This window comes from Homarus americanus, unplaced genomic scaffold (assembly GCF_018991925.1).
Source record: "Homarus americanus isolate GMGI-L3 unplaced genomic scaffold, GMGI_Hamer_2.0 scaffold24260, whole genome shotgun sequence".
Taxonomy (NCBI): Eukaryota; Metazoa; Arthropoda; class Malacostraca; order Decapoda; family Nephropidae; genus Homarus; species Homarus americanus.
In genome coordinates, this window is record NW_024721079.1 from 3,553,637 (window position 1) to 3,614,584 (window position 60,948).

General features: G+C 41.9%; 1 protein-coding gene across 1 annotated transcript; it reads left to right on the forward strand.

Moving 5' to 3' along the window:
* The first annotated feature begins 19,199 nt into the window (after nt 1-19,199).
* On the forward strand, nt 19,200-55,655 carry LOC121861336 (glutamate-gated chloride channel alpha-like). Its single transcript, XM_042358984.1, has 11 exons — nt 19,200-20,513; nt 21,573-21,814; nt 22,070-22,134; nt 22,471-22,609; nt 26,638-26,728; nt 33,804-33,886; nt 34,284-34,415; nt 34,605-34,803; nt 35,032-35,465; nt 40,685-40,832; nt 55,487-55,655. Exons 1-11 carry the CDS (start codon nt 20,449-20,451, stop codon nt 55,653-55,655), a joined length of 1,767 nt encoding a protein of 588 aa, XP_042214918.1. The 5' UTR covers nt 19,200-20,448.
* Nucleotides 55,656-60,948: the final 5,293 nt, after the last annotated feature.

The following is a 60,948-nucleotide window of genomic DNA, read 5'->3' on the forward strand; positions in this document are numbered from 1 at the left end:
CCACTGGTTGCCTCTTCTGCCAGAGAGGGCACGGTTTGCCTCTTCTGCCAGAGGGCCACTGGTTGCCTCTTCTTGCCCAGAGGGGCCACTGGTTGCCTCTTCTCCAGAGGCAACCACTGGTTGCCTCTCTTCTGCAGAGGGGCCACTGGTTGCCTCTTCTGCCAGAGGGCCACTGTGGTTGCCTCTTCTGCCAGAGGAGCCACTGGTTGCCTCTTCTGCCAGAGGGCCACTGGTTGCCTCTTCTGCCAGAGGGCCACTGGTTGCCTCTTCTGCCAGAGGGCCACTGGTTGCCTCTTCTGCCAGAGGGCCACTGGTTGCCTCTTCTGCCAGAGGGCCACTGGTTGCCTCTTCTGCCAGAGGGCCACTGGTTGCCTCTTCTGCCAGAGGGCCACTGGTTGCCTCTTCTGCCAGAGGGCCACTGGTTGCCTCTTCTGCCAGAGGGCCACTGGTTGCCTCTTCTGCCAGAGGGCCACTGGTTGCCTCTTCTGCCAGAGGGCCACTGGTTTGCCCTCTTCTGCCAGAGAGACCTGGTTGCACCTCATCTTCTGCCAGAGGGACCACTGGTTGCCTCTTCTGCCGAAAGGGCACCAGTTCCTCTTCTGCCAGAGGGCCACTGGTTCCACTCTTCTGCCAGAGGGGCCACTGGGGTTGCCCTCTTCTGCCAGAGGCCGCTGGTTGCCTCTTCTGCCAGAGAGCCTGGTTTACCTCTCTTCTGCCAGGGGCCACTGGTTGCCTCTTCTGCCAGAGGGCCACTGGTTGCCTCTTCTGCCAGAGGGCCACTGGTTACCCTCTTCACCAGAAGGCCACTGGTTGCCTCCTTCACGAGGGCCACTGGTTGCCTCTTCATGCAGAAGGGCCACTGGTTGCCTCTTCTTGAACCCTGGGTACCTCTTCTGCCAGGGCCACTGGTTGCCCTCTTCTGCCAGGGGCCACTGGTTGCCTCTTCTGCCAGGGGACCACCTGGTTGCCTCTCTTCACACCCGAGGAGCCACTAGTTTACCCCTCTTCTGCCAGAGGGCAGACATCTTCCTTGATAGCTGGAGCCTCGTTGCCTCTTCTGCCAGGGCAGACATCTCTTTTGGCAGGGGCCAGACATCTTCCCTTCGTGTGGGCAGTCGTTGCCTCTTCTGCCATAAGGCCAGACATCTCTTCTGCCATAGGACCAGACATCTCTTCTGCCATAGGACCAGACATCTCTTCTGCCATAGGACCAGACATCTCTTCTGCCAGAGGTCCAGACATCGTCCCTTCTGTGGCTGGGCCAGCCGTTGCCTCTTCTGCCATAGGGCCAGACATCTCTTTTGGCAGGGGGCCAGACATCTTCCCTTCAGTAGCTGGGCCAGTCGTTGCCTCTTCTGCCATAAGGCCAGACATCTCTTCTGCCATAGGGCCAGACATCTCTTCTGCCAAGGGCCAGACATCATCACTTCTGTGGCTGGGTCAGTCGTTGTCTCTTCTGCCATAGGCCAGACATCCTTTCTGGCAGGGGGGGCAGACATCATCCTTTCTGTGGCTGGGTCATTCTGTTCTCTCTTCCGCCATAGGGCCAGACATCTCTTTTGGCAGGGGGCTGAACATCTCTCTTCTGCCAGAGGGTCAAACATCTCTTCTGCCAGAGGGCCAGACATCGTCCTTCTGTGGCTGAGCCAGCCGTTGCCTCTTCTGCCCATAAGGCCAGACATCCCTTCTGGCAGGGGGCAGACATCTCATCCCTTCTGTGGCTGGGTCAGTCGTTGTCTCTTCCGCCATAGGGCCAGACATCTCTTTTGGCAGGGGCAGACATCTTCCCTTCAGTAGCCTGGGCCAGTCGTTGCCTCTTCTGCCATAAGGCCAGACATCTCTTCTGCCATAGGGCCAGACATCTCTTCTGCCATAGGGCCAGACATCTCTCTTCTGCCATAGGGCCAGACATCATCCCTTCTGTGGCTGGGTCAGTCATTGCCTCTTCTGCCATAGGGCCAGACATCTCTTCTGCCATAGGGGCAGACATCTTCCCTTTTGTGGCTGGGTCAGTCGTTGCCTCTTCTGCCATAGGGCCAGACATCTCTTCTGGCAGGGGGCCAGACATCTTCCCTTCTGCCATAGGGCCAGACATCTTCCCTTCTTCCCTTTTGTGGCTGGGTCAGTCGTTGCCTCTTCTGCCATAGGGCCAGACATCTCTTCTGGCAGGGGGCCAGACATCTTCCCTTCTGCCATAGGGCCAGACATCTTCCCTTTTGTGGCTGGGTCAGTCGTTGCCTCTTCTGCCATAGGGCCAGACATCTCTTCTGGCAAGGGGCCAGACATCTTCCCTTCTGTGGCTGGGCCAGTCGTTACCCGTTCTGCCACGGGGCCAGACCTCACCCTTTCTGCCCCTGAGTCGGACATCACCCCTTCTGCGGTCGAGCCAGTCGTTCCTTCTGTGGCGTAGCCCGATGCCGCTCCTGTCATTGGGCCTACCATCGCTCTTTCGGTCACGGGGCTGGAGGTTTCTACTTCTGTCACTGGGACCGCCGTTGTCCCTTTCGTCATGGAGCCTGACGTCACTCCTTCCAAAGGGTTGGTTGTATTTGTTGAATGTACTTCCCATAGAGGGTTGTACGTCGAGTAGTTGTCCTCTGCCAGAGAGGACATGTTGGCTGTTAACCTCTCTTCCTCTAGGGAGGTGCTCATCAATCTATCATCTTCTGTATGGTACTCTACCTCGATTCCTACAGCAATAAAGTTTGACTGTAATAACTCTTCAGTGGTGGTACTTAGTTGTGTTTCCAGTACCTCCATACCCAGTTCCTGAGAAGAATTGGTTTCTGGGGTGTCTGTTACCCCACTGATAGTGCCAGTTACACCTCTTTCCAAGGTGGAATCAATTTTCTCTTCCCGAGTTTTTGCAACAACACTATTCTTAGTTGATAAATTTGTCACACTAGCAATGTCCATCTTATTTTGTACAGTTTTCTCAGTGGCCTTAGCTCTGTTGTGCTCAGGAAAATACAGTGGTCCTGAAGGTTTGTTTTTTTGTTTTGATAAACTCTGCATGGATCGCCCAGAAGCCCTCTCAAGGATTTTCATGCCTCTCCTCGCCTCAGATGACTTTACAACATTTTTCATCACCTGCCAAGATATACAGGTTTATCATTACTTTAAGCAGCTGCAAACAAATTCTTAAACATTTAGATTCAATACTGTCTAGACAATGAATATTAAAGAAAATCTGGAATTAATTACATTTCAGAATCATAATTATCCATAAAAACATCCTAGTGTGGTTTATCGAGTTTCTAGATTTTCCCAAATCAAACTATTGTATTTGGGTTGAATGCACTTGCATCATGCTTTTCCCTTTAATGCAAATTAAAACTACAGCATTTAGTCTCATAAGCCTAAGCTACAATATACCATAACATGACCATGGCTATTGGGTTAGTTCCTAACATGGGACAAATTAACTTTTGATTAGTCAAATTCCACTCCCATTTTGTGCGAGTGTAACCCATGTACATTACACAGGGCAGACTAAGTAATGGTGCCTACTGACAGGAGTTATGCACTGTTAATGCATAAGCACTGCTGATAAAACACCGACTAGTTGAGGACTTCAAGCAGACCTTAAATATTTTAAAATGCATAGCATTTATGAAGTTACCTCCACCTTTTTTTTAGCTTGGACCATCTATAACCCTATATCACAATGAAATCCCATCTTGGGATAATGCTCATGGATGAAATGTACGAGTATTACTCTCCCTAAACTCCAGGTTAGAAAGCCAGGAAACCTAACTACAGCTGCCGGGGGTAAACCAACTAAAGGCCAAATTTCCTGCAACAACTCAGCCCGTAAGAGTTAGAAACTGTAGCTAGCAGTGGCAGCAGGGGGTTAAGCTGTTAAACAGTACAGCAGTGCCTACCCATTGCGCAAAAAGGCATGATTTGAGCCTCATGACTAATACACACCTCAATGTCCTGTCGATCAGATGAACCACACCGGGGGAGGGGGAATGCTTCCCATACTGGAAGGGTCATCAAGGAGGAATGAGACTAAATGGTTCCCTCGACTAGCTAGCTTTGAGAGGTCGCTAGTGTCACCTTTCCTCCAGGCCAGTCAGCCAGGGATGGAGAGTTGCTCTTCTACGTGTTTGTCGTAAGTGGTGACCTGTAAGGCTGTAAGACTAATCTTTGAGGGCAAGCGATGCTGCACGCTGTCCCGTGGCTAGCATCACCTCTTAGGTCCCTTATTCTGGTTAGATGGAAGGCTGGACTTGTGACCCAGTCAAGTCAATCAGCTGGTCAATATGGCTGGCCTCTGGGCCAATCATTTGGCTAGAATCAACCAGGCACCACGAAGTTGACACCCCATTTGGTCCCGTAGGTGTAATCAGACTTGGTGTTAGTCAATAAATATATTCCTCGAACCACCAGTAAACCCCATCGCCCAGTTCCATGGTGGAACAAGAAGTGTGCATTTTCAAGCAAGGTAACCCAGACATGCTTCTGCAGGTATCTAAGAATACCTTGCGAAGGAAACCGGATCAGCATTCACCAGAGCACAAGCCAAGGTAAAACGCTTCATTAAGGAATCTAAAAGGGCCTCTTAAGAAGAAACGTTACAAGACGTTCCTCCAACACCATCCGCCCAAGTGTGGAATAAGGTGGAGAAACGAGGGAAAGTTTTTCACCACTTCCCATCCTCCAGATAGATGGCACCGAGGTGTCGGATTAACGGGTGATGACTGGAGTGATGGGGGAATACTTTGCGGACATCTCTAGTTCATCACACTACCTTGCAGAGTTCCAGGTTATTCAGAGTTCTGTTGTGGTTGTTTCACCACACTCAAATAAGTCCTATTACTTCCCATACTCCAGGGAAGAGATAGAGAATGCATTGGTCACAATCATCCCCAGGGGAAGATGACCATTACTCAATGATATCCCACCTTCATGTGTACCAAAATATTCTTACCGAGTACACAAAATGGCCCTGAAAAGGTAACTAAAAGAACCAACCATTGTCTGAAATGTTAATCGAGTAAAAGGACCAAAAAGTAAAGTGAAGTACCGGTAACTTGTTAAAAAAAAGGTCGTTTGAGCTTTTAACAAAATGACTAATTTGTTACTGTTCATAGCTGGAGTTGCTTAGGAAAGTGCTTGCAATACATTAAATCCGATTTAAAGGAACGTTAAACAATCCCCTGATGTACTACCATCTTTCACTTCCTGAACAAGTCAAACACTTGCAAATGGAGGAACCATTAATTCTTAGTTTAAAGGACTTGATGGGTCAGAACCCCTAAATTTTTTACTTCTTTCGTAATTACGGTACAGTATTTGAATCTCATCTGTCAAATCTATGAGAAATAATCTTTCACAGCATTGGAAATAATGGTCGACTAATCAAATATACCTGATCATGAACAGTGTGATTTTTTATTTCCCCCATAAAAAATTTGTGAACTCCAAATTTAGTTACCTGGTCCACTGTCTTGACGTGGTCCTTCACAAGTTCAGCCATCTTGATACTTGCAACAACCACTCTGGTGAGGGTTCCATCCTTCAAATCGGCGATCAGATCACTCCCATGGCAGCTGCAAACGGCAGCAACCAAGGCCCCAGCCAATGTGGCAGTCGATTCACCTTGGACAAGCTCAACACCACTCAAAGCCATTGTAGACTGATCCACTATAACTTCCTTAACAGCCTCCGGCACAACACAAGATGAATCCTGCCACATTTCATGTAGAATATAATTCACAACTGGAATAATGGAATGTTCTGTGGGTTGGAGTAAATCAGTTTGAATTGTATCTTTTATATTATACCTCTGATAACTGACTGGCTCCATAGACGATTTTTGACCCGATTTGATTATTTCCAAGTTGGCATTTTTTCGATTGTAATCCAAAGAATCTTTTTCCTTTAAAATTTCATCACTACTAGGGTCTATCTGTCTAGTACCAGTTTCAGCCTCATTCGATACAGAAAACGGCAGAGGTTCATTGTTAAGCTGATATATGACCTCTGCCAATGTGTCTAGCCTCTTCATCTCAAGAGATATTATACCTTGGACAGACTCCAAGATTTCCTGCATGTGGGAGGATTCTTTTATCTTGGAAACTAAATCCATAGTTTTAGAGGTATCCAATTCATCCATAAATTCGGTTTCAGAAAATAGAGTGATATTTTTTAACAAGTCCACTTTGGCTTTAAAAAACTGAGTCATGTTTTTAATGTTAGAGAACGTACGCTTAATCGCATCAGTATCCGAGTTGCCGAAGTTAGAATTTAGTTCAGGCAATGGAATGCCCCTTTGATTACGCAATTTAAACATTTCTTTTCCATAATCTGGATCAAATACTGCTGGGTCTGATACCCCTACAGTTTCCCCAGTGAACACACACTGACACCCACTGGGTACTAGAACGGTTTCCAGACGAAGAACACTGGGATTTAATGGATCTTCAACATACAGGTCCTGTTTATCCACTTTCTGTAAGTAGAGCAAATTTTTTTTTTGTAATCAATTGGCAGCATTTCAAAAGACCTAACATTAAATTACAAACACGATAGAATAGGGAGGAAGAGGTCTGAGGTAGGAAGAAAGGCCAGTGTGAACAAGTTTAATGACAATAGGGAGTGATGGTCACAATTTAAGTAGCATGACGATAGCAAATAGGCAGACGAACCTTGGATGCAGGTGAGACTGCAGGATTGGCAAATATGACAAACTTGTGTATAAAGCAAATTTCATTAGCTGTCAACATACCAACTAAAGAACGCAATGGAAGAAACTTGAAACCTAACCCGGTTGACCCGTTTGACGCGATTCCCGCACTTATTTTATTATGGTTACAGCCAGAAGATTTTATTCAGCCCAGGGAACTCTCCTGCAGCCAAGGGGTTATGCAGAATGAATCTTACAAATGCAAAAGACATACCAAACCCTAAAAGCAACTGATCTTTCTATTGCTATGGTTTAAAATCTAACCTGCAAAATTTTATCTCTATTTATTGAAGGAAAACCTACAAGTCATTACTTGGCATTACAAATTATGGTTCGTTCACTGAACTGTTAAAGAATTGATTTGGACAATACCGACATGTATCTCCGGATATACGAAGGGGTTGTACTGGTAATCCGCTCATTAAGTGGGAAAAACATGAAAAGTAGAACCTATATACAGTATATTATTATTGGGGGTAATGTTCCTGGGAGGAAAAATGTTAAAGTCAACCGAGTGTGTGTGTGTGTGTGGGGGGAGAGGTTCACAAAAAGTATACCATTATACATCCTGTTAAAATAACAGTATGAATAAACTAAGAAAAACTTGTACCGATATAGTACGGTGGAACAAATGTGGCCATCTCGACTATGTAACCACTAAAAGGTTTCAAAATATGACCATTCTTTAAAATGAATGTTACGTTTGTATAAAGAAATGGGGGCGTCAGAATCTAATTGTTATTTGTAAACGCATTTTTTTCTGCACAAGTACAGTATATGGAAAAAAGTCAAAAGTGGCGCCTTAAAACTAATCCTGGCATACGTATATCAAGGAATACCGTACCTGCATAAACAATCAGTATGGCAGGTCTTGAAATTGACTTGATTATGCAAAACTATAGCAACTACTGATGCCGTGAAGGATGAGGATATAAACCTAAATGTTGGGTGAAACTAAAATTGTTTGAGTAAAATAAATTCGTGCTTAAATAAGGGGCATTCAAAAAATAAAATTGAAAATAATGTACTTCAAAATTTCACGAGTTAGAATTACATCAGAGATAGCAGGAATCTCGCCGTCAATTTTAAACTCGAGTTTTACCCTGCATTGTAATAATCAGAACAGTATATAGTTTTACTCACAAGTTTACTTTGTAGTGATCAGTACGGTACATTACAGAGCAATCGTTAAGGGCAACTTAGTTGTCTAGTACAGTAGCTAAGCTAGTTTGAAAGCCAGCAAATTTTAGTTCAGATAGTTGCCACTAAAAATTCATAAAACGGATGCTGATTAAAGCATCTTCCCCTCACACCACTAATGTTTCTACCTTACCTGTGAACACATTACACGAGTTGGCGTTCCAGGTGGCGAAGTCAGTTGGGTACATGACTGCTGACTACAGTAGTGGACAAGAACAGGTTGCACATAACCCAGTATATCCTGGGCCACCTTATATACTTTCCCTGCAAAAGGACAAGTACACAAAACTGAGCTCACCATAATTTAAATAAAATAATACCAAAGGGTTAAGGTTATATCAACTTATACCTGTACAGTATATCATTGACTGCTATCTTGATGTGGACACGTTCAGTCATCAAAAGCTTTTGCTAGTGACTATGCAAAGTTTTTTGTATTGTTTTTGGTTAAATACCAAGATGTTCTTAGTGTTCACAATAATAACCCTTACTAAATACCGGATAAAGGGAACTCACCAATAGTTGTGGTGACGCTCACAAGCAAGTCATAGCTGGTAGTCTCCCCACAGCAGCACTCCTCTGACCTGTTGAACAATTTGTATCGGGTATATTATGGCGCCATAAAATATACAGTGAAAGTACCTATGATTACTAAACTCCATAACCCATCAATGATATTTCTACATTATTTCAGGTTCACAATAGTTTTCTCTAAACTGGGACCCTCCAGACTCCCCAAGCCGAGCCCAACAGTAGTAGCCTGGGTCTTACAAGTCAAGAGTGTTTTTAAGGCGATCCCGTTGTTCGGTGTACTCTTTCATGGTGACAGAGCCAGAAACCAGCCTCAATGATTCCCGGGGTAGGTACTGCACACACTCCTCCATATCAGACGTCCCTTTAAAATACATAAAAAACAGTTTGGAAGTACTGGGGAAAATTAGTTGTACATGTGTAGATTTGTAATTACATTATTGATTTACATTAAGAAAGTTAATCTAGGTTATATATATATATATATATATATATAGAGAGAGAGAGAGAGAGAGAGAGAGAGAGAGAGAGAGAGAGAGATTAAAGACCAGAAAACTATCCAAAGTTAATTGCCAGACTTTTACACCCATATACAGTATTGAACAGAAATACTAATATCGAAGCAATCAGTCCATGATGTCACAGTAACTACCAACTCGGCCATACCACTATCCATTTCAAGGCCCCTCCCATGCTAGTATAGTACCCCTAATTATCCAGTAATTCAAGCTAATTTAGTTAATAATGCTTACGAAGATTGAAGGCTGTACGTTGAGCATCAGTAGAGGTGTAGTAAAGCGGAGCTGGGCAGCATAGTGTGGCACCTGTTTTGTCCACAATGGGACATGCTAATGGGTCACTCCAGGCACACCGCCCCAGACACATCTGGCAAAGTGGAGGAAATTAAATTGTAGTATAATGCAGGTAGTATCAAAAGAGCTGAATAACTTGACGCACATCACGATGTTTTGATGCCGAGGATTGTAGGCGAGAATGAAAGTTACATATTATTCAATTGAGAATTCATATCCGAGCTGGAGGAAGCCTGCCCCACTAGGGGTAAAAGCTCAAGGTTGAAGAAGCCACAAGTTTAGAAACTGTCGTGATTTTTCTTTGCTAACAATAATAGACATTTCTCAGACTTCTATGGAATTTCCTTTACAAATGACCCAGAAAGATATTTAATATGTTGGGGAGTCCAGGGGAGGGCAGAGCCCCCGGTTAGAAGTTAGGCATTGCTAATGTAGGTTTGGTTGGTTAGGATAACTTTAGTAATGCACGGTTGATAACATCAACCAAATTCACCTACCTTACCGAACTTCCTAACCGGGGAATGAGGATGGGGGTCGTCCCCCGGACCCCCTAACATCTGTTCTATTGTAGGTCGTTTGTGAGGGAAACGTCACAAGTACTTTGGAATTGTCTAAAATATTGTTTGCAAAGAAAAATTCACCATTTGGTTTGTGGCAACACGTACAATAATAGGCGTTTTTAGCATGTAGTTTGGGGATTTTCAACTTGTCACTCATGAGTAAAGATAGCCAAAAGTGTCAGCTGAAAACTGTAGTTTTTGTTTGAACTTATCATAAGCAATAAAAAATAAAACAATAATGAATTGTCCTCTGCTATGATTTGACCCACATCTGGGTCTGGGGGGCGCAAATGTAATAATATTAATATTAATAAAGAATCAAAGAAATCCAAAAATGAAAAAAATCAATAGCGAAACAATATATGTCTTGTCAAAGTAAGAAACTATTGAGACCCCGCAATTGTGTGTAACAGGCAGAAAGTCAGATCAGCAACCTGGGACTACGTCACAATTTTTGCGATGCCATATGGCAGCAGGGTCCACCATTAGATAACACATTAGGCTTTCAATATTTTCCCAGGCGGTAGTAGTACCTCCGGACTCCTTTGGATCCGCCCCTGAAATTGTGGGGTAAAATTTAAAAAAGACACCAAACAAACCTTTGAAAACCCTACCTAACCTTTCCCATATTGTAAAAATTTTAAGAATTGCTTTGGAGTTCATGGGTTCCTCATCTGATCACCCAAAACACCATCACATACTAAACACTGAGAACACTTAATTAAATAAGGTTTTTATAGTTTAAGGATTTTTATAAGTTAGGAAAAGTTATGCAAAGTTTTCAAAGGTCTGTTTGGTGTTCGTATTTTATCTCAATTTCTCTCTTACTTCGAAGCCCTGCCCACTTTGAACAACCACGATTGTTGGTAATTGGGGGGGGGTGTCATATCTCCACAACCGCTTTTTTGCGACGTATATGAAGTTTAGATTCGTTTGAAAATACTCCAGGAAAACTTTTCTCTTTACCGCCCAAGTAAAACAATTTGGTAATAATCGGCAGTTCATGCCAAATTAAGACTGTTGGTTCAATGACGCGTTTTGTAAATTCAGTGAAGCTCCGAAACAAATGTCCTACTTATCGTTTCCAAAGAAAAAAAAACGCTATGACAATACTTGAACATTATTCATAAAAGCTAGTTTAGTAGTGTCTGTTGTACAATATTTAGTAAGAAAAAATAGTGGAAGAACTAAACACCGGTATGTAGGGATACGAAACACCCACGAAACGTTAAACAGACTGCCATCAGATTCGTCACGGTTCAAGTGTTTTCCAGTAAATCGCAAAATATTGCAGCTCCTTTAATACCTTTGCGTGATGAGTTACGTTGCAAAATGCAGTAGGTCTAGCAACCTAAATGTCATTTAAAGCAATTATTTACTTACGGTACTAGTGTAGTCGATAACCACTAGCGCCAAACACTCCTAGTAGTCGGTTCGTTTCGTATGCTGTCAATTCTAACCTTCTAAAACACCTCTTTGCACCAATTTGCTTGACAATCTTTCCAACAGCATTTAACTCGGAAAGTCTTAAAAGTGACCCAGCTTTCTCCAAGAAGTTATTCAAAACTATAAACTTTAACTTCTGGGATCTAGTCTTGTGCACTTAAAATTTTTGCCCATTGGCAAAACCGTCCTTAAATTAACACCATAACTAAGAATGTCGAACGTGAACATATTGAACTTAAAATATGCAAGTTCACTTACCAGTATAATCAAGTAGAATACCATGATTCCGAGAAACGTTAAATCAGCTTCAATAGAGACTTGTAGAAAACCGGGGAGAAGTAAGGTCACAGCCCTGCAGCACAGCAACTTGGTGTGAGCTACCCAGGGGTTGCTGTTACGGCGACTGAAGGGTGAGGATTGAGAGTGGTTCGATTGGTCTCTGGCCAGTGGTGTCACCGTCCTCACCAAGAAATATAAGAGGAAGGAAACTGAACTTCCTTAAAAAAAATGTTTTCTTCGAGGCCTCCGATTGGTGCGCCATCTATGAAGGGTGCGGTCATTCGTGTATCGCTTTACCGTCCTCTACCTTTAGGGAAGAAATGGAACCTCCTAATTTACCAGTACATTAGAATTACGGTTCTTACCTGTAAATTCTTTGATTCTCTTTGTATGAGGAAGGATTTTCACTACACGTGATTGAGTCAGTAAGGATTACTTCTATCCAGCTAATGGTAGGCCCCCCCAGAGTCACTTTCATTTTATTTAGTCCTCGATTTAAGAGTTACATTTTCTTTAATATAAAAGCTGCTTCCTTCATTAGAGAATAATGTGAATATTAACTTTATATTATTTACCATGCTTATAGCGCCCAAGAGAAAGGAAAAGAGTATTAAATTGATTTTTTTTATACACGTTCTCTCTGATGTACCAGAGGGATTGCTGTGTCGATATGCAAATAATTTGGGGGATTATGGGTAATCCTCTCTGTCCTGTCTCCTGTGTTGTGGTTTGAAAGAGCTGATGAGGGTTTGGCACTGTGATATTTCCTTTTGTACTGTTTAGAGTTGATCCTAGAAGATCTTATGCGCGTACAGGATGGTGAAGGCGCGTCCTTTAGTTTGTAAAGGAGGAGAGCAGGTATTTGTTAGAGTTAAGGCAGCTAAATATGATATAAGTTGTGCCACCCCAAGGATTGTTGGAGCGTCGTAAATATTCACGTCTCACATAAATGCCAAGTCTTGGCCAAGATCCTCTTACGAAAGCTGCAGTGAACAACCAGAAGTATACATTTAAGAGGTAGTAAATGTTCATAAGTTCATTAATTTAAATATTACTTTTTATATTTTATTTTTCTAATAGCAGTTAAATACATTTATTACCAATCTTATGATTTTTGCATTTGTATGTCTATAAATGAGTTATCTGTGTTCATATTTTGTTTACAATCAATTGGCGATTAAGTAAAAGGAGTAGACAAAATTATTTATATAAAATTTACAGACTGAAAGCTTCATAGGTAAAATCTTCAGACTCAAAACGTCTTTGAGGTGGTAACACTTCTCCCCTACCTGCCCTCTCTCAGCCTCATAACATCAAACCATCGCAGTTTGACGCTAGCCCAAATAAAGGCATTTTATGAGCCTTGCGGTAAAACTTTTTACTTACCAGTCCAGTAAAGTGTTATATCATACTGTGTTTCGAAAATCTGGTGCTTCACATAACACGGGTATAAATAAAAGAGCAGTCCTCGACGGATCTCAGGCCGTTCAATAATCGATCCAATGGACAATGTGTTTCTCTCAGGCGAGTGATGAACGAGCGAAATAAGCAATATGGTGACGTGAAATTACCCTAAGAAATGTGACACTGCAGGGGACAAGGGCATTCACTTTTCACAGACTTGATTTATTAATGAGGGACAGAGATGATGGAAGGATGTAAAACATTGAAGAGTCAGGAGGAGCGTGTGAGTGAGTGACGGGGTTCATAAAAGTGTCATCGTGAATTACGTGGATGTATACTGCAATATTTTTTGTTCAAGTTCAGGAGATGTGTGGTGAGTAGTGACTTGAGGTTCGTCTTCTTTCTTTTCTTGATTATCGCTTCTGATTTTCAAAGGGTTGTGTGTCTCTTCCTCTTGCCTTTTCAGGATTAAGAGAACTTCTTCCAGGTATATAATCAAGTGTTGGAGGTTGAGGAGGATAGCTACTTGGGTGTTCAGTCTCCTATTTGTTGAGATAGATGGGTAGATAGATAGATGCAAGGACAAATTGATAGACAGATATGTAGGTAGCTGTAGATAGATATATGAATAGATAGGTCGGTAGGCATAGATAGATGTATGGATAGTTAGGTAGGTTGGTAGAAAGAAGTAAAGATAGAAGGTTATAAATAAACCAAAGGTAGAATTTTTATAATAATAGACTCTTCATTGTTATATAAGATCATGAGAAGTTTCCAAATGTTCATATATTTGTTTATATAACGAAGAAAATTTTATGTGGGAAGCTTGTGGCAGCTGTGGTTGTAGTTGAGTTTCCAATTCATTAATATAATGAACTTTTATTACCTACAATAATACAAAAAAATGTCTGGTTTTATGCACATTTGAGGGTTAAATTATTGAGCTCAAGCTGCGTCGTCTTCCAAGAGATAGTTGAGGGTGTAATTATTTAGTGGTATATTATTATTCATTTTGAGAAATTTTTATAATTAGTTCAATGACCAAATTTTTAAATATGTTCACAGAAAATGGATAAATTGTAGGGGTATAAGATATTGGTTCACACTCAGGATGGGATGGAGAAAGGAAACTCACAATGTTCTCACTGTATACATATTGTATTGGATGTACAATGCAGCTTGTTGCTGGGTAGGTAGCATGGTAATAAGCGTTGAGTAGAGAGAGCTGGGTGGTGAGGGTGCCCAGAGTGAGGGCACGCGGCTTGAGGGACGCCAAGGTCGCTGGCGGGAGCGGCAGCCGCCCGGCCCGACTGAGTTTACAGTGATTAAGTGAGAACTACCTATGTTGATGGAACTACCTTGTTTCCACTGTGAATTTACAACAAGGGAACTTCGTTCCATTTGTTCATATTACACCCTCGATCATAACACACCCTCGATCATAACACACCCTCGATCATAACACACCCTCGATCATAACACACCCTCGATCATAACACACCCTCGATCATAACACACCCTCGACCATAACACACCCTCGATCATAACACACCCTCGATCATAACACACCCTCGATCATAACACACCCTCGATCATAACACACCCTCGATCATAACACACAAACACACCTCGATCATAACACACCCTCGATCATAACACACCCTCGACCATAACACACCTCGACCATAACACACCTCGACCATAACACACCCTCGATCATAACACACCTCGATCATAACACACCCTCGATCATAACACACCTCATCATAACACACCTCTCACACCGACTTCATAACACACCCTCGATCATAACACACCCTCGATCATAGCACACTGATCATAACACAATTCCTCGATCATAACACACCCTCGATCATAACACACCCTGATCATAACACACCGATCATAACACACCTCGATCATATTACACCCTCGATCATAACACACCCTCGATCATAACACACCCTCGATCATAACACACCCTCGATCATAACACACCCTCGATCATAACACACCCTCGATCATAACACACCCTCGATCATAACACACCCTCGACCATAACACACCCTCGATCATAACACACCCTCGATCATAACACACCCTCGATCATAACACACCCTCGATCATAACACACCCTCGATCATAACACACCCTCGATCATAACAATACCTCGATCATAACACACCTTCTGATCATAACACACCCTCGATCATAACACAATTCTCGATCATAACACACCCTCGATCATAACACACCCTCGATCATAACACACCTCGATCATAACACACCTCGATCATAACACACCCTTCGATCATAACACACCTCGATCATAACACACCCCGATCATAACACACCCTCGATCATAACACACCCCGATCATAACACACCTCGATCATAACACACCGACTGCACACACCTCGATCATAACACACCCTCGATCATAACACACCCTCGATCATAACACACACCCCGATCATAACACACCCTCGATCATAACACACCTCGATCATAACACACCTCGATCATAACACACCCTCGATCATCACAATTCCTCATCGGCAATAATACCCTCGATCATAACACACCCTCGATCATAACACACCCTCGATCATAACACACCCTCGATCATAACACACCCTCGATCATAACACACCCTCGACCGCACCACACCCTCGACCGCACCACACCCTTGGCCTTGTTATCTGTCGATCTTCTATTGTCCCGGACTCATGTATCGAACACCTGGGGTCAATACGTAGGGATTGGATTTCTTCTTCCCTTTGTAAAGTGAATGATGCAGTAATGAACCAATACTCGAAGCTTCACTTAAACCTAACCGTGTTATAGGACTATTGACGAACGTGTGTTACTCCTATCTCTTAAGTTACTCCGAAAAGAGCAATAGAACTTCTTGCTATCCCTTCCTCCTCCGCCCCTTTCCTGACCATCATATTCTTTAGACAAGCCTTTCTTACCTCCTGCTCCTCCTTCCACTTTCCTCCACTTCCATTATCTTCTTTGTATAAGCACCTCCACCCTCCTCTTCCTTTCCCCCACCTCCTCCACCCTCCTCTTCCTTTCCCCCACCTCCTCCACCCTCCTCTTCCTTTCCCCCACCTCCCTCCACCCTCCTCTTCCTTCCCCCACCTCCTCCACCCTCCTCCTTCCTTTCCCCCACCTCCTCCACCCTCCTCCTTCTCTCTCCCCCACCTCCCTCCACCCTCCTCTTTCCTCTTTCCCCCACCCTCCCTCCACCCTCCCTTCCCTTTTTCCCCCACCTCCTCCACCCCCTCTTCCTTTCCACCTCCTCCCCCTCCTCTTCCTTCTTCCCCCCTCCTCCACCTCCTCCTCTTCCTTTCCCCCCACCTCCTCCACCTCCCTCTTCCTTTCCCCACCTCCTCCACTCCTCCTTTCCCCCACCTCCACTCCTCCCCTTCCTTTTCCCCCACCTCCTCCAATTCTTCCTTTCCCCCACCTCCTCCACCCTCCTCTTCCTTTCCCCCACCTCCTCCCCCCATCTCACTGCACCTCCACCATCGCCTATAGACAAAACCCTCAATCCTCGTTTTCCTTATTTATTTCATAACCCAAAACGTCGATTAGGAAGATATAATTTTTCCTTACCTACAAAGACCACTGACAGGTAGATGGGTTAGGTTAGGTTAGGTTAGGGTTGCTTAGCTTAGGTTAGGTTAGGTTAGGTTAGGGTAGCTTAGCTTAGGTTAGTTACATTTGGTATAACACTAATTTCTGGGCATATAAACATACAGGGTGTTCCGTAAATACCCTTCATAACTCAGGGTTGTGTATTCCTGAGACATTAATAAAGATAAATGACTAAATAACCAAGTTGTCAATTATCAATAGTTTCAGAGTTACAACACATGACTGGTTTGGTAGTAATGTGATGAAACCTAAATTCGTATATAGTTGTATGTTTGGGTGTGTATACGTGTGTCCGTCTGTGTGCGTGTGTTTATAAGCGCATGTGTAAATGTGAGTGAATTTATAATTGTGTATGAATGTGTGTATCAGTGAATCCATATCTACACATACTTACACGCACACACGTGAGTTGTATAACAAACGGAATAATATATATCACCCTTAAATAATTTTCTCATTAAGTCAATAGAGCGTTATGAATCCCGGTAGAGTTGCTTCTCGAGACATGCAAGAGAGAGAGAGAGAGAGAGAGAGAGAGAGAGAGAGAGAGAGAGAGAGAGAGTCATGCCAATCTATATACGCAACCTCGATTAAAATATGTGAAGACCTCCTGAGAAAATGTAAAAAAAAAAACCCAGCTATTTATTACTAAGGTGATTTAGTAACAAAAGAAAAACTATAGACGAGAAGAAAAAAAGAAACAAGAAGAAAAATAAGAAGAAACCTAAATAACTCGTAGGAGAATGTTAAACCAAGAGACACTTTTGTTTTTCTTCTGGGAATAAAGAAAAAAAAAACATTATATGCCGAATAAAGGCATCAAACCATGATGCACTGTGCCTCCGGGATTGGCCAAGTTCGGTTCAGAAACAGAAGAGAAAAGTAGAAAATATTGATTGGGATGTTACCTGCCCTCAGAATATGCTATTTAAGGTAGGGATTGGCCCATAATAGGTAGTTTAAGGTAGGGATTGGCCCATAATAGGTAGTTTAAGGTAGGGATTGGCCCATAATAGGTAGTTTAAGGTAGGGATTGGCCCATAATAAATTGTTTAAGGTAGGGATTGGCCCATAATAGGTAGTTTAAGGTAGGGATTGGCCCATAATAGGTAGTTTAAGGTAGGGATTGGCCCATAATAGGTAGTTTAAGGTAGAGATTGGCCCATAGGTAGTTTACAGAGATTGGCCCATAATAGGTAGTTTAAGGTAGGGATTGGCCCATAATAGGTAGTTTAAGGTAGGGATTGGCCCATAATAGGTAGTTTAAGGTAGAGATTGGCCCAGATTGGTGAGTTCAGACTAGAAATTCGCCTAAAATACGCTGTCCGAGTTCGTAATTTCTTAATAATGATGGATATAGATTCAACATGAAATAGAATCGCATATGTTATTTTCTTAAGTTCAATCAATAGTATTTGTGTATGACAGTCAGTTTCTAAGGTGCAGCTAGTGAGTTCCTTGAGTCGTAGCTAGTGAGTTCCTTGAGTCGTAGCTAGTGAGTTGCTTGAGTCGTAGCTAGTGAGTTCCTTGAGTCGTGGCTAGTGAGTTCCTTGAGTGGTAGCTAGTGAGTTACTTGAGTCGTGGCCAGTGAGTCCCTTGAGTCGTAGCTGGTGAGTTCCTTGAGTCGTGGCCAGTGAGTCCCTTGAGTCGTAGCTGGTGAGTTCCTTGAGTCGTAGCTAGTGAGTTCCTTGAGTTGTATCAAGTGAGTCCTTGAGTAGTAGGCGGTGTGTGTGTGTGTGTGTGTGTGTGTGTGTGTGTGTGTGTGTGTGTGTGTGTGTGTGTGTGCGTGTGTGTGTGTGGAGGGCGCCAAATATTCATGATGGATTCGTCTGTTTCCCAATAGTCTTGTGAATAACTCAGACTCATGTTATCCGTATAAGCTCTCGTCTTTTGTAGCATCGAACACTGGAGGGAGGAAGAGTGAATAATTAAGGTATACTGTATATTGACGGAAATGTGAAAAAGACCGAGTGGAGTCTGTCTGTCTGTCTGTCTGTCTGTCTGTCTGTCTGTCTGTCTGTCTGTCTGTCTGTCTGTCTGTCTGTCTGTGTCTTGGGGCTCAAACGTGGCTGGCTGTGTCGACGTCCATGGCTGTGTCGACGTTCTTGGCTGTGTCGACGTTCTTGGCTGTGTCGACGTTCTTGGCTGTGTCGACGTTCTTGGTTGTGTCGTCTTTCTTGGCTGTGTCGACGTTTATGTCTGTGTCGACGTTCTTGATTGTGTCCACGTCCATGGGCTATGTCGACGTCCTTGGCTATGTCGACGTTCTTGGCTGTGTCGACGTTCTTGGCTGTATCAATGTCCTTGGCAAATGGCTTGTGTACGTGGTTAAATGTACACTGTAAACTGTTTCATAAGTAAGGGTAGGCAGGGTGAGGGAGAAGGGATTGAGGGGGTAAGGTTGAGGAGAGGTTGGCATGAGGGGAGGTTGGGATGAGGGGAAGTAAGGGTGAGGAGAGGTTGGCATGAGGGGAGGTAGGGATGAGGGGGAAGGAGAGGTGAGGGGGTTTGGGTGAAGGAAGGTGTAGAGGCAGGTAATAGTGGCGGCAGGTATATAAGGCAGCTCAAGACGCCGCAATCGTTCAGTATCTCAACAGATTCGGTCGGTAGCAGCGCGTCTCTTCCTCCGTCAGTGGCCGCTCTCTCGCTCACTCACGTCTTCACTCACCCTGATAACTGAACTCTGACGTGGATACTCAGTTCCTAGAAACCGCCTGGGTATATAAAGTTGATAGAAACCTTCAATTTCTAGAACATTCAGTTAGTGGACACTGAACTAAGACAAACCATTGAGCGTATCAATGTCGTAGAAACCGTTATTTTGTGGATATTCGTGTTTTAACGACTTTTTATATGAGTTCATAAGACTTTTAGAAACCGCCTGTTTGTGACACTTTCTAGAAAACATGTACGGATGTTTGTTTGTGGAGATTCAGATACTGAGAACAGCCTGTTAGAAACCACTTTAGGACGTTGAACTACCAGAGACCATATGAATTGTGTTAAATCAAAGACACCATTGGAATATTCACGTGCTAGAAACCTTCTTAGAACACCTAAATAATAGAAACATCGTAAGGACATTGAACTACTAGAAACCTACTCAAGACATTAATCTGGTAGAAACATCTGTTGAATACCACAAGAATTTAGATAATAGAAACCTTCTACTGATTCAGGTTCAGCTATTGGTAACTATTTTTGGACAGCCTACTTCTAGAAACCAGATGTTTGTGGACATTAGAAATCTTCTGGAAATATCAAACTCCTTGAGACTTTTACTTTCTGGACGATCGGTTTCTTCGAAGCTACTTGATATGGCCTGTTTGAGAATATCTGAAACCATTGAATATCTTGTAAACGTTTGTTTACTAGAAACCTCTGGGGAGCAATCCAATGCAAATTTTAATTAGCATTATTATCTACTAGAAACCCTCTGCTTGCAGAATTAGAAACCTTATGAGAATATTGAACAACGAAATTCGAAACCGACTGCTTTAGGATATTCAAATACCGGAGACCGTCCGTTTGCCGACGCAAAATATCGCTCTGGGGACATTCAACAACTAGAAACCACCTGTTCTCAATCATTATAGTCCTTATAGCATCATAATTCTTCTAGAAACCATCTGAGGAGATTCCTTTGATGAAAACCGTCTTTTGTGGATATTCAGGAACTAGAAACCATATTTGGAAAAGCTCAATTACATCATATTGTCACTTGCGAGCATTAGAAACCTTGGGGGGGGGGGATTTTAGTTACAAGAGACCCAAGAGACTCAGTTTCTGACCATTAAGAGACCTCCTAAGAGAATCCTGTCATTAGAAACCGTCAGTAGATACCCAGCTAGAGACCATGGAGATGTCTCTACTGACTGGAGTGGTTGTGTCTCTGTTAGTACACACCTGTAGAGGCAGCAGGTAAAACTATCTCTACAGCATCACTTCATTATCTCTATTATCTCCCAGCATATCTTGATTATCTCATCTCTTCAGCATCACTTCATTATCACTCATCATCTCTCGTCATATCTCACACCATCTCTTCTTAATATTTACATCTATGAGAGGGAAAGGTTAAGAGGAGGTGGAGGGAAGGGGGGGGGGGTGTGAATAGGAAGGGACAGAGGATGGGGGAACGGATGATAAGAAAGTGTCGGATGAAAGAGAGAAGATTGAAGAGCCGAAAGAAAAGAATGTAAGAAGAAGAAGAACCTTAAAAATCAAAATGGCTAATAATAATAACACACACACACACACACACACACACACACACACACACACACACACACACACACGTCTCAAAGAGTGGCATGGAAGGACGTGGTCTATGCACTACACCCTGGCGAAGAGGAGTATAACACGCCATCATTCTTGGATTATTAACAAGCCGCTGGACACACGAGCATGTAGACCAATAAAATAAAACTATTGATGGCCTCGATTTTATGCAGAGAAACAAAGAGAGTGAGTGAGAGAAAGAAAGAAAGAGATAAATAAAGAAAGCAAAAGAGATATTATAAGTTCACCTCATAAACGACCATTCCTTCATTGTCTCTATCTCTTCCTCACGGTCAGATTATTTTTAATTTTCACTTTATCTCTTCTATCTATTTCCATGGTCTTCTAGCACGTCATTAGCCATTATGTCACCCCCTTACTCCATGGAAAAATTCGATTATTTTTTCTTCACCATTCACCAGCTTCACTCCTTGTATGGCTCTCCCTACATTCTGTCACTTTTATTACTGCTATTTTTACACAGTTCATTCGCTTCCTCCACTTGTATCTTATTCATGGCGTCCTTGACGAGTCTTGCGTGAGTATTCTGGTCAATTGTGAGTAATAATCAGTAGGTTCAGTGCCATGGGTAATTCTCCAAAGCCATCACAAAGAAGAAATAAATACTGCTGGAGTTTGATTATCAGATTTTCATGGATATTTTAGTAACGTGTGTGTGTGTGTGGCTGTGTCTTACAGTGAGGGAGAAACCTTGTTATTGGGGACACCAAAGAGGATAAGACGACAAGCGACTCCAGTTGACCCCCAAGTGAACTCTTCTGACCCTCAAATGCCCCAGATGAACGGTAAACCTGACGAAGGCACCGGAGGATGTCCAGGATCGGAAGAATTTACCCCTGGGCGGCCTAGGAATCCCACCCTGAGTTCCATCATCCCAGCCGGCTACGACCAGTATGTCCTGCCGCTTACTAAGGACGGTGGTGAGTGATGGTGATGATGATGATGGTGGTGGTGAATGATGTGGAGGATGGTAATGATAGTGGTAGTGGCGAATGTTGTGGATGGTATTGGTGGTGGTGATAATGATGATGGTGGTAGTGTTGAATGTTGTGGATGGTGATGGTGGTGGTTATTGTTGTGGATGGTGATGGTGGTAGTAGTGTTGTAAGTGTGTATATTAAGTGTACTAAGTATTGTCAGTGTGTGTACTAAATGTTGTCACTGTACCCCTACAGGACCGCTGCCGGTGTTCATAAGTGCTAAGGTCCGGGATATTCAGAAGATAGACGAACTAAACATGGTGAGTGTTGTGATGTTTATATTATAATGACTGAGTAAACAAAATGAAGGACAATTGTGATTCATTAATGTTTTTTAAGTAACTTTTAATACATTAGATTTTTTATATATTTTTTTCTGCTGTGGTTCGCATCTGGGGTGACCCTGATGTCCTGTGGATGACCCGAAACTGCCATAAACCCACGATGGACCTGGTGTGGCCGTGACCCGGATGACCTTCAAAACAATAATGTTTCCTTCTACTATGTGATCTATGATGCCTTTAACATGACCTTGGATGACCTGGCACTCACTGAATGTCATCTCCTATCGCCCCTGTGTGACCGCGGTGATGCAGGACCTGACTATAGAATGGTACATCCGGCTCTATTGGACAGATTCCGGCCTCAACGCCCCCACGCACCTCCCTGACAACGCCTGGCTCAACGTAGCACCTGACATTATCCGCTACATCTGGCTCCCAACCACGTATATAGGTGGGTGTTCTTACCAGTGGGTGTTGTTCTTATAGGTGGGTGTTCTTACCAGTGGGTGTTGTTCTTATAGGTGGGTGTTCTTACCAGTGGGTGTTGTTCTTATAGGTGGGTGTTCTTACCAGTGGGTGTTGTTCTTATAGGTGGGTGTTCTTACCAGTGGGTGTTGTTCTTATAGGTGGGTGTGTTGTTCTTATAGGTGGGTGTTGTTCTTATAGGTGGGTGTTGGGTGTTGTTCTTATAGGTGGGTGTTAGCAGTGGGTGTTGTTCTTATAGGCGGGTGTTGTTCTTATAGGTGGGTGTTGTTCTTATAGGTGGGTGTTCTTAGCGTGGGTGTTGTTCTTATAGGTGGTGTTGTTCTTATAGGTGGGTGTTGTTCTTATAGGTGTGGGTGTTCTTACCAGCGGGTGTTGTTCTTATAGGTGGGTGTTCTTAGCAGTGGGTGTTGTTCTTATAGGCGGGTGTTGTTCACCAGCGGGTGTTGTTCTTATAGGTGGGTGTTCTTACCAGTGGGTGTTGTTCTTATAGGTGGGTGTTCTTACAGTATAGGTATTCTTATAGGTGGGTGTTCTTACCAGTGGGTGTTGTTCTTATAGGTGGGTGTTCTTAGCAGTGGGTGTTGTTCTTATAGGTGGGTGTTCTCACCAGTGGGTGTTGTTCTTATAGGTGGGTGTTCTTACCAGCGGGTGTTGTTCTTATAGGTGGGTGTTCTACGGGTGTTGTTCTTATAGGGGGTGTTCACCAGTGGGTGTTGTTCTTATAGGTGGGTGTTCTTACCAGTGGGTGTTGTTCTTATAGGTGGGTGTTGTTCTTATAGGTGGGTGTTCTTACCAGTGGGTGTTGTTCTTATAGGTGGGTGTTCTTACCAGTGGGTGTTGTTCTTATAGGTGGGTGTTCTTACCAGTGGGTGTTGTTCTTATAGGTGGGTGTTCATACCAGTGGGTGTTGTTCTTATAGGTGGGTGTTCTTACCAGTGGGTGCTGTTCTTATAGGCGGGTGTTCTTACCAGTGGGTGCTGTTCTTATAGGTGGGTGTTCATACCAGTGGGTGTTGTTCTTATAGGTGGGTGTTCTTACCAGCGGGTGTTGTTCTTATAGGTGGGTGTTCTTACCAGCGGGTGTTGTTCTTATAGGTGGGTGTTCTTACCAGTGGGTGTTGTCAACACAGCACAAACACTGGCACCATGACACAAACACTGTTACCATACTACAAACACTGCCACCATGATACAAACACTGCCATGATATACTACTGTATATGTTTGCAGTGTTATTGTGAGTTAAAAGTACACACATACTTAACACACCTCGCTACATATACTGTATATTACTTATCTAAAAATTAATCCACAAGTTAACGTTATATGAACGGTCTTCTAGGATACATTCCTTGACATAATGTGGACATAATACAGTATAGTAATAGGTAAATTACTGAGTTAGTGTGAATTAATGTCAACTAATGTAATCCTTCGGTAAGTAAGTGATATGTTTTGTGGGATGATAGTAAGAATATGGAAATAAATATCCTAATTTTTACCTTTAGACTACAGTAACACACGTATAAATACACCCCCTACTCACCTAGCTTTCCTGTAGTACAACAGCTCAGAGGCTCTTTGGCTGGTGGGAAGGAGACCGACGGACCGCCATCATTGCCAGGAGCACACCACTCAGTACACAAGAAAAGCCGAGCAAATGATATCAATAGGTAACATTCGTCTTGAAAATGAACAGCCATAAATGTTGACACGTCCATAATTCACACTGTGACGCTCATACACACGGCCAAGACTCATTCATTACTTATTGAGATATTGTTGTCGTCACCACCACCAGCTGCTCATGGCGGGCTGGGAAGGAGTGACAAAATAACACTGTGTTTATTTACCAGGCCAACACGTAATTACTGAGAGGTCTGTTGTCGAACTTCTTTATGGGTTTTCAATGTGACTTTTTGAGTAACTTATAAGTGTAACGAAGGAAACATTTATCTTGTTTAAGGTCAATAACTTCCTTACATACGTACACATATTGATTCCGTGAATAAGTGACTTGCAGTGACACACACACACACACATATACTGAAGTTATACTGGTTCTGGTTGGTTAGTTCTTGAAGTTTCTTGGTAAAACACACATACATACATACATACATACACAGACTAAAATCAAAGATCACCATATAAAAAAACAAAACATTACAATATTCTAAATCGTGGCGGGATTCGATCATGTTACGAGGCGCCAGTGTTTGTAAATAATACTATGACATCACCCAATTCACCCATCATCCCACACGCTTAAGCCTCTATAAACCGACATAATAGCAGAATATTTATTAGTTTTCGCCAATCGGTCACCAAGATACAATAATCATATAAGAATTCATTGATTTTTTTTATGAATGTCTAAGTGTGTCGAACAAGAATTTAACCGCGGTGATAAGAATTCAGGTGTGGTGAATATACAGGTATAATTGAGTAGTATGTGGTAGGATTGGTTAGGATGTGGTAATATTGGTTATAGTGTGTGTGTGGTAGGATATGATAGTATGATGGTAATATGTGGTGGTAGTTGGTGGTATGTAGTTGGGTGTGGTAGTAATTTGTGGATATCTGGTAGTAACGTCTTGTAACCTAACCTAACCTAACCTAACCTAACCTAATCTACAGCAAAAGTGTGAAACAAAAATTTGGTTCTGAATAATGGTACGTCGCTTGACCCTGACTCCAGCGACTCAAGGTGTATATATTTTATGAATGAGTCGCTGTGAGGGTGTGGTAGGTCCTCCAGGCAGTGCTTGGGGTGGAGTGGGAGGAGAAGGGGAGAGGGGGGAGAAGAAGAGGAGGGAGAGAGGGGAGAAGAAGAGGAGGGAGAGAGGGGAGAAGAAGAGGAGGAGAGAGGGGAGAAGAAGAGGAGGGAGAGAGAGAAGGAGGAGAGAGAGAGAAGAAGAGGGAGAGAGGGGAGAAGAAGGGAATTTGACGTCCGATGTGTGTGTGTGTGTGTGTGTGTGTGTGTGTGTGTGTGTGTGTGTGTGTGTGTGTGTGTGTGTGTGTGTGTGTGTGTGTGTGTGTGTCTTGTACGGATACAGTCATACAAACTTACTATTCACCATCAGCCAAATTAAATGAAGCTACTACATATATTTCTTGCCATCAATACAACACAACAAAACACAACACAACACAACACCATTTCTCACGATAAGTTACATGTCTAGTGGGTTAATAACAAGGACAGGATAGATAAAGGGCGCGGAAATTCAGCAACCTTGATTTAATATGAATTAACACTGGATATAGTTAGATTTTTTATAACATGACACCAAAGCCAATTTTACGTAGATAAACGCTGAAACACACCCACACAGACACACACACACACACACACACACACACACTCCAGATGTTAATGTTAAATATTTCATGGTATCAGTGTTGCCAAAAGAACTACACTGCCATGGTAAGAGTGTGTTAAGCCCGCAAACTCACATCTGTACTGTTGTGGACAAAATCCCCTGGACACATGACAACATTACCTCGCATGTAAGTACTTGAAGATTTCTCTTTCTGTTAAGGAGTGTTTTTCTTCCATTTTGTAGTTCCAATTTAATATATTAGACACCAATAAATGAGATATGTGACCCAGATGTAAAGGTCACATATTGTCAAGTGTTCGGGGAAATTTACAGTATCTGTCACGGAACATCACCTTAATGCAGGTATAGACAACTGGACATTCTAAGTTTTGCGCACTCACTTCGTCTTGAAAGATGGTCTCGTGTAAAAACTGAGTATACTTAACAGAACATGGATGTACGCTATCTTGTATATACTTTTGGTGGTCGTATGTACTTTTATTACTTTTGTACATCTTAGCTAGTGCCTGTACACCCCAGTTAGTCCTATGTGCATCCTAACTGGTCCAATTTACATTCCAGTTAGTCCTATGTGCATCCTTGTTAGTCCCATGTACACTCCAGCTCGTCTCTGTGTGTACATCCCAAGATCTACTTTTATCCTTCGGCAGATCACGTGAAGGAGGTGACGAAGCCGACCCTCCTACTCAAGGCCGAGTCCTTCAGGATGCAGAACAACGGACTCATACGATACTCCATCTCGTAAGTCCTTCCTCCTCCTTTCCTCCATCTCGTTCTCCATCTCCCGTGTCATTATCATCGTCATTGTCATCATTATTGTCATTATTAATGTCATTATTAACATTTATTATTATTATTATTTAGAATCGTCTTTATCATTATTGTAATCATCCTCCGCCTCCTCCTCCTCCTCCTCCTCATCATCATCATCATCATCATCATCATCATCATCATCATCATCATCATCATCATCATCATCATCATCATCATCATACATTCTATTATCTCACCTGTTAATGACTGCACTGAGGTACCATGACAGTGTTAAGTGTTAGTTGATATATAGGTGTTATGAATATATTTGTTATATATAAGTCACTGAATGAGAAACTTGAAAATCTAACAACATCAACACTAGCTGTCAGTCGTAAATCACCAACGAGAGAGAGAGAGAGAGAGAGAGAGAGAGAGAGAGAGAGAGCAAACACACCTTTTTCACACACAAATATCGCCTCCTTCTCCTCATATTCGTGACAGAGTATAACCCCCCCTCCCCTCCCCCAGAAATACTCCGCCACGTAACAAGACCAGGGACCCAGATGTGTATATTGGTACAGACACACATAACGTCACGAAATCAGCTGAGTTTTGTTTACACAGTGGCAGACATACCTGTGGGTCGACCATCTTACTATAATATTTCGTTTGTTATGGCCATTTGCCAGCATACCATACTTACTTCTTGTATGTGTTTATCAACCATGTCTTCAGTTACGAGAAATGCTCATCGTTAATTTATTTTATTTATTTTATTTACTTATTAAAAATTTTTTTAGACACAATACCAAGAACTGATATCGCTAAGGTCACGTCATCAAGTCACAAACACGCCATTGGTCTTTCACCTTCACTGGCCAAAGGAGGTGGGATGGGAAGAGGAGGGGGTGGGGGATAGGAGGGGGTGGGGGAAAGGAGGGGGGTGGGGGAAAGGAGGGGGGTAGGGGGGAGGGTAATGAGGGATGGATTGGATGGGAGGTAATTCAGTGTAATTTATCGATTTTAGACGTAAATCTTTATAAAGAGAGTAATAGTGTACATTAAATATATATATATTGTATATATGACTAAGAGAATTATTTATGATATTAACACTATTGAGCTAAAATACCCTGATGTAATGTTTAATTTATGTTACCGAGTCCTCTGGTCACGAAGGTTGTGGTCATAAGTTAAAAATTTTAATCTCTCTCACACACACACACACTCTCAATCAAGGCTATTCATCCTCTCTATAAGAATCATTAAGTTATGTTTGCTCGTCTAGATTCCTTCATACTTTACGGTCGATTGGTTAGGTTAGGTTGGACGACGATAACAGCAGTGTGTGTGTGTGTGTGTGTGTGTGTGTGAATATTCTATCTTAATTCGGACACTCACTCCCAGAAATTCCTGCTTGTAATTTGCAGTCTGTATTTATTTTTGTTTCAATAGATCAGGACAATTGACTTACCATTATAATATACAAAATATAAGTAATCTCAAGGCTAATTTAAACACAAGACTAAAACATTTGAGATTTGTTAGCTCATTTCACCAACCTTTGTTATTGTGATATATACTGTAAAACCGTGGTAGTAATGCAGTATACACGTAACATGCTGTAATGTACACTTGATAAATTACATATTACACTCGGGTACAATCACTGCAATAGGTACACAGTGATTCAATAGCTGTAGAAGTGTGTGATACAACTCAAGTTAATTTTTTTTCCCAAACCTGAATTTTAATTAAAGCTTAAACTATTATCTTGCTTAATTACGTTAGTAGGTTTCATTATTTTTGAGGTTAGGTATAGGTTAGGTTAGGTTAGGTTAGGTTAGGTTAGGTTAGGTTAGGTTATGCGTAAGTTAGGTTAGGTCAGCGTAGGTACAGTACAGTTGTGGACAAAAGAACTCGGCAGGCAGGCAGGTGGTGTACAGGTGTATGGGAAGGTATGGGGTTATTGGAGACTTTACAACGTTACATAGAGGTGTGACGATTAAAAGAGTCACATATTGATCTTTTTAGTTTAATTATGAGGCAGGTGCACCGTACGATCCCTCCTTGCCAAACTTTTCCGCTCCACACCTGTACATTATTGAACTATTTTTAGAATATTAACACCCAATGTATAAAATATCTTTGTTATACTCTATTTACAATGGTCTTGAAATTCAGGTATTTTTCCCCATAATGTACCACTGAATATTCGCTGGTGTTTTTTACGTAAATTCTGATTCTTGTTTCTGAAGTGAGTGTCTGGTATATATTATCAAAATTTGTCTTATTTCTTGCGTGTTTATGTATCTGAATATTAAAGTGTCTTACAAGGAATTGTGTGTGTGTGTTTGTTTTCTAGTGTCGGTTGGATGAGTTTTATCGCAAGAGAGAATTGATGTGATAGAGAGAAAGAAAGAAAGAGGGAGAGAGAGAGAGGGAAAGAGAGCAGACGTCGTGAAAATTTAAAAAATAAATTACTTGACGTCGATGTTAGTGTGTTTGTCTGGTCGATCGTCTTCATATTTACTGAGTTGGAAATTATGAAAGTTGTATCGTGATTTTTTATGATTTCTTTTTATGTCCAGAAGTAAAAGGTAAGAGTGAGTTGACAGAAGGCGCTATCACTTGTTATCATTGTTTGAGTGTTGGTCGTCAGGTATATATAGAGGTGTGAGTGTAGGAATCAAGCAAGAAGTGTCATGCCATGTTAACTTGTCATTTTATTTCGTTGATGACATACGACCGCAAGCAAGAAGTGTCATGCCATGTTAACAAGAAGTGTCATGCCATGTTAACTTGTCATTTTATTTCGTTGATGACATACAACCAAGCAAAGAGGTGTCATGCCTTGCTTGATATGTCCCGTGAGTTACTAGTGGCACTCAGAACCACGCAAGTAATGATGGCACAACAGAGAATTATACCAAAACGAAGGGTTAAATTACTTAATATGTCACATAAAACCGAGAGGTGCTGTCTTAGTGCTCCCCCCCCCCCAAAAAAAAAACAACAATAATGACCTTGATAACTAAACAAGAAGTGCATGGCATTGTTTGCTGGTATGTGCGTCTCCTGTTTATTCTGGTAGTATCTCGTCTGGGTGGTGTCGTGTAATGAGTACAACGTCATCAACCGTGCATGACAGTGGCATTGGTTATATATATATGTGTGTCGAGTTGCAATGCTGAAAATAAACTCATTCTTCAATATAATAGTCGTACACAGCAGAGCATTTTCCTGTTGTGTGTGTGTGTGTGTGTGTGTGTGTGTGTGTGCGTGTCTGTATGTTTACGTACTTCGCTCGCGTGTGTGTGTGTAAATACTGACCCTTCACCATCAATATATAATAAGCATAACTAATATAGTGACAAGAGACGTGAGCGTGTGGGCCTCAGGTTAAGACAATACGATAAATTGATACGTTACCTCCAATCAATACTAATGAGACACAGGTATATTTACTTACGAATAACTCTTAGGTAGATGAAAAATTCCACCACTAAAAAATAAAAATAAATCGAAATACTTATCAAATTCCAATAAATTCGACTTAATTTTTGGTGGATGTTACTGAAGGAAGGTGATTATATTGACTAAATTCTAATGGATGGTATTTAGTGAACATAAACTGGAATTAGTGTCTTTGTGTAGTGTGGTTATTATTGGTGTTGTTATTAGTGTAAGTGCTGTCGAGACGTTGATTGGGGGAAGTAATAGGAAGAAGAAGAAGAAAAAGAAGAAGATAGAGAGGTGGATGAGGAGGTGTATGAAGAGAAGGAGGAGAAAGAGTAATAAAAGGAAAAAAAAAGAAAAAGAAGAAAAGAGAAAATGCCATTGTAAGTCTTTTCAGTCGTCGTAACTCAACAGCGTCACTCATGCTCTCGTAACTCAATAGTGTCAGCTGAGTGTAAAATTAACACGGGTAGTCTCTCTCTCTCTCTCTCTCTCTCTCTCTCTCTCCTGCTAAAACAAAGGACTCTAAATAAATAAACAAACTATATACCTTCTGGCAACTAGGATCGATATGTTCGTCTCGGTGGTCACTCATTAATTTCTGTATTTGGAACTTTTAAGAAGTTACGTACCTGTTAATTTATTCAGGTGATTATTTGTTCAATAACGTCTTTGTTGTTTGTTTATTCCTCTCTAAAATATTACCTCTATTGAATTATTTAGTTATTAAATTACTTATATTTTTCTGAGTAATAAATAATCGTCTTGTTTATTTATTTTATTTATTTTTAGGGGGGGGGTATTTCAAAACGGCCAGGCTTATATCAAGGAATAATTACTTAATACAATTTGTATCTGTCTTCAATACCTAGAGTGTATGTGTATGTTTTTTTTGTGTGTGTGTGTGTTTGAGTGTGTAAGTAATTGTGTGTGTGTATGTATTTGTGTATGTATATATGTGTGTGTGTGTATGTATTTATGAGTGTACCCTCTCCTAAACAAACCTATCCTAAAATAACCCAACCCAACCCAACCCAACCCAACCCAACCCAACCCAACCCAACCCAAACCCAACCCAACCCAACCCAACCCAACCCAACCCAACCTATCGGATTTCTGTCTATATTTCGCGACGCCTCATCAAACTTTAAGAACGCCATCAGCCTGAAGTACTGTACTGTACCTGCTGTAACAGAACCTCGTGCGTCACTTGCTAGATACGCCAAAGCAATGTTTATATACGCCAAGATACGCAACAATCATTCAGTGAAATCTAAAGGGGTAGGAGGAGGTGGTAGGGAAAGGAAGAGGATAAAGGAGGAAATGGTGAAGAAAGGAGGAGGAGGAGAGAAAAGGGATGAGAAGGAGAAGAGGGAAATCGAAGAAGAGGACGAGGAGGAGGAAGAGAAGGGGGAATATGGAGGAAGAGAGGAATAGAAAGAAAAATTAGGAAGGAGGAAGAGAACAAGAATGAGAAAACAAAAAGGCGAGGATGAAATTGGAATTAAGATAAACGAAGAAAAAAGAAAAGAGGACACAGTCGATAGAGAAGAAGAAGAAGAAGAAGAAGGAGAAGTAGAAGAAAAAGAAAAAGAAGAAGACGAAGAAGACGAAGAAGAAGAAGAAGAAGAAGAAGGAGAAGTAGAAGAAAAAGAAGAAGAAGAAGAAGGAGAAGAAGTAGAAGAAAAAGAAGAAGACGAAGAAGAAGAAGAAGAAGAAGAAGGAGAAGTAGAAGAAAAAGAAGAAAAAGAAAAAGAAGAAGACGAAGAAGAAAAGAAGAAGAATTAGAAAAAAAGAAGACGACGATGAAGTAAGCTCAGGTACACTCACTCACAGCTGGATAAACTAGGAGGGTCGGGGAATCAAACCATCGAACCTTGGAACAGGAGGCGAGCGTTGTAGCCTAAAAATAACAAAACAAGATAAACAAAACAAAAAAGAATCAGAAAAGAAAGCGCGTCAACTATTTTCTCTGACACAAACACCTAAAGATTTCATCATTAAAGTAATTACATAATTTCTCAAACAGAATAATCACACCCTTAATTATTTCCTGCAAATGGACTTCCCACGTAGCTCCTTAATTTAACCCTTTAATTTGCATAATAAAACGTGGAAATTTTTGGGGGTATTATTTAATGAAAGTTCCTCGTTGGTAGGTTTTGTGTGTAATTGGTGTATTATTATTATTATTATTATTATTATTATTATTATTATTATTATTATTATTATTATTATTATTATTATTAAGGAATACTGTATGTAAGTATAGATGATTGTACTAAATTGTATGAATGTATATTTCTCAACCTAACTGTCTATCAATATATCTCAACTCAGGGTGGAAAATATGACGGGGGCACTAGCCTCTGGAGGGCCCTGGACCGTGAAAAGACTAACAGACAAAGTACGCTAAAGTCTTCTGATTAATACAGTTCTTAAAAATACACATTCACTACAGGTTCACTACAACAACACCACCATTACTGTACATGTTCACTACACCACCACCACCAGTACTACACGTTTACATAACAACACTGTAACACTATACAATGTCCTCCCCTTCCCTTATGTTCCAATCGCCACCTTTATATCTCAAGGGAATGTCTCGTCATGTCTTATATCAAACACTTCTATTGTTTCTTGACTGAAGATGAGGAAATACTTACATTAACCCTGAGATGTGGTATTACGGAGAGATATAGTCCTCCAAAGGGGCCTCTATTTTGCTCAATAAACTGGAAATTGTATTTATATGGAAGAAACACTTAAAATTTGGTGTCAATAAAAAAAAATACATATTTAGAACTACAAACGCCATTCTCATCCCCAAGAAAATTAAACTGAGGCACGGTATAAAGGAACTACTGAGACAAATGTTGAGAAAAACGTAACGAAAATATGTCAAATAATGTGTTCTAGTACAGAGCGACAACCAGACGGTAAGCATAGTTAGAATGAAGAAGAGACTACAGTGTTGGAAAACATGTAACCAAACCCAAATGATCAAAAGAAAAAAAAATCCAGGGCTGTATGACCCATTCCATACCTTTTCCTGTGATCGTCACCTCAAAATTGATAAGATTGCTGAGTACAAAAAGCGTAAGGTAACTCAGGATAATAAAATAAGTCGTGCTGACACCTCAACTTCTCAGCCCACCCATTCCTTGACGTTCCTCTGTGTAGTGCATGTTCCTCTGTTTGGTTGTATAGGGCTCTCCAGGATCTAGGGTGATGACACTGCGTTGTCTAAAACTATTGTAAAATATGACGTATTTTGTCTTTCTTTTGCGTAATTACACAACATTTGGCTGGTGAACAGTAATTTTTGTATGGGGAATAACCCACCCGGGCACAGAAGGAGGAGAGGGAGGAGGACACGGTTGGGATTTTTTATCATAGCAATTCAAGATTTTCATTTTCAAACTACGACCAACATTCCACTGCAGTGCTTAATAATGTAACTCACAGGCGTGTTTTGTAACGTGGCATGGTAGATAGATAGATAGATAGATAGATAGATAGATAGATAGATAAATAGAAAAGGACAGAGAGACAGATACCCTACCAGTCTCCCTCACAGCACCCCGTCTTACAGGGTCACCACACGAATCTCTTGCCCCATGGACTTCTCCGCTTACCCCTTCGACAGTCAGGTGTGCTACTTCAAGATGGAGAGCTGTAAGTACTGATATATACACATGTTAATCACCTGTCGCTCCTAACCTAACCTAACCTAAACTAAACTAAGTTAACTTAACCCAACTTCAGTTAACTTGACTTAACCTAGTCTAACTTACACTAACCAAACCTAATATAACCTTACGTAACATAATCTCACCTTAGGTAACCTAATCTAACCTAACCGTATTTAACCTAGCTTAATCTAATATTACTTAATCTATCTTAATCTAAGGTAACCTAACCTAATCCTACGTAACCTAATCTAGCATAACAAACATATCTAATCTAACGTAACCCAACTTTACCTAATTTATTATTCCCTCACCCTAATCCTTCCTAAGTTATCCAAATTTGACTTCCATTAGACCTCTCTTGATCCTTTTGTCCCCAACAGATCAGTTCACATCACTGCAGGTTTCCTATAAGTGGTACAGCGCGGAGATAGAGAGGGCGGAGAACATCGCCTCAGGTCACTATGATATTGACTTCTACAGCGTACAACAGAAGAACGTATCTCACTCTACAGGTATGGACAGGTTAATCAGTCTTACCTGTAGTGATAATAACAATGACAATTATGATGATTAGTAGTATTTATAATAATAATAAAAATGATAATAATAATAATAATCCCTGTCTTTCACAAACATCTAATCACCTATCCTTTAAAGCGTGTTCCCTTGTCCTTAGTTTAATACTCGTTCACCGGGCGTAGGTCATTTCCCGACGGTGATGGTGGAGGTGGTGCTGAAGCGACGTATTAGCTACCATCTGATGAACACCTTCCTGCCGTCGGGTCTGTTCGTGTGTGTGTCGTGGCTCACGTTCCTCGTACCTGTCGACCAGATCCCCGGCCGTATGGTACTGACAATCACTACCTTGCTTACTCTCGTCTCCATGTTCGCTGCCGTCAGGTAAAGTGGGCTGTGTTCGTTAGGTTAGGTTAGGATTGATTGGGTCAGGTTAGATTAGGACAGATTGGGTTAGGTCTAGCTGTCTGTTTTTCTGTTTCTGTCTCTCTGTCTGTCTACCTACCAGCCTTCCTGTCTCTATGTCTGTCTAGCTGTCTGCCTTCTTGTCTCTGTCTGTCTAGCTGTCTGCCTTCCTATCTCTCTGTCTGTTAGTGTTGGTGTCTTCTACAGGCAGGAGAGCCCGAAGGTGTCGTACGCGAAGGCAGTAGACCAGTGGATGATCATGTGTGTGGTGTTCGTCTTCTGCGTCTTGGTGGAGTTCACCGTCGTCCTCCGCCTCTACGAGTTGGGGAGGCGGAGAGCATCTCGTAAGAAGGCGTCCACTGCACCTCTCAACTCCACTGCCATCGCCACTCATCGTCCCACAAACGTCCTCCCCGCCAGCGTCACCGCCACCACCTACACCAACCACAGTGTGTCCAGTCCTGTGTTCATGGAGCGAGCGAGGAACCTGACGTCTTCTTCGGAGGGTTCCTCGAGTCCCGGGGTCAACAAGCTGAAGAAACGGGTATGGAGAGCAAGCTTGGCACTGTCACGAGGGGGAGGGGAGGTGGGCGAGGGGCGGGGCACCTGGCAGGAGGAGAAATTAAGAGGGGAGATAGCTGGTGTGAGAGGGATATTGTTGTTGTTGGGGGGGGCTGGCAGTGTCTCTCGATATAATAAAGCAACTCGTAACCACAAATGGTTACAAAGAATTAAAGTAAATCCTCATTGACTGCTCAGTGGGGACAGTTTACTCAGGATTGCTAAAAACAGACATACTTCAATGGTGTCTTTTAACCAGGGGATGTAGTGCAAATAGTGGGTCGCTCGCTTATCACGTGAGAGGTACGGGGATCGATACCCAGCATCTCCATATATCATTTTAATTTACCAACACTGATATACCACCACCTCAGAGGAGATATGAAAGATGTGTATTAGATTATGAACGAGAAATATGACGAAGAGGTATCAACCAAGCTGCTAGTTAGAGAAGGAATCATCGGAGGAAATGAGATGAAGCTTTACAAGGAAATACACCAAACACAGATGAGACAGAAACAGTTCAGGAGCAGAATGGTCAACCCCTGGAACAGTCTCCTAGATAGTGTAGTCAGCTCCCCTCGTGTCAGGATCTGCGTTTTGATCATGAGAAATTTTCCAAGATCATTTCGAGTCACGATCAAAATCATGAAGATTCACAGGAGGAATCTAGTCGAGATCTGGATACAGGGGTCACGTATATTTGCGTTCAATGCTGTACACAAGGAAATTAGAGTAACCCTGAGGCCAGAGTCTAAAAGATTCGCACAGAAAATTTCCCTTAAGCGACAAGAAGTAACAACATTTAGCTATGATATACTTAGTGGCCATAATATAACATAAGAATCTCTCAGAATTGTGGTCGTGACACTTATTAATAAGATTCCCACAGGTGAATTTGTCATATGCGTCCGATCTCTGAGTACATTTCCTTATTCATTATTCCATCTATCTGTTCTTTATATATTTAGTAATTCATTCATCTATTTCACACACATTGTGATGCAGGGAACTTATCTTGTAACAAATGCAGAAAGAACTGGCCCTATTACTGTGATGGTTGAGACTTTGTTAATTCTTTTATAATTAGATTATTTATGCTTATAGAAATAATAATACTATTTATTTAACATATATAGCCAACTAATTGTTATATTTGTTACAGTGAATATAGTAACGCTTTATGTAAAGTAGTGCAGATGAATTGTTTCAAAAGTGAGAGAAGTAACCAACCAGTACTGAGCAAATAATCTTTATTACAGAAATGAATTTTTATAATTTTTATTAAGCATATTATTGTCTAACACAGATGGAAGATGACCCCCATGGCCAGCATGCTCCTTATACTGTGGTCAACTTTGCACATAATGGAGATTCAATTTAGTTCCCCTACCATTTTTTTTTATATTTCCTGCATTGAATCAAAATCCTCTGATGGAGCGAGGAAAAAAGCTGGTCTGACACCACCCATGATCCACGCTACGAGAACTAATGATCCTTAACCTAAACAAAACTACTTTAGGGTTGTTTGGTCACGTTAGATTTAGTTGATTCTTGTGATCTAACTCATTAACTTACTCCCTCATCCACCAATTTATCCACATTCTACAAAACAAACTTGCTGTACAGATCTCATCAGCAAACAAGACTTAAGACGGTAGAGCTAATTTGAACCTTAATGATACTCCCTTCAGTAGAGAGGAGAGGTTGATGCTTTTATAGACGTGATTTATTTTTTATCTTGTTTCTTAGCTTCTTGACTTAACCCCTTGGGGAAATCGTCTTCAACATTATAAATACGATGATTCCCATGAGTAAGGCGACAGTGTACTCAGGGGCTAAGTCATTTTATTAGAAATTAATACAGATTTTAAGGTAAATCCTCAACAGTTTTGTGTGGGTCGGTGATTTACCTTTCAACCCACAAAGGGAATTTTTTTTGTCATCTTCAATTATCTTTTGATTTCGAAATGACTTTTGATAATATCCTGGATCTGAAATAGGACTTTCCTCAGTTCTAATTTATTTTCACTTGTGCTTTATCTTTCCAGCACACCCCCCCCCCTTTCTTTTTTCATACTGATGAATCTTGCGACATAATAATTCTAAACTCAGTTCAACAAAAGTTCATGAACTCAGACGACTAACTCGAGGGCGGGCCTATACGGGCGGTCAACTCGACGAGAGTCAATTAAGACAGAAGTGTCCCGTTTCGTAACATTACATGTGGTTCAGTAGCGCCGCCTACGGGTGTGGTTCAGGTAATATCTGATTCAGTTGTGAAGTGTTGCCCGAATGAACAACAAACTTGACTTACAACTTCCCAATAATTCATGTGACGCCACCCACATGTACTCGACTCATATGCCTTGTGGGTTCACGGTCCAGAGGTGCTTGTCCTTTATTTCTTTGTTTCAATATTGTCGAGGTAACAGAGGAGACTCACGGACACATTACAGTAAAGTTACCTGACACAAAAATTTACATCGTCAGTACAGTCACGTCCGACGAGACACATAAGGTCGAACAAAGGATGAAAAAAACATTGTACAATCAGTGAAAAATTTTTCAGGTCTTCCCTTAAGTGTCCCAGGGGAGATGATGTAGCCTTGTTAGTTGACGACTCTTCCAAAATCTAAAAATATACGTTGCCACACGATACCTGAACCTGCCCACAGTCTGTTCTATATAATGTGTGGATTGTAGAGGATTTGTCTACCACCGTCAACTATAGAGCCGTGAGCCGATTCAGATAGACACAGACGCGAAACTTAAGAGTAATCTCCCCCTCCCCCCTCAACTTAATTCCCTCAGAGTCCAGCTAACTACCCATGTATACCTGGCCAACCCACACGGTCGAAAAGGAAAATTGCCGACTCACAAAAATAAATATATCGAAAATTGGTCGAAAACTTAAACTAAAACAAAACAAAACAAAACAAAACAAAACAAAACAAAGCAAAATAAAACAAAAAGGAAACACTATACTGTATATATTTTGTGGTGAGTTGTGTTTGTGGTGTTGAATGACTTGTGTTGTTTTGTCTAGATCGCACCTGCACACGAGTTTCCTCCTCTGGTGTTGGTCAAGGTGAGTCTCTTTTCATCTCTCAATAAGGGACTCGCTAATACCCGGACCTGAAACCTAACCTAATATAACAACAAGAACAACCCTTAACTTATCTAACTTATTCAATTTACTTAAACCTAACTTAACCTAACCTAACCTAACCCCACCTAACCTAACCTAACCTAACCTAACTTAACCTAACTTAACCTAACCCACGGTGATAGAAAAACAAAAAGTCGGTCGGGTCCGGGTTTTAGTTTGGCCCTCTTGTTTACGTGTTCACCTGTCTGGCTAATTAACTATTGGTGTCAAGGTGTCAAGACGTGTTGTTTGTCCCTTGTATTATTGTTTCCCCTTTTATCTATCTCTTCTTTGTCTGTTTTTTATGTTTTTTCTTTATTTTTATTGTTTACTGTCTAAATACTATTCCTCTCAAACATCTTTATTCTTTATTCGTCTCTCTCTCTCTATTTCCCTACTGAAGTGATGCATATACGAATATCCCTCATATGCATGTCCTTATTTCACCATTCACTGTCTTTTGTTGCATATGTATGTGTATATGTGTGTGTATATATATATATATATGTGTGTATATGTATTATGTCTGTATATGTGTATATCATCAATAATCTATACCTTTAAATCAATTCAAATAGTCTTACCTGTGATCTTCTGGTTTTGGTTATCAGAAACAAGTCAGGTGTGTCTAGTTGAATCTTTACCAATAATTATTATTATTTTTTTTTACTATAGTCTTGGCTTTCTCATTATGTATAGTGTTTTGGCTATTATATACGAGATGTGTGCATGTAAATGTAAATGAACTGCTCCAAAAAAGTATCTTTACCCATTTTGTGTGTGGGTAACAAGTCACTGATGACCTTACCGAGACAACAGGCGTCGCAGTGTTCATTTTAAAATTCATCTGACCCCTAAATAGAGATACTTGGGGGGGGGGGGTGTTTTGTTTATTCTCATTACCTACAGGTGAGTTGCTGTGTCACCTTCTCCCACCTGTGTTGGTTTACTTACTGCATCAATAAGGAATTAGATATTGAAAATCTTCCTGTACCATCCCTTCAAAAAGACTTTATTTGTTTAATGATTAACTAATGACGATGTTAAGACGTATACCTTATATACAGTATATATATTATGCTGTATTATCTGTTTCTTATTGTTGCAGTTCGGTGAATTAAATGTAACTCAGGCCTTAAGTTGTGGTACCTGTAAGTTGTGGTACCTGTAAGTTGTGGTACCTGTATGTTGTGGTACCTGTATGTTGTGGTACCTGTAAGTTGTGGTACCTGTATGTTGTACCTGTATGTTGTGGTACCTGTATGTTGTGGTACCTGTATGTTGTGGTACCTGTATGTTGTGGTACCTGTATGTGGTACCTGTAAGTTGTGGTACCTGTACCTGTATGTTGTGGTACCTGTATGTTGTGGTACCTGTATGTTGTGGTACCTGTATGTTGTGGTACCTGTATGTTGTGGTACCTGTATGTTGTGGTACCTGTATGTGGTACCTGTATGTTGTACCTGTATGTTGTGGTACCTGTATGTTGTGGTACCTGTATGTTGTGGTACCTGTATAATTGTTACCTGTAAGTTGTGGTACCTGTCCGTTGTAATTCATCCTGTATGTTCACCTGTATGTTGTGGTACCTGTATGTTGTGGTACCTGTATGTTGTGGTACCTGTATGTGCGTTTCTTTAATTGTTGGTTCCTTCCGTTGTAATTCATCGTGTTCACATTATCAATTCCCAAATACAGTTCTGGTACAGAGATTTCAAGTGGATCTCCTTGTATCACCTCAACGAAATTTTCTTTTTAAAGTTATGTTTGGTTTGAGAGTATAAGTCAAGTGATTGTTTATATTATTACATTATTATTGATGTTGTGGTCTTACTACACACCAAGGACAACAAAAGTAGCATCTGTCTTGATAAATGTCGTGTTCTGTTGTCACCTCACAGCACACACGTATAGAGGTAGAACAGGACGATATATACTCGTATTTTCTGAACGTTCATATGTGTGTGTGTGTGTGTGTGTGTGTGTGTGTGTGTGTGTGTGAGGTGGGGACTGATGGTGACTCCTGTGTCCTGGCGCTGTTATGAGTAAGGAACAATATACTGTGGTAGTTGTGTCATACGTCCAGAACATCAGGAGTGACTGGTAGTGAGTGTTATCGCCTCATAGTGTTGTTTTACTGTGTCGCAGAGTATCGAGAAGAGCGAGACGACGGCGGCGACGACGACGGCAACGACGACGACGACGACCCAGGCAGCGGCGGAGCAGGAGTGGACGAAGTGGGCGGTCCGTGTGGAACAGTGGAGTCTACGGGTCTTCCCCTTCATCTTCTTCATGGGTAACTTGTGCTACTGGGTGTTCTGGCTCAGTAAACGCAAGTAACCCCCTCACCCCCACGACCCTCACGAGGATCACACTTCTCACCTTGGTCGGGATGGTTCAGCTACCTCTTGGGGTCGTGGACTGTGTATTGCAATGCATTTGATACAGTTGAAAAATACAATTACTAACTATTAAATAGGCACTTGGCAGATCAAAAAAGTCGTGTAAACTAATAAAGGCGTGAGATGCGCACTAACGCCCATAGTCCGCCAGAGTTAATTATCCTAGGATCACACAAATGGTTGAAGCTCTGGACACAGGCCGCACATCTTCACTCACACATACTATATAGGTGTGAGTGAAGATTCATAAGCTGCATGGCCTGCTGTTGTAACTTTACCAGTATTGTGCCACATCTGAGTTTAATATTCTAATACTCGATAAATAATTAACTACTTTATAGCTGGATAATTTATACGAATATATTACGTTATATGGCAAAATTTAGTGAATTAGTGTCACCCCGTCCCTCTCTTATATTGCTCCTCAGCCCACCCTCTCCGTCACCTCTCCTCCCTCCATGCCACTACACCTCTGCTAGGTCACTCAAACCGGAATGTACCATGACTGGCTGTGTCCCGTCTACTGATAATAGCTCTAGTTCTGTTTGCTAACCTGTTCATAAGAGTGTGTCTATTTTTACCTAGTCGTCTGTATTTCACGTGTTTCTGATTTTATAAAATTTTCTTCCTTTATGATCATATCCAAGAACACACGTTGTCAGTGAGTTGATTTTTCGTTTAAATGTTCTGTTTTTTGTTTATATTCTTTGTGGACCATAAAGTTAAGACAAGTTTTATTTCATCTCTTGTATGTATGTATGTATGTATGTATGTATGTATGTATGTATGTATGTATGCATGTTCGTTATGACACTGACAGGCGTCACGGCGTCCAGAACACTCTCGTCAATAATTATATACAATATATATACAGTATAGAGATAAACTTTAGGCTATACATAGTATACATATACCACATGCTTATCGCACTATCCTTAAGAATACACAAATGCGTTAGAGCCTGGATGTGTACCTTCCTAACGTCTAACTATAATAATAAAGAAAACGTGAAGTATTCTCATTATATATTAAGCTTAGTCTTGTTCATATTTACTATCATATCGTATAAAACTTACATGATACTGTGATAACATATTTTGCTCAAATCTCACTAATATATATGTAAAGTAAAAATATAAAAAGAATGAATGTGTATGTTGTCTCCCTGTTATCATTATGATGTACAAAAGTCTTCAGTAAGGATGAATGAGAAGATATTTACTTTATTTACCTAATGGTCACTCATAGAGGTGGTCATACCGAGGGAAGGAGGCCTGTGGCCTGTGTAGGTCCATTGTTCTTGATAATTTTGTCAAGGGCTATTTTGAAGCCTAGGACTGTTCCTGGCTCCACAGCTTGGGCCGGTAGACCGTTCCATAGGTCTACCAGCCTCTGTGTGAAGAAGTATTTCCTTATATTCATTCTGCATGACAACTTGGCCAGCTTATAGTTATGTCCCCTCTTGTTGGCGGTGCGTGACACCACAAAGAAATGCCCCGGCTAACGTTTTCCATCGCTTTCAGGATTTTGAATGTTTCAATGAAGTCTGTCCTGTTGTGCATTGTCTGAAGGGTTGTTAGTCCTAAGGCCTTCAGTCTACTTGGATAATCGAGATGACATACAGTAGTTCCGGAATCATCTTAGTGCTGCACATTTGCTGCACATTTTCTAAGGATGTTAGATCTTTCTAGATGTAGGGTTTCCATGCCTGTATGCAGTAATCCAGACCGGGACGTACTTGAGATTTGTACAGTTGAAGGAGCATTTTCCTATCTTCGTGTTTAAAGGTACGTCTTATATTTCCCAAATCTAGATTTGGTTTCCTCACTGTTGTCCCAACTTCTTGTGCCGTCTTCAGTGAATGATCCATTACAACGCCAAGATATTTCTCCTTATCAACAATATCCAGGAAAGAGACGTATGTACACAAATCAAATAGTAGAGTAAAAGATTGTGAAAGATAATGTTATTTATTAACGATAAACCAATAAAAACTACTGCTATATAAATTTCTTTCAGCTTTCATTCCCACCTGTGTCTGATGACGTCACCTCCCTCACGTCAGGTAGCGACTTTCTGATGCAACTCCAGACTGAAGTGTTTGACAACTGTGACCTGCAGAGACAGAGACCTTATGAGAGCTATTGATTACCTTGAACATATGAATGAGGTAATTATTCAACTGAGAGTGAGATGAATAACACCCTCCGTCACTCCTCAGAATAATCAGTTGAACAAAAAAAAGAAGACAACCTAATTGTCGACAACATGAGGACTTCTACAAAAGCGAGATGAAAAAGTCTACCTTAGCTAAATAACATAAAATAAATTCAGAAGAGAAGAGGGAGACTTAATATAGATGATAAGACAATGGCTAACGTAACACTGTACTTGCCTGTATGTTCAACTTTGCAGCTTTATATCCTGGGTTATATATTAAAGTTGTTCTTGATCTCCTCCACTACAAAAGAGTGGAGGGCAATGGTGGCATTGTCAGGTAAGGCTATGCTGAGGCTGGGACAAAAATTGATGATCATCAGAAAAATGTTTAATGGCACCATCGGACGCGAAGGTATAAATTGGTTTTCATGTTTCATTTTGGAAGCTCTTGCGTTATATTTCGCCTCATATCTTTCTGAGTTAAACACACACTGAAAAGTTGCTATTGACAAGAGTACAGTGTATATAAACATTCAAATTTACTTTCATAACTTTTCTGGTATAAAACTGTTTTCATATATTTCTAACTTCAACGTAGTTATTATACTGTATTTAAAGACTTTACGATGATCTGGGGATAAAAGTATTGCAGAGTAAGCCTACTAACAGGTTTATCAAAGGCGAAGAGGATAAAGTAAGACTGTAAATGTTAAAGTAAAGATATTTTTATTTACATATATAATAAGACATAGTCACCCCGTAAAATTTTCTTTTAAAGTGTTAGAGAAAACGAGTTATTTTTGTGGATAACTTTACTATACTGCAGCAGTCACATTACGATCGAACTTTCAGGGAATCAGAGGGATATGGGGAAAAATATTTAAACGGTGAATTGTTTGGGATAAGCACACACGTAAGTAAGCACATATTAACAGACACATGTCCATAAGAACTCATGCACAGTATCATCACCATAATGTGGCAAGTTTGAAAGCTTCTCTTTAAACTTTGTGGATAACCTTTCCTTCTTACATAATAATTTTTTTTCATAGGCACACACACATATATATATATATATATATATATATATATATATATATATATATATATATATATATATATATATATATATATATATATATATATATATATATATATATATGTGTGTGTGTGTGTGTACACTGTACACACGCACACACACTGGCTGCTTGGTTGCTATTGTGTGTGATTTATGCTATCCCTCTATAAAAACATTATTATGTCATAAAATAATTAAAGTACACGGAGTACATAATAATAATAATAATAATAATAATAATAATAATAATAATAATAATAATAATAATAATAACGTGAGTGTGTGAGTGCTCCAAGAGACACAACAAAACTAGTATGGACGCCCTCCTCATAACGAGTGGGACTAGTCAACACCATATGTCATCACGGTAACGTCGATCAATATTTCTGAGCATCAACACCTCACTAGCAGAGGGTCAACCACGGGTGTTATGAGTTGGTTACAGGATGTCGTGTTTGCAGGCGAAATACAGATAGAATACAATGTAATACAGGTGAGTACAGGGATTATGTCTATTTGAATAGCTTTCTGTCTTTTTTGCATTTTGCCAGTTTCGCATTTTTATCACTCTCCTTCCCCTCTCTCTCTCTCTCTCGTGTTCCCGGTGTAGAGAGTGAGGGTATATTAATTAGGGTCATTCATTCTTCCAACTCTCTGTCCGCTTTCTCAGTCCACCTTTCCGTCCGTCCACCCGATCATCTCCTCTCTGTTCGTCTGTCCATCCATCTCTCGTTCCGTCTCTCCGTCTGTCACTCCGTCAGTATACGTTTCCGTCCAAGGTGAGAAAGGCTTGAAGGATCGTAATGAAACATGGAATGTAGCAACACTTCAGGAATAAGTTAGTCGACTGTGGTGATGATAAAGTGTTTTTTTACTTTATTGACCAGGGGTTGTGACACTTGTTTGATTTTGACTTTTTTTTTTAGAACCAAACTCTCTACGGAGAGTTTGGTTCCATTATTTTTTTATTCTTTCTTTTTCTTTTTCTTTCTTATGTTTTATCTCTTTCTTTTTGTCACTATTTCGTCTCTAGTTCTCTCTTTCTTTTTTGCACTCTCTCTCTTCTATTAATTTTTCTCTTTCTATGTTTCCTCTCTTTCTTCTCATCCTGTTTCTTTCTTTCTTTTTACTCCTCTTCTATATATTTCTTAGTCTCTTTTTATGGCTCGTTCTCTTTCTATTTCTGCCCTTCTCTTTCTTTCTTTAGTCTCTCTCTTTATATTCCTGTCTATCTGCCTGTCTCTCTCATTCTCTGACACTCAACCAATTTGTATCAATACAAAATGTAGGAACAAGCTCACAGTGTCTCTCTCTCTCTCTCTCTCTCTCCCTCCTGACTAGATGATTCACCAATTTGATGAATTATTGGATAAACACCCGTGTTAGCAGTGTGTGATAAACATCGACAACACGATGAGGACACGGCAGCGCCACGTAAACACACGTACCAAAACATTAATAATGGTAAAACATGTGTAGGGGAGTCCCCGGGGCGGCACGTGCCCGTCAGTCACCCGCTTGACGTGCACGTGTACGCCACGCCTCCCTCCTCCTCCTCCCTCCTCACCCTACTCCTCGTTCTGGTCCCCCCCTCCCCCGCCCCTTCTCCCTCCTCCTAGTTCCCTTTTCCTCCTCTGCCTCTTCTCCAACTACCCACTCGTGCCCTGTTTGTCTCTTCTCTTCCTCCGTCTTCTCCCGATCTCCCTTCTCCAAACACCCACTCTGGTCCCACTCTTCTCCCTCCCCACATCCTCATTTTTAAGGAGAGAGGGAGGGGAGGGGAGGGGAAGGGAGGGGTGGTCTGAGTGGGAGACCAATGTTCATTTCGTTATACGTTGTCGCTTCACTCCTTCCCCTTCTCATCTCCCTTTCTCCTCCTTTCCCCCCTGCCCTTATATCCCCTTTTATTATTAAGGGGAGGAGATAGAAAGAGAGAGAGAGAGAGAAGGGGGATGGGGAGAGAGGGGGGAGGTGGGGAGAGAGAGTGAGAAGAGAAGTGAATGGAGACTCTCACTGTTCATTTGGCCATACCGTCGACCTTCTGACACTGACGGCTGACGACTAAGTAAACATTGACCAATGATGTTTCTGTCCTGATCTGAGTCAGCTGTTGCCTTGTCATTAATAAAAGTGTGAATTTCTGTATACCTGTAAAGCAAGTTGTATATATGTATGTTTGTCTGTATGTATGTATGTATGTAAATAATTTAGTCTATGCTTGTGGATGACTGAGTTCCATTTTCCTTGGTGGTGGATTAATTTCACAGTGAAGTATTTATTTAACCATTATGTTAAATATTACCATTATGCTTTTAACAGAAAATTATATATATTCTATTATTTGGGGGTTATCATTTGTGTGATGTAGAAACCCATGCTAAAATTTGGTGTGGAAGCAACTAATAGTCTTTGGGAAGTACACAGTGGAACGGAATGTCGACTTGGAGCTGGCGACGAGACGGTAAGTATGTATAATGAAGGAACATACTCTACCAGGTTTTTCCCTTTTAATTATTGGTCCTTTGTTCCATATTTTAGGTTCTATTTCTAATTAATTCATCATATTCCATGTTGTGCATTGTTTAACATATAACTTTTCATATATAGGATTAAAGCTTAGGTAGATAAATTTGTTGTGAATGGTGGGTGGCAGCCATTGTTGTGAATGTGGTAATTGTTCCTTGTTTTTTTATTCATTCCCATCTATTGATATGAGAAATTGTTTTACTGGTGTATTTTGGTGTTTCAGTCAAATATGACCTCTATTTCTTGTGCAACTGAGCCATGTTTTTGTTTTTTCTTAATATTTCTAGAAAATGGACCTAACCTTGCCGTATTAAACAGAAAGTACTTATTTTTATATCTGGTATCAATGAAAGCAACTTTTTTGAAGCTTCATGTGTAATTTTACGTTCTTTGTGGACATGAGAGTACGCTTGGACCGAGCAGACAGGTTGGTTATAAACAAGCTGTGCAGACGACGGTAGAATGGGCAGATATTATCTAATTTTAAATATCGATTCATAGTTTAAAAAATAGCATAATTAGGGTATTCAGAAACACTAGAATAGGAATGGATGAAAGACGAATATTAACCTTTATTGTAAGTGAAGTTTTGTTATAAGCACGTCTATTATTATGGGTCTATATTATTAGTGAGTTAAGATTCAACCAATCAGAGTACCCTCTTCACACGTGAGGGTTGGCGACCACAATCATCCACTCAGAACGTTTCGGGCTGTTGTTACCAATCCTCCGAGATATAACATATTCGTGGGGATCCATTTCTTTAATTTATCGAGGGCTACAATATATACTCCGGGAATTACTGTTATTGATTTTGTGCACCTTTCTGGCCCAGTGATGGAACTGCAAAGGAATGTAGGGGTTAGTTGAATTAGATTCTTTTAGTTCATGACCTGACCAGTTGTCATTTGTATTCTAGGTAAAGGTGGAGCAGACGGTTAGCACCAGAATTAACTTACGGAATTGAACCAAAATATCTGGAGATACTGTATACATGATACTGAACACGAAGATAGAGACGAGGACCAACCTGTATTCTATAGTACCGGTATGTATTCTCATATCTTGTGTTATGTATGCATGTATTCTGATGTTTTTTATTATGTGTTCTCATGTTTTTTTTATATATTTTGATATTTTTTGTATTATGTATTCTGATTCAGTGTCGGCTTTTCATTAAGATAATTTCCCTGCCAGTCCATAAGTACAAAGATTAGAAACCAACAAAATCAAGAGAGAGGAATAGGTTCAGTTGGCTCTTAATTATGGGGTTAGCATTAAGGCTACCGGGAGGAAGTCTTCAGTTAAAAATGCTGCGCTCATGGCTCCAGTCAGGAGGAAACATTAAATGTAGTCACTCTTGCATTGTGTGAGGCAAATTCTGCCAGTATAATACAGGTGTTCTTAGTTCATGGAATAAGAATTAGAGAAGGAAAGGCAATTTCAGCTAGAGCTTCTTAAAGGGCAAGCTAAGCTTGGGGTAAAGGAAATTTATCCCTCCTTTTGATAAAACAGACCTCGAGGAATTGCTTTACAAAATAAAAATGTTGCAACAACCTTATCTTGGACCGAGGAATATTTACCATATTAGTCCAATTTGTGCTTAACCCTCTGGTACTCCCTCGGCCATGGTCTGAAATCTCACCCCCTCTCGGTCTTTCGATGCAGGTTGTGTCGGTAACAGGAACAGTTTTCCATTTTCATAAACAATAGGTAGAGCGATCCAGACCCACAGTGCACCCAGCCCATGAGGTTAGTGGGGGGAACTTAGGTGGTTGATAGGGCCTGTCCACTTCTCCCGCGTTTCTGCTTTCGGGAGGGATGCTCTCGGTGTGAGATACGACACCTCTAGAGAAGAGACGCTTGAATTTGAAGTCTATTTCTCTCCTCTTGTGGTAGATAAACTTTTCAATTCCTTCACCATGGGGACGCCACTTTTCATATTTTATTTGTCTAAAGCCAGACAATTTTATTCAGCTAAGAAGGAAACCCGTACACAAGGGGTTAGTAGAGTCCACCAACACCCTCAAACTGGGTATACCAGAGATGACTGAAGCGTTATTAAACCATCCGTCCTTACACGGGATTTTCACTTCTTTTGTCTCTACGAGGTTATTGAGTCAACTTACTCAGTGATGCTCTTAGTCATGATAATTTTTGTTGGTGTGTACTGCTATTTAAACTTTGCTATAGTACTTTCATGTTTGATGTAATTAATTGGGGGTTTATTATCACATCCCCCGATTAAAATATAAACATCGATTGTCGTTGGTCAGAATTTGTTCTTTGTGTGTGAGTTTATTATTATTATTAATTTCCTAGTATGTCATCTAGCGTCCTCTGAACACTTCTTCGCTTTCTTCATTATGAAAAACGTCATTTGATTCATATACTCGGCATATTGTCCATAAGTGTAGCTTGATTCAGTGTGTAAGGATTCACAGAAGATCGAACAAGTGATGTATCTTCGAACGCTCTCAATCTCCTGGTTGTAGTAATAGCATCAAGTTAATTTTTGTTTTCGACTAAGCTCAAGTTTGAACACAAATCAGGTCACTCCGTCAACAGTTGCCCGGCTCACTAAGGACGGGCCACGGTTGTGACGGACATTGTGACCGGCGGGATTTAGAAATGTAAAGGTTCTCTCTGTAGCTGTGACACTCAAAATATCTTAAGGAAGGAAACAATAGCTTTTGTGCTTCTGTATAGGATACAGGGTATATACATGTGTGTACGTGCGTGTATGTATGCGTGTATATGTGCGCGTGCGTTCGCGCACTCTCAGTGTATGAGATAACAGCTTTGTCATACATGAAAACACACTAATAGGCGCACGAGGTGACTCCTCTCACACTACGCCTAGGTCCATGACACACTGACCCAGTCAACTACCACACCCACAGTCGGATCACGTCAAGATTAGACACCCAGCTTATTTCACCAGATGATGAGACACCCTAATGTTAACCTAACCTAACCCATCCCTCCAGGCAGCATTAGGGTATTTAAGTAACAGGTGAAATAATCTAGGGTGCATAAACTTCAGGTGAACCCCAGTCCACCACCACCACCACCACCACCACCGCTTGGAAACTCACAGGTCCTGACGTTGAATTTCCATGGTGGCTGAGGACTAAGGCGTTAATATTGCAGTATAACAAAACATTTGAAACAATATAAGGCGTCCTAAGATTATGGTGAACTTACCTTTAAATGGTATGATAACTAAAAACCTTCCACAACTTTAAACCTCAATCATCAGTTATGGCGTGAAAAAAAAAACTTGTCCATCTTTAAGACTCGCAAGACCCTGAGACAACCACCACCTTCCCCTTCCCCTTTTCCCCCGTCTACTTCCCCTTTCCCCCCTAACCCCCCTCCCCCAACACACAACAATAGACCCCACCCCAGGAGAAACAAAAGGCGGGGTAGGAGATATATAGAGCAGAACATTATAGGAGATCAAATAACGTGTGTGACAATGGGTGGTGGGTGATGGCTGCCTCCCTGCCTGCCTGTGCACACTCTCTCCCTCCCTACGGATATTTGCCCAAGAGAACTTCCGACCTTTCGTCACTGGGTGTACAATTGATCCCCCCCCCCTCCCCCTTGTGCCCCACTATCACCAGCACCACTACAACTACTACTGATGTTACTACTACTACTACTACTACTACTACTACTACCTAACCTTACCACGACCTTCATGTTACTTTTTAGCTTGCTTAGGTGCGTGGTGGTGGCTGTTGTGGTGTGGTAGTAATATTGGTGGTTGTGGTGATAGTTGTGGTAGTGGTGGTGACGGTGGTAGTGGTGATAACAACAACGATTAATATACACAGGGAGATGGTGATAATGGTAGATGTTTTAGTGGTAGTAGTTGTGGTGATGCTACTCATAACGATGGTGACAGTGATGATGATGGTGATGATGGTAATACTCATGGCGGTGGTGACAGTGATGATGGTGATGATAATACTTATGGTGATAGTTAATTGTGGTTATGGTGGTGACATTAATATTGATAATGAGTGATGGTGGTGATAGTGATGATCATGGAGAAGCAGTTAGAGGAGATGGAGGAGAGGGGTGGGGGGGAGACGACGATAACCAACTTGTTTACGGAAATGGAGTAGAAGGAAGGGGTTGGGCTGGAGGGGGTGTGTTCTGGGGACGGGTTAGGTGGTTGGATCTCCTCTCTCTGGGGGAGGAGACTGGGGGACCTTCCTCTCTGGGGTAAGTCGGTTCCCAGGTTCGATTCTCCTGACTGTCCCATGTTGCTTGCTCAGGGTGTAATTTCATCCCTCTGTCTTTTTGTCTCTCTCTCTCTCTCTCTCTCTCTCTCTCTCTCTCTCTCTCTCTCTGTGTTTTTTCTCTTCCTCTTTTAATTTCTGTCTTTCTCCCTTTCTCTGTTTGTGTCTATACCTGACTGTCTCTCTCTGTCTGTACCTACCTAGTCCCCTTTCTCTGTCTACCTGTCTGTTTATATCTCTATGTTTCTGTCTCACACCCTCACCACACCCACACTACACTCTCATCACACCCTCACCACACCCTCACTACACCCTAACCACACCCTCTCACCACACCCACACCCTCACTACACCTCTCACTCACCACACCCTCACTCACCACACCCAACTCACCACACCCTCACCACACCCTCACTACACCTCACCACGCCTCCACACCCTCACCACACCCTCACCACACCCTCACCTCACCCTCACCACACCCTCACTACACTCTCACCACACTCACCACACCCTAACCACTCACCACACCCTCACTACACTCTCACCACACCCAAACCACACCCTCACCACACTCTCACCACACCCTCACCACACCTTCACCACACCCTCACCTTGACAAACAATAAACTACCTCACTACCCAATGCTATCAACTGGGCCCTCTATTACAAATCAATTAATCATCTAATGGTGACTTAACGACCCATTAACAGGAGGTAGAATGACCATTAACGGTGATGTATAGAACGATCATTAACCGAGATGTACTATACTCTATTGGCTATTAGCTCGTGAAGTCATTTATATTCAAAGACCATTGAATTGTAACCACCATTGACTTGAACAATCTTTGTATCTTTATGGTGCTATCTATCTATCCATCTATCTATCTATCTATCTATCTATCTATCTATCTATCTATCTATCTATCTATCTATCTATCTTTCTATTATAAAACACACACACACACACTCTTAACAACCCTCCCCTCACTAATCACCATTAGCCTGAATTACATCACACGGCAGTTGTTCTCCCCTCCCTCCCACTCCACCCCCTCATTAATCGTACTATCCAACGAGGAGGTCATCAAGACTCCCGGGGTCACGGTCGGGTCACGGGTCGTTAGTTACGAGGTCAACGAATGTCTGACGGTAAAGGATTGTGTAGTAGCGTTGTTCTCTATTTGGCTTCTCTGTCTTTCTGTCTATCTGTCTGTTTACTCATTTGTCTTGTCTATCTGTCCTTCTGTTTCTCAGTTTTATGTATGTCTGTCTATTTCTGTTTTTGTTTACATATTCGTTCGTTTGTCTAGTTAGCTTTCTATTTTAGTTCATCTGTATACATTCACCTTTCTGCATTTTCCAGTGTTTATCTGTCTGTTCTATTATATATTTATTTGTGTCCACGTCTGTCCATTTTTCAAACTATACGTGACTGTCTACTGTATACCCATTCATTAACTTGTCCGTCTATCTATGTATATCTGTCCATCTATCTGTTACAAATTATCTCTAAATTAAGCTATACAAATACAGAATTACAGGTGTAGGTACAGTTGCAGGTACAGTTACACAGTTGGGAGACGAGTGTAGTAATTCTTCGTATTTAATATTTTGTACCCCCTCTAAACCTCAGTTCTAAGAAACATTACACCTTCTGAACAAACCTCATAGATGCCTTATACCTTATACTGAGGCCCCACGTAAACTGTCTCGTGTCTAGAGTTGTGCATTTGACGATAAACACTAGGATTTTTTTTTTATCAAGGAGAACTACAGTGGAAAATTGGTGTAACAGAAAATGGAGCTTAGAGTTAAATTTCATGGTTAACTGAGGTATTTTGGGGGAGTTGTTGATCGTGTTGCCTCGTGGATAAATTAGGATCTACAGTATAGTGACTCTGTTGTTTGAAGACCCTGGCAGGTGAAGCACTTGAAATTATGATATAATGAACTGTGCTTAAATATTTAGGGGGATGAAGCACCTAGATTTATGGCCTAGTGAACGGTGCTTAAAACTCATGCCAGTTGAAGTACCTAAAACTAAGACCTGGTGTGCGTTGTTTAAAGACCTAGGCATACGAAGCACCTAATTAAATCAAAACTACAAAAACATTAACAACAACAACAAATAACAATAACAATAATAAAAACAATAACAGCAACAGTAATACGGCAGACTAAACCCCCTCGTATGGAACACAAACACACACACACACACACACACACGTACAATAAAAGATGAAATACCGAACAAAGGATAATTATTCAGATTTATGAAGACCTGACAATACCTGTCGTTCCCCTGGTCGATAGACATAAACAAACAGTCATCGTTCAGACATGTCGACGACAAGTTGGTGCTGAGATGACAACAATGGATGACGTCACAGGTAAACAATAGACCTGATTGGACGTCCGATTTCTCTTAAAACTCTCAGGTAACACCACCCCACTATACCCTCCCTTGCGCCGCCTACCCTCCCTTACCCCGCCTACCCTCCCTTACCCCGCCTACCCTCCCTTACCCCGCCTACCCTCTCTTACCCCGCCGACACTCTCTTACCCCGCCTACCCTCCCTTACTTTTTTTTTGTCGAGAAAGGATGGGTGAAAGAAGATTAGAGGTGGGGGAAGGAAGTTATAGTTCGGAAATTGAAGAAATTTTGGAAGAGGTAAGAGAGGGCGGGCTGACCGCCTAGCTAAACTAATAGTGTGTTAGGGTTGTGTCATGGGTTAGTTATTGTCTGTCGACACAGGCACTAGACATCCTACCCTGTCCCATACATGGATGTTTTGAGGGCCTTATTTCGTATTCCGCCGACCCTACTGGCGGATGTTGGTCTCGGGAGGTTGTCTATTGCCTGGCCGTATAGATCGGGGATGGTAATGGACCATTTGAGATTTGGTAACTTTTGGGAACCATGTATGGTTGTTGTCGTTATCTGGTGGGGGTCTTTGAAGGAGTTCTTGGTCTGATCGTTCTATCTTTTGCCAGACTCTGCTGGTCAAGGTGTGCAGCTGCTGGTTGATGGGTTTTATTCTCAGGTCTCTATGTATCTCGGCTGTGGTTCTGGTGAAGGGGTATTTTTCACCTGTAACGAATCTTAGGGCTTCATTTTGGACCACCTGTAATTTTAATATTTGAGTGGTGCTCATAGTATGAAGAGGTACTGCTGAGTAAGTTAATATCGGTGTGATAAATGATGTCACCAGGCGGAGTTTTATTTTCTCAGGAAGCGTTTTAAGAGCGGTATAGTTTTCTCAGCTCTCTTCTTACCCTTCTACCCTCCCTTACCCCTCTATCCTCCCTTACCCGCCTACCCTCCCTTACCCGTATTCTTCCTTATTCCTAGTCACTATACCTCCTATTCTTCCTTAATCCTAACCATTTCCCCTTACTTCAGAACCCCTACATTTACCTCCATCCTAATCCTCCTAACCATCACCTATCCCCATTATACCTTATACTCTACTCCTAGCCCTTCCGCCTATAACCTCTAGCGTACCTATCCTCTACCGCCTGACCCTTACCTATCCCTTGCCTCCATTATCCCGACCCTTTAAATCGTAACCAATTCTCATTTCTCCTTCCCCATACATGTACACCCTCTTCCCCCCATACATGTACACCCTCTTCCCCCCATATATGTACACCCTCTCCCCCCATACGTGTACACCCTCTCCCCATACATGTACACCTCTTCCCTCCATACATATGCCCCTCTTCCCCATACATATACACCCTCTTCCCCCATACATGCACCCTCTTCCCCCATACATGTACACCCTCTTTCTTACACATGTACGTACATCCACCCCCCTCATATACGTACACCTCGTCACCTCCATACATGTACACCCCCTTACAGTGACGTCATCCACCCCCCGGTAATGTTGTTGGTTGGCGCTAACGAGAGGTGAACACCGTGGGGGGAGGAGTAAATGGAGGGTAGGCTAGAGGAGGAAAAGGAGGACACAGGGATGAGAGAGAGTGAGAGAGAGAGAGAGAGAGGTGGGGAGAATGAGAGGGATGAGTGAAGTGTGAGTGAGGGGAGAGAATGAATGGTAAGTGAGGGAATAGTGAAGGTTAGGAGGGAGAGATGGGTGATGGGAAACTAAGGGGAGAATAAGAGAAAGGGGAGAGTGATGAGAGAGTGAGGGGGGAAGAGGAGCAGTATTTGGTGGTGGTGTTTGAGGCAGGGCGTGGCTGATACCTCCTGACAGGTGGGGTGGTTCCCCCCTCTCGCTAATGGACCCGCTCCCGGGTGGGGTTGAGGTATGAGGGTGAGGTATAGGAGAGGTGGTGTGTGGAGTGGGATGAGGGGTGGGGAGTAGACACACACACACACACACACACACACACACACATACACACACATACACACTCACAGCAACTTTATTACACCATTCAGTTTACATTAATACACATTCATATAGGCTTTCCTATTTTAGTACGCATCCTTATAAATACATATTCGTATAGGTCTATAATTAATACACATTCTCATTTTTCACATCGTTACAGAGACAACTCCTCGACCACCTCTCTCGGCGTGATCATCAAGTGTTACATCATAATAGACACACTCGAGTCTATGTCACCAGCACGTCACACTGTCACCAGCACGTCACGTCGTATTGTCACCAGCACACATCCAGGGGTTCGACTAGGGGCACTCTGGGTTGACCATTGACTAGCGACCCTTGAGCCAGAAGTACTGTTGAGGACGTAAGTGTGAGCTGAGGCCATCTGTTTGTTATTTATCTCTAGTTCTTACCTGTCACTAGTACTGTACCTCCAGACACACTCATTCGCCCCTTCCCTCCCTCACTCGTAGCTTCATAGACTCCCTCCCTCACTAGTAGTTTCATAGACTCCCTCCCTCGCTAGTAGTTTCATAGACTCCCTCCCTCGCTAGTAGCTTCATAGTAGCATAGACTCAGTAGATAGACTCCCTCCCTTCACTAGTAGCTCCATAGACTCCCTCCCTCGCTAGTAGCTTCATAGACTCCCTCCCTCACTAGTAGCTTCATAGACTCCTCCCTCACTAGTAGCTTCATAGACTCCCTCCCTCACTAGTAGCTTCATAGACTCCCCTCCCTCACTAGTAGCTTCATAGACTCCCTCCCTCACTCGTAGCTTCATGGACTCCCTCCTCACTAGTAGCTTCATAGACTCCCTCCCTCACTCCTTCTTCATAGACTCCCTCCTCACTCGTGCTTCATAAGACTCCTCCCTCGCTAGTAGCTTCACCAGAACTCCCTCCCCTCGCTAGTAGCTTCATAGACTCCCCTCCCTCACTCGTAGCTAAGACTCCCTCCCTCACTCGTAGCTTCATAGACTCCCTCCTCCTCGTAGCTTCATAGACTCCCTCCCCTCACTAGTAGCTTCATAGACTCCCTCCCCTCCTCGTGCTTCATGGACTCCCTCCCCTCCTCGTAGCTTCATAGACTCCCTCCCTCACTAGTAGCTTCCTGAACTCCCTCCCTCACTAGTAGCTTCATAGACTCCCTCCCTCACTTGTAGCTTCATAGACTTCCTCCCTCGCTAGTAGCTTCATAGACTCCCTCCCTCACTAGTAGCTTCATAGACTCCCTCCCTCACTAGTAGCTTCATAGACTCCCTCCCTCACTCGTAGCTTCATAGACTCCCTCCCTCACTAGTAGCTTCATAGACTCCCTCCCTCGCTAGTAGCTTCATAGACTCCCTCCCTCACTAGTAGCTTCATAGACTCCCTCCCTCACTCCTTCACTACAGTAGTACGCTAAACACACTCCCTCCCTCCCTCCCTCTCTCCTTCACTAGTACCTCCAAACACACACTCCCTCCATCGATCACACGCCTACAAGACAGTGTTGGACTTTACGCCATAATGACAAAAACGGACTAACAATTGTCACCATTTCTCTTCGTGTACAATGAAGGAAATAACATGACTGGAGGCGGAGGACTCGCCGTGATGTTGTCTTCCTCACGAAAAGCTGCCTCTGCCGTCGTTGGTAGTGGTGGTGGTAGTGATGGTGGTAGTGGTGGTAGTGGGTTCCTCAGCGTCCCAGGGGAAATACACCTTTATGTCGTAGATGCAGAAGACTTTGTTTTACCCGGAGTTGTGTTGCTGTTCTGTCACTGAATGAAGACGTGGGGGGGACATTTGAATAGACATGTCAATTGAAGGGTCACGTAATAGTGGCGTAGGAGCGGAGTGAGCGCCCCGCGACACTCGTCCTTCTGGCCTAGGGGACCACAGAGCTCAGTCTCCGCTGCTCTCACGCCTATTCTTAATTTTGGCTGTGACGTCCACGTATTTATATCAGTTTTACAGATGAATATACATCAGAAATGAACTCTCGCTCCGGTTACCTCAGCGACCCGCCGCCCCTTTTATGTGCGGGTCACAAAGTCACCACATTTTTAGGGGACATCCAAATGGTGAAGAATTTTTGTTTTTATTTTTATTTTCTTTCTTTTTTCTGCACGTACAAAACTTCTTACAGTGATACATTATATACTTACGTCATACACTATCAATATCTTACTCAGCCTTAACGAAGTAGATTTGATACGGGTAAATGGGTAATGTTTTAGTGATAGCCAGATGAAGCGGCGGTAAAGATCCTTATGTTTACATGTTTTCTTTTTCTCTCTGTTGTGAATGCTCGTCTATAACTCACAATAACTAACTTCAGCACACACACACACTATCTTATTATTCACCCAGACATTAACACACACTCTCAACAATACAGAACTCACAGGTGAACTAACACAAACGCGGCAATAGTTGGAATTTTTCTGTCAGTTTGGAATGAGCGTTACAGTAAGTCTTCCCAGCTACACCACGTATCTCATTTCCTACGTAGATTCTAACACACTCTTATATCTTAACCTCTTACAGGACTTTTTGAATAATAATATATTTAAAGTACATATTATATTTTTTACGTAGGTACTTAAATACTTATTACTTAAGCTTTTACCGCCCCACAGTCTAAATATTTTTTTTTTATACGTAACTTTTCGTGGAGGTAATTTAGTTGTGTTTCTTGATGAGGGATTTACAGTAAATATATTTTAATACGTATTTTTTTATCCCTTTCTTCCAAACATTATTTTTGTCGGTGTTGTGAGCGTTTTATCTCTCTTCTTTATCAATTATTTTCATACATATGGTTTATTTACATTGTTTGCCTATCTTGATTTACATATTTTGTATTTGAGAGATATTTTCTATTTATTTGTATAACTAGTTGAATAATCAGTCGGGTGAGGGTAGGCATCCGAAGACTTCATCCGAATTTTCGAATAACCATCGTCCGGTTAATGGGAAGTAACCCGAACCGAATTCCGTATGTTTGGTAGTAAAAACTAAATGAATAACGGCTCGAAGGATCGCTTTTAGGGTACTAATATAACTCCCCAATGTTTATAAAATGGCCGTCTTTCTCATAATAATAATAATAATAATAATAATAATAATAATAATAATAATAATAATAATAATAATAATAAAATAATAATAATAATATACTGTGTTATTATTATTATTATTATTATTATTATTATTATTATTATTATTATTATTATTATTATTATTATTATTATTACGCAGATTTCCCCTAAGCATCGTGATTTGTGATTTGCAACTTAGTAAACAGATGATTTTACTCACACACACTCGATAAACAGATCACGGGGGGGTGGGGAGTGATGGAGAGGTCGTCCAGCCCTTCTCTGTGAACTTTTAAAAGCGACACACAACTACGACTACGGTGACAAGAAGGTCGTACACTGGTGCCAAATGGTGGGCATTACAGTGTTGCCAGTTGGTGGTCGTACACTTACCAGATGGTGGTCGTACACTCGGTTGATGATGGTTATACACTGGCCTAATGGTGGTCGTACACTTGCCTGATGGGGGTCGTACACTGGCCTAATGGTGGTCGTACACTTGCCTGATAGGGGTCGTACACTGGCCTAATGGTGGTCTTACACTGGCCAGATGGTGGTCGTACACTGGCCAGATGGGGGTCGTCATCCACTGCAGTATTATTGATCCTGTAGCCGTGTGTAAGGAGGAGGGGGGGGGGTGAAAAGTCCTTCGAAGGCAAGACACAAGCACTTGAGGCTAACCTTCAAGGAGGAGGTGTTTTGATTGATTGAACTGCCCTGCTTGCGTCACACACACACACACACACACACACTTGATAACTTGTTCCTGCTTATGTTGCTTCCGTTTTCAAGCAGGTTAGTTGCTTGAAATCGCTATAGACTCACTGATTGCTTGCTTACTTTCTTGCTTGCCTGGTGCTTGATTATATGGTGTTTTCCTTCTAAGGCAGAACGCAAACACTCTCAGAATATGCTTTGTTGCTTCTCAGTTTGTTTGTTTGTGCTTTCCACAGGGAAAAACAGTTGATTGGAAACCTATGGATGTTCCCCCAACAAGATGATTGTTTGATGATGTGGGAGACTTGTTTACTTGCTTGCTTGTTTGTATCTTCTACAGGAAACATAATAACCACACACACTAGGGGATCTACACCAGTAGGTCTGTTGGATAAGGCATTTGATTATTGCTTGTTTGAGTGTCCCTTGTGTAGATTTGTGTTGTGCTTGGAAGCGCAGATTACTTGACTGCTTGCTTGTTTGTGTGTGCTTTAAGTAAGGAAGTCAGACGCAGTTTGGGGTACATCTTAAGGGCATTTGCTTACTTGCTTGTCCATTTATAGAGTATATCTTAAGTGGCGGACTTGCTTGCTTGCGTCTCTCATGAAGATGGAGAATGAACACTACACAGAGGCGGTGCTTTAAAGGTCCAATGCTTGTGACTGTGGGTGCTTCTCTCGCCTCACTCCCTGCCTGCTTGTGCCTGATGGGGATAAGAGACCGATATGTATTCAAGGATGTGTGTGTGTGTGTGTGTGTGTGTGTGTGTGTGTGTGTGTGTGTGTGTGTGTGTGTGTGTGTGGATGTGTGTGTGTGTGTGGATGTGTGTGTGTGTGTGTGTGTGTGTGTGTGTGTGTGTGTGTGTGTGTGTGTGTGTGTGTGTGTGTGGATGTGTGTGTGTGTGTGTGTGTGTGTGTGTGTGTGTGTGTGTGTGGATGTGTGTGTGTGTGGATGTGTGTGTGTGTGTGTGTGTGTGTGTGTGTGTGTGGATGTGTGTGTGTGTGTGTGTGTGTGTGTGTGTGTGTGTGGATGTGTGTGTGTGTGTGTGTGTGTGGATGTGTGTGTGTGTGTGTGTGTGTGTGTGTACATGTAACCATACACATGTCTACACATAACGGAGATGTCAGTCTGTATGTAAGCGTGTGATAGTCTTACTGTATTTATCACCCTTAACCCTGGCACTCTTCACTCCCTCCACCTCCTCAACTACCCACCAAACCACCACCACTACCACCATCATTACCACTACCACCAACACCACCACAACCATCCACTTGTGACTTGTACCACTACTACCACTACTACTACCACCACCACCATTATCAGGACTACTATCACCATCACTACCACGACCATCACCACCACTGCCATCGTTTGACCCCCTCCCCCCCCCACCATCCACACCCTGGAGGCGTTATGATTGGTCCCGATGAATAACAGTATGAATACGGAATGAATTACGTTATGTGGTTAATCAAATCAAAATAGACTTTTATTCGGCCGTACTAATCTCCAAATGGCCAACGTGATCGTGTTTGCCTTGGTGACGGGGGCGTAAGACGCTCATCACAACAACTGAGGTGGAATGACCCTTAATAACATGAAGCCATAAGGTCCAATAAGGCCTCGTAGGGGGACCAGGTGTCATACGCCCCTTAAACTCATTCAATTTGACGCGATAGATTTTGGGGTGGGCGTCCGGGCCATTTTGACCCTTGCGTGAGGGGAGAGTTGGGGCGAGAGTGGTGAGGGTGAGGGGAAGTTATTAAGATATTGGAGGATAATGGGTGTGCCAAGAATGAGGGGGGGCGGGCAGCAAC

Bases quoted from the DNA above. Each gene is read 5' to 3' on its own strand.
- LOC121861336 (XM_042358984.1), top strand. From the start codon at position 20,449: ATGGAGATGTCTCTACTGACTGGAGTGGTTGTGTCTCTGTTAGTACAC. The intron at 35,466-40,684 runs GTGTGAGAGGGA...ACTGTGTCGCAG, and splicing joins ATTAAGAGGGGAGATAGCTG to AGTATCGAGAAGAGCGAGAC. The intron at 40,833-55,486 runs GTAACTTGTGCT...ACATCGTTACAG, and splicing joins CCCCTTCATCTTCTTCATGG to AGACAACTCCTCGACCACCT.